Here is a 72,089-nt window from a genome sequence, read left to right as displayed (position 1 = left end):
AGCCTCTTTTCTCTCTCACCGGTTCTCATACTTACCGGTAGGCACCCTTGATTACACCATGTCATCAACCTTCAACTACTTCCTTCTAAGGCATCTACATACCAGTTGTATTCTCTATCTACAGTTGTTGTAGCCTTGGCTTCTTCATCATCAGCCCAAACCATATCTCAACCGGCTTGTCAAGGTGACAAACCCATCACACTTCAATAGTTCAAGTACCTCATTATGCCTTCTTTGTCGATCCAGTGCATATCTTTGATTTCATGCACTCGAGGAATCTTCATGATTCATCGGTAGATCCGGTGTGAGACTTCAAGCACATGTCTTTAACTCTTCTATCTTATCTCACAGAACTATGACACACACTTTTCATAATAGGAGATAAGTTCCACTTACCGGTGGGACTAGATCCTTATCATCTACATCTGACATTACATCAATATGGCTTCCTTGTTTGAGAAGCATATCTTCAAACATGCACATGTGATCTAGTTTGGGCACTCTTACTGTCAGTTTTCTCTTCATCCAATGGTAGTGATGTTATTCTTCATCCACACACCATACTAGTGGCCTGCACATACTTCTCTTCCAGTGTTGATGTGATTTAGATAACTTTCCCCCTCTCCAGCACAATCAACTGACCATCATCATTCTCTCTTGTAGATGTCATCATTTACCGGTTGTTATATCATATCAGTCTCCTTTCCATATCTCCAACACAAGTCAAACACTAACTTGTGTACCAGTGACTCCAATGGCCATTTTGTTGAATGACATTCTCTCCCTTACCGGTAACATGCAATACTAGGTGACATCAAAGACATCACATCCGGTATGGATCGATGATAGTGTTGCATATACATCTCTTATACTAATAGCCATCCTATACCAGTTGACATCAATGACAACTCAATGTCAACAATCTCCCCCTTTGGCATTGATGTCAACACATGTAGTATCGAACATACTATTTATTCTCTTTCCCCCTTTGTGTGATCCATGGATTCTCACACATGTAGTATCCAGTATACTATAGAATCTCTCTCCCCCTTTGACAACAATTGCAAAGGGCACTATTAGGGTTTCTCTCCTTTTTCTCTACCAGATGCATCTGCTCCTATAACCTTCATACTTTGCATCCTCTCAAATCACATCATTTGAGATGGAGGGCTCAAACATCAACTAACACCAATTTTTTAGCAACCAAGTGTATATGCAAACCGGAGCCATAATGCATATGCAAGACTGAAACCAATTGAAATCACATGTGTCAGTGAGTACATCATACATGTTGGTGAGACTACATCATCTCCCATCTGATACCAATTGATCTTGAGAATCAAATGTGATTGTACTATGAGTGCTACCAATTGGTCTGATACCAAGATACACTTAATCATGAAATTCTCTTGGGTATTCCTACAACAATTTCCATCATTTATAGTTTCAAGCAGCCAGTACCCCCATAAGTTCAAGAATGTAGGATATGTATCATGAGCACTTGAACTCCCCCTAATTCATACATCTTAAGTCCACATTTTAGGTCAGGTCTGAAACAAGAGCTCCAATCTTCACCTTATACCAGTTGAGTTGTGCATAAGTGATCATTTTGATGATCTATCAGCTCCATTATATCTACCACAACCTATGACATGATCCTGGATGTACACAATGCCATATAATATCATCACCATGCCATAAATCAAACAGGTTACGTAACACATGCAAGCATTCATGATCAATAATCAAGCCAACATATGTCATTTAGGTCTTCATCAGCACCACCTGAGATATAAACTCCTCATTTCATTCTATTGGGGCTAATGAAATGATCTCAAACCTTATTTTCTTACATTACCTACAAGTACCTATTAGAATTCATGTCAGTAACATCCTGCACATACTAGTTTCTTATACTGGTCCATCATCACTACCAGAGCACCTTCATGTAACTCCTCCTGACATTTTGTGTCACATTGCATTTGATACCAATTGTTAATTTTTCATCCATTGACACATGCAGTAGTGAGACATCTTTCATATGTAGGTGTGTAGCCAAGGTAGCCACTACACACACTTATCTTCTCATTTCCTTCTTTCATACTGGCAGTAGCTTGTTCTTCCAAGTATCCTTCTTCACTGAGGGGGTGAATGATAAGGTTAGTGTACTAGTCCCCCTAAGGTCCTGCATCTCCTTTAATACTTAGGAGATATCACCTATGCATTGAATGCACAGTGTCGGTCCATAGTTGCATCTTCTTGCTTCTCCCTCCATACCGTCACATTCTTCTTCTCATTTTTAGTCTTGGGAGCAGGTCTTACCTTCTTCTGCTGATGGGTCCTTGCATTTTCAGATTCTTCCACATAACTAGAAGTAGTGCTATAGTAGCACCCAACATCCATCCCAGCCTCATGATTGGGGAACCTTCTAACATACTAGTTAGACCATCTTATTTTGGTCATGTTGTTGTGACCGGCAATCGAAAATGGTGGACCTCTTAATCCTGCAGGGACATTTCTCCTTTGGTTCCATGCAGGTCTTTCCTACTCATATCTTCTATAACTGCCAATATACTAAGCATGATTGTTCCACTAGTTTCCATAGAGTTGTGAGTTATTCTTGCTTCTTTCATAACTTCTATGGCCAGATCTATTATAGTTATAAAAAACACTATTTGCATAACCGGGAGAGGGGATATGCATGCTTCTACTCCTTGATACATTTTTCTCATTTTCTATGAGATCCTAGACTGTTCCTTCTAGATCTCTTTTTACATTATTTTTCCCTATGGCCAAAAATATTACATGTAAAGCAGTAACTAGAGAAGGAAGGTATATAACTTACAAACATATTCTGCAGTGCATGGGGATATCTTACCGGTCTAGTATCTCCTTCTCTAGGGATGGATCCTAGATTGACCATGCTTTGCAACTCTTCCAACTGATCTCTTCTTTTCCCACACATGCTCTCTCCTATGGGCGATAGCATTTCCTTGTCCTCTACCGATAGAAGGTCTTCTTTGTTGTCTTCTCATGTTCTTGCTTCTAGTGAAGCTGTCTTCTCCCATCTTCCCTTTTCCTTTGGGGTCTGCATTATTCCTCCTTGCAGCATAGGTTTTCATCCTTGTCTTCAATTATTCACCAGTTGAGGTTAGATCAACCTTCTTCTGGGCAGCATCTCTAACTTTGAAGGGTTTTCCCTTGTTCCCTCCATTTGAGGAGACAAACAGAATGTCATTGTGAGGGACATTCCTACTGGTGGAGAATTCATCGACACCACTTCCTAATCCTTCAGTTTCCTTGGCGTGCTTTTTATTTTTCAATATTTTGTACAAGGCATCACTGTTGCCATCATACCGGATTCTCACCTTGAGCTCATCGTGACATTTCTCAAGGTCATTTAAGAGAATCTCCATTTCTTCAAGCAACTTTTGATGTTCTTTATCTTTTACTTCTAGCTTAGATGCTAGATCTTTACACCTGCACTCCTTTTTGTCTTCTTGTTGATTCTTCAACTCTGAGATGCATCTCTTAGATTCTTCAAGGCATTTGACCAACCGGTTCTACTCCACAACAACAACATTCTTTAATAAAAGTACAGAGCCAAAATGTCTCTTGCTTGTTATAAGCCTATGGTTGGACAGAAGCTATCATTTCATAAGCCTTCTTCCATTCACCATGATAAGCCTAGTCTTACCAAACTATACCCATCACACCGCAGAGTAGCCCGAATGCCAATCAATATGGCACTTACTACCACTGATGAACAAGGCATCACATAGCACATTGGAAATCATCACCCCAACTTGTGGGATCATGATTTTCTTCAATCCCTCTCTAAATCTTATGACGTAAATTACTTTACTGTGCTTAAGTTTCTTATAAGTTGTTGTCCTCATCTCTTTGGTCTTGATATGTTTTTAATGATCTGGTGCAGGCTCCCTATTATTGTGAACGTGCTGAGAAGGTGATTAAGGAGATCAAGGGCATTTTCAATGCCCTTCATCTAAACTCTTCATCTACAGATGATCTTTATAAACATCTTTCAATGGTGGAAAGAGTCTGGTCTAGGTAAAAAATTCATGTTATGAAAGATGTCCTTTTAGTTTGGTGCCTTAGTCATTTACAATATACATTATAGTTGAATGATTAGAAAATCATGTTGATTTAGTAGTGTGTGTGCATTCTAGATGGTGGAAAGAGTGTGGTCTAGATAAACTAGAGTTTGCTCATCATCGCCATGTGGAATTTTACTTTTCGGAGCTGGAGTGTGTATCGATCCAAAATATTCTACTTTTATAATTGGGTTTGCAAAGATGTGTACATTTCTCACTTGTTTAGATGATATTTATGACACTTACGGAACTTTGGATGAACTTAAACTCTTCACACAAGCCATTAAGAGGTATGTACAACTTATATTAGTAATTGGTGTGAGTTAAAGGAAGAAATCATTCATGTGCATGCTACAAATCTAGTTATTTATATAGGGACCATGTTGTCCATATAAACAACTAATAGATTAATGATAACATATATCATATTTTATAGTAAGAAGAAATGTAAATTGTTTTATCTTTCCATATTTCTTATGTACTTTTCAAAACATATTTCTCTAGACATTAGTAGACAATAAGCATTTTAATATATTAATATATTGATAGGTAGATATTGTGATAATAGATTGTCTTATGCTTTATGAAGGTGGGATTTAGCATTCATGGAAGCACTTCCGGAATTTATGAAAGTGGCATTCAAGGCCTTTGATGAGGGTGTGAGAAGCATGGCTCAAGTTGCTGAAAAAACACAAGAAAGAGACAAACTTAACTATGCGCGTAAAGCTGTATGTTTATATAAATACTTAATTTTTCATATGTGTAATTTTTATTATATTAGTATAGAGTGTAAAAACAAGAAATTTAATTCAACTAATATATTCATTTCACCAAAACATTTAATCTTAAATACATCTTCATTACTAACATCTCATTTATAATTCATTAAAAGTATGAACCATAATACAAAGGTGAAATAATTTAAAATGCACTTGTTTTATTTAAAAAGGAAATAAGTTACAACATAATTATATATAAAGCATATGTTTTGCAGTTTTCTTGATGTATTGATCTCTTATTTCCTTCTATGCAAAGAGTGGGTTTTTATTATCCTTTCTTATACTTGTTAACTATAATTGATAATAAAAATACATATTAATTGTTTAATTTTTATTTATTTATATCGAGTTATTAAAATATCATTATAGCTAACATCATATACTAAGTAGGAGGAATTTTTTCAAACTATTATTAATAATTACTCTTTTAGTATGTGTGTGTGTGTGTGGGTGTGTGCGTATGTATGTGTATGTGTATGTGTATGTGTATGTGTATGTGTATGTGTATGTGTATGTGTACATGTATGTGTATGCATATATATGTAGATATACATATATGTATATATACATATACATATATATACATATATGTTTGTGTATGTGTGTGTATATATAAACACATATATATACATACATACATACACACATACATATATACATATGTGTGTGTATACACACACACACACATATATATGTATATATATATACATATATAAATGTATACATCTATATGTATACATACATACATACACACACACACACACACATATGTATGTATATATGTATGTATGTATATATGTATGTATGCATGCATGTATGTATGTATGTATGTATATTACATACATATATATGTGTGTGTGTGTGTGTGTGTGGTCCTAATCTTACATTTTCATTTCACCAAAACATTTAATCTTAAATACATCTTCATTACTAACATCTCATTTATAATTCATTAAAAGTATGAACCATAATACAAAGGTGAAATAATTTAAAATGCACTTGTTTTATTTAAAAAGGAAATAAGTTACAACATAATTATATATAAAGCATATGTTTTGCAGTTTTCTTGATGTATTGATCTCTTATTTCCTTCTATGCAAAGAGTGGGTTTTTATTATCCTTTCTTATACTTGTTAACTATAATTGATAATAAAAATATATATTAATTGTTTAATTTTTATCTATTTATATCGAGTTATTAAAATATCATTATAGCTAACATCATATACTAAGTAGGAGGGATTTTTTCATACTATTATTAATACTTACTCTTTTAGTATGTGTGTGTGTGTGTGTGTGTGTGTGGGTGTGTGTGTATGTATGTGTATGTGTATGTGTATGTGTATGTGTATGTGTATGCATATGTGTATGTGTATGTGTATGTGTATGTGTATGTCTATGTGTATGTGTATGTGTATGTGTACGTGTCCCTATGTGTGTGTGTGTGTGTGCATGTGCATGTACATGTATGTGTATGTGTATGTGTATGTGTATGCGTATATATGTAGATATACATATATGTATATATACATATATATATATATATACATATATGTGTGTGTATGTGTGTGTATATATAAACACATATATACATATATACATACATACATACATACATACATACATACATACATACATATATACATATGTGTGTATACACACACACACACACATATATATATATATGTATATATCTACATATATAAATGTATACATGTATATGTATACATACATACATGCATACATACATACATACACACACACATTTATGTATGTATATATGTATGTATGTATGCATGTATGTATGTATGTATATTACATACATATATATGTGTGTTTGTGTGTGTGTGGTATATATAAACACATATATTACATACATACATATGTGTGTGTATATATTACATACATATATATGTGTATGTGTGTGTGTATATAAACACAAATACATACATACATACATACATACATACATACATACATACATATATACATATGTGTGTGTATACACACACACACATATATATATATGTATATATATACATATATAAATGTATACATGTATATGTATACATACATACATACATACATGCATGCATGCATACATACATACACACACACACACATATATGTATGTATATATGTATGTATGTATGCATGCATGTATGTATGTATGTATGTATATTACATACATATATATGTGTGTTTATGTGTGTGTGATCCTAATCTTACATTTTCATGTAAAAAGGTATGGTATTATATATGTATCATATATTAACTATAGAATTTTACCTGTATATAACATAATCTGGTTTACAATAAAAATAAATTAGTACATATGCATGGCCTATCAAAATATATTTTGGTTTTCCTTAACATTATGAAATGATCTGATTTTTACCTTTTTTAGAGTGGGAAATTAACAGTTTTAACAAATTAACTTGGAATATTGTTTGTGTATAGTGGGAAATTTGCATAGATTCTTTCATGGTGGAAGCAACTTGGATTGCTACGGGGTATATACCATCTTTGGAGGAATATTTAGAGAATGGAAAAGTAAGCTTTGGGTATCGTGTTGTGACCTTACAACCACTACTATCATTGGATGTGCCCATTGATGATGATATTATAAAAGAAATTGATTACCCTTCAAAGTTCAATGATCTTCTATGCTTAACCCTTAGATTAAGAGGTGACACAAAGACTTTCAAGGTATGTTATAAATTTAGTCAATTCAACTTTCAAGATATCATGTTTTTCCATGCAGATAATCAATTAAATTGGTTTAAAGGCATTTAATTTGAAATTTTATAAAAGTGTAATGGTATTTTTGAAGGCTGAGGCAGATCGTGGAGAACTAGCATCGGGCATAGCATGTTATTTGAAAGACAATCCTAGATCTACAGAGGAGGATGCATCAGAGTATCTCAATTCCTTAATTGATGAAAAACTCAAGGAACTAAATTGGGAATATTTGAAACCTAATAATGTTCCAATAATCAGAAAATATCATAAATATGCGTTATCAAAAGGTATCCAACTTCTCTACAAAGAAAGAGATGGAATTAGTGTCTCAGACATTGAGCCAAAAAAACTTATCACCAAAGCCATGATTGAACCGGTACCTATATAACTTTTTAATTAGATTAAATATATGGAGTATTAAGAAAAATGTCCTTTGATTGGGGGGACACATGTAATGCAAGGGTTAAAACACTTGCTTGGTAAAACTGCCACCAAGGTTCAAATCCTCATTGGGTAGCTATGCGTGTAGGCTTTGGTCTTTTGTTGTGTTGGTGGACTCACATATGTCCTTTGATATATTGGATCTATAATAACGAGTCTAGTTTACTAATTTTCTATGTACATAGTGGTTATACACACTTCATTATGTTACTAAAATCTACTAGTTTTCTTTCAAAGAATACATAATGATGTGATTTTTATAGACATTTTTAATATGTTATTTTTGTTTCATTCATATTTTTAATTAGATATCTGTTCCTTTGTATGATTAAGCATAATTTCTCATTATTTTTATTTTTATTTAGATAATTCAAATCATGTCCGGGTATAAATTATTATTGTGTGCAATTAAAAGTGCTTTTAAGGGGCCAAAAATTATAGAAAAAATCAACTCAAAAACACAAAACAATGCTGCAACAATCAAGTTTTTTACCAAAAGGAGGTAAAATGACCATGCAATAGTAGGAAAACGAAGTATATCAAACTCTTGTTGTGTATATTTTCTTGGGATGCTTTATTTTGTTATATTCTCATGTAATTTAGATAGAATAATGATTCTAGTTAAGTGCACAAAGACGGTGGTCAAAAAGAGGGGTATAAGTGGACACTTTTTTATTTCTGAAATCAGGTGAACCTGAACTTGGAGGCAAAATTTGATAGTCATCCACTCAAGATATGAAGATAATAAAAAAATAAATATTGTAGTACTCTCAATATAGTTTCCAAACTACTAAACTTTTTCAAAATTGGATAAGATTAAGGGGGTCAAATCCTTCGTGCACGAAAAATTGACCCTGATTTTTTCTGAAAAACATAACATAGTGTCTGACGTGCACATCAAAAAAGTCATAGTTAGATTTGGAAAATAGTGTCAACAAAGAAACATGATGAGTCAGAGTACCTGCAATATGTTTTTCAGAAGGAAACAACAGGTAGGAAGAGAAAGAGGGAGAGTAACACAGATGATGTCTTGTAGAATGATAGTGGTGGGTATGCGAGAGTTCCTATGTTGTTACACAATGCCTGTCACCTAAAGATATTAAAGTTTGTTGTATGCATGGAAGTGGTAGTATATGATGATCATCACTTGTCAAACAACTTGGAATAGTACATACCCTTGAAATAAATCAAGTGTGTAATTCCTATAGTCACAATTGAGATTAGTCTTATAACCTTGCAAATTTAATAACATCATATGTTTTAGAACTTAGGCAGTGGTCTTAGGGTTAGGTCAAGCTCTTACACTTGCTTTTTAGGGAAGCCTTGTTGTTTGTTCCCTTGGAGTCTCGTTGTATGATGTTCTATTCATAACTTTAAATTTGATATATCATTTTATTAGCCCACCATATGACCCCTTAGGTGTCATTAGAGGTCGTATTGTTTCGTAAGAGGTCATATGGTGTCCTGTGACCCCTTAAGACCCCTCGGGACACCAATGACCCATAACAACACCATATGGTGTTCTAAAGTGTCCTATGGTGTTCTATGACCCCTTAGGACACCATTTGGTGTCGTTATAGGTCCTATGGTGTGCTAAGGGATATTATAGTGTCATATGACCCCTTAGATGTTATAAGGGGTCATATTGTGTTCTAAGGGTCATATTGTGTCCTGGATTTGATATCTCTTCCTCTCCCTTCATCCCCCCTCCTTATTCTCTCCCCATCTCCCTCTCCCTCTCTCTCTCTCTCCCCTTCTCCCTTCCTCCATACCCCATCCCTCTCTCTCTCGCTCTCTCCCCTTCTCCCTTCATCCATACCCCATCCCTCTTTCTCTTGTTCTCTCCCTCCCTCTTTCTATTCTTTTGTAATTCCTATAGTCACAATCGAGATCAGTCATATAGTGTCATGTGTCCTTTCTCTCTCCCTCTCCCTCCTTCCCTCCCCCCTCTTCTCTTCCTCTCTCCCTCCCTCTACCTCTCTCCCTCTCTCTACCTTCCCTCCCCCCTCTGTCTCTCCCTCTCTCTCCCTCTCCTTCCCTCTCTCTCTCTCTCTCCCTCTCCCTCTCTCTCCCTCTCCCTCCCCCCTCTCTCTCCCTCTTCCCTCTCCTCTCCCTCCCTCCCCCTACTCTCCCTCTCCCTTCCTCCATACCACTTCTTCTCTCCCATCCTCCCCCCTCTTCTCTCCCTCTCTCCCTCCCTGTTACCCCTTCTTCTCTCCCATCCTCCACCCTCTTCTCTCCCTCTCTCCCTCCCTCCTTTCCTTCTGACCCACCTCCTCTCTCCCTCCCCCCTACTCTCTCTCTCTCTCTCTCTCTCTCTCTCTCTTCTTCTCTCCCACCCTCCCCCCTCTTCTCTCCCTCTCTCCCTCCTTCCCTCTCTCTCCCTCTCCCTCCTTCCCTCTCTCTCTCCCACTCCCTCTCTCTCCCTCTCCCTCCATACCTCCCCCCTCTTCTCTCCCTCTCTCCCTCCCTCTACCTCTCTCCCTCTCTCTACCTTCCCTCTCTCTCTCTCTCTCTCTCTCTCTCTCTCTCTCTCTCTCTCTCTCTCTCTCTCTCTCTCTCTCTCTCTCTCCCCCTCCTTCCCTCTCTCTCCCTCTCCCTCTCCCTCTCTCTCTCTCTCTCTCCCTCCCCCTTCTCTCTCTCCCTCTCCCCCCTCTCCCCTCTCCTCTCCCTCCCTCCCCCTACTCTCCCTCTCCCTTCCTCCATACCCCTTCTTCTCTCCCACCCCCCCTCTTCTCTCCCTCTCTCCCTCCCTCTACCTCTCTCTCTCTCTACCTTCCCTCCCCCCTCTCTCTCTCCCTCTCTCCCTCCCTCTACCTCTCCACCTCTCTCTCCCTCTCCCTTCTTCCCTCTCTCTCTCCCTCTCCCTCTCTCTCCCTCTCCCTCTCCCTCCCCCCTCTCCCTCTCCCTCTCCCCTCTCCTCTCCCTCCCTCCCCCCTAATCTCTCTCTCCCTTCCTCCATACCCCTCCTCTCCCACCCTCCCCACTCTTCTCTCCCTCTCTCCCTCCCTCCTTCCCTTTCACCCCCCCTCCTCTCTCCCTCCACCCTACTCTCTCTCTCTCTCTCTCTCTCTCTCTCTCTCTCTCTCTCTCTCTCTCTCTCTCTCTCTCTCTCTCTCTCTCTCTCCCTCCCTCCCTTTTCATTCACATCTTTTCTACTACCAATAGCATGTACGAGGTACTAAAACTATTAGTTCACTGCCCTGCCATAACTTTTTTAAGGCAAAGGAGTGCGTACGCGGTACTTATTACTTGTACTGAGCCCATTATTTGTTACCATGCGATAACATTTTTTAGGCTTAGAAGCTCGTACATGCTACTTATTAGTCCAAAATGGGAAAAAAGAATACCATTGGGCTTGTCAACATTTTATGGACTAACAACGTGTACATGGTTATTAATGTAGTGCGTACATGGTTTATAGACATAGTTTTAGTTGCCCAAGAGCCTCAACGGCCTCAAAAGAAGTTTTTGAGGTCATTGAAGGCCCCACTGGAACTGTGTCTGCACTTCTATCACTATTTTATACATAGAAGTAAGTGAATTTTTTGTTTTTGCATGATTTCAAATGATTGAATTGTTGTTCTTATTAGTTTTTGTCAACAGTATTGTGATTGTTTAATAGTTTGATTCCAAAAAATAGTGATAAGATGCATATTTATGGTTATTTGTTTGTTTATGAACTTTTGTTTACATATATATGTAATATGATTCTATTTAGGACAACCGATATCAACCATGGGAAAGAACAAGCGAGGAACGATGGAACAATGAGAGGCTCAAAAGGAAAGACAAAGGCAGCGTATGAAGAAATTGTGAGACATAAGAACAATGGGAGAAGAAGATATGTCATCCTCAACATCTCAATTTGATTTACCAAATGAATATAATGCACCTCAAGCAATTGAAGAAGAGACATTTGATTTACCATTTGAACCGAATGCAATTGAAGAAGATAACGCATTGAATAATCAATTAAATGATGAACATATTACACCTTCTCTACTTGATGAATTGAATGTACATAATGCACCGATGTTAACACCTCCTAGAATCATTCCTAGGAAACCAAAGTATCTAATTGACATTGATGAGAATATATTGAAGTCAATGTCCAATAAAATGAATGAATGAACTTGTAGGAGAATGGTTAAAAGAATATGGAAAATTTATTTTAATAACTTAAATCAAACCGCAAGATGTCAATTAATTGTTCAAATGATTAAAAATTTGAATTTTAGAGAGACAATGAAAATTTGAGGCCTAAGATTATCTGAAAGTAACAGTGAAAGAACTATTGTGAGAAATCTATTTGATGCATATCAAGCTATTGGTTCAAAATCACGTACTAAATATTCTAATGTTACTCGGCGTGTCATTACATCAACCATAATGAGCAAGAAAATAAAAAAAGATCCTTTGATAAGGAAAACAAGTAAGTCATTAAACGTTAGTAGAATAACATTAAGTAAAGCATTAAAGAGGTAGGAAAAAATAGAGGAACCTAACAATAATTCTCTTTGGGCATTCACAAGTAGACTACCACGCAAAGACAAGGTTGTTGTTGATGCACTAAAAACATTAATTGAAAATTTTTGGCATGACAACACAAGAGTTTTGCCCAACCAAAGAGATGTTGTTAGAAGGTGAATTGGGTCTACAAATCATGAGCCACATGTCAAACACTATTTGGATATGAAAAACTAAATTTTATGAAAGATTTCTTCAAAATTTTCCTCAAATAAGAATTTCTCAAAGATTTTTTGAAATGGCAAAAACTTTTTATATTAAGATTACTCATGTATGCACCACGTGTTGTTGTAAGATGCATATTGAATTTTCCATGCATTATGATATTTTTCATCATATTTGTTCTACTTTACACACTATGATGTTTTGCAGGAATGTAATATACAAGCACCTCCTAAGTCGGTAAGAGAATTTATTTCAAGTGTGCTATGTAATAGACATGATGGTTGCATTTATTATAAGATGCCTTGTTTGGAAGGTTCTTGTGCTATATGTGGTGGTTTGCAACGTTTACCAAGATGCGTACATTTGGAGAGAACACATGAAATTGGTATGAAACTAGTTTCTTTCAGAAAATAAAAGACAGTCACATATGGAGTTAAAGATGGAAAAGATTTGAAGAGATGTGAGCTAGTGAAAAATGATATATGTGTAGCTCAATTTATGAAAATTTTTCAAGAGAAACTAGTTTATGAGTACATAATGCATACACATAGAGCTTGATGGTTAGATGAGAAATTCAAGTTATGTAAGGACACATTTCCTCTTGGCACCATTGTCTCTATCGTTGATTTCGCTAAAAATTATACACTACAACCTCAAAATGAAGTGCAATCCATGTATTATCACTCTACACAACTTTCTATTTTTGTACACATAGCATTCATGCATACAGATGATAGCACAGAGGAGGATAGAAAGGTTGTAAGAGAGTATCACTTCTACATAAGTGATGATCATACTCATTCATTGGAGTTTGTACAAGGATGCTTTAAAGTTTTCTATGATAGTTTAAGGGAAAGGAACATACGATACAACCGATACTTAATATGGTCATATAATTGCACTGCACAATTCAAGAATGCAAGGATGCATATGAAAAGTGGTGTATAACACTTTTAGAACTTCACTGAGGCTGGACGTGGTAAGGGCGAGCACGATGGTGCAAGAGCATGTGTGAAAAGAGCCCTAGCTAGGGAAGAATTGAAGTACGAAGGTGGTGCTGAGTTGATAAATGCAGAAACAATTATGTGATGGTGTAAGTCTACGATGGGTCCAGGTAATCCAGGTACGTCAATGGTTTGTAGATATTTTTGGTTGATCATTGAATCTAAGATTGAAAACTATCTAGATTGTTGTACAGTTGCAGGATCGAGTGACATGCACTCATTTATGAGTTCAAATTCAAGTTCACTGGTAATTTATATGAGACGGATGGTATGTTTTTGCTCTTCATGCATGTATTGTTTGTGGGAAGAATGTGAATCACAAGAGTGGGTTGACAAATGGTCTTGTAGACCGTTGGTTCCCATTGATTCATATCAAATTCCCAAAGCACTACAATTGAGCCAGATGGAGACATCAGTGGATTTTGACCATGTATCCGACGTTCTGGATTCAGGTGATTCTTTGAGTTAAGTTTTTTGCAAGTATTCTTTTTGGTTCATTTTATTGTACATCATACTTTATTTTTGGTATTAATTAACACTTTATAAAATGCATATCATGTGTATGCAGTTGTTGCAGAAGAGAACAATGAAGAAGGAACATATTACTATTTGTATCATTGTGTTGAGCCTAAAAGAAAATTGACAACCACAATCATTGACGAAGAGAGTATTGAGTACCCAATACGGTCTATTGCCGAGACAGGAACATGGTTTCGGAGATACCCTATCAAGAATTCTGATGTTTGGTTGTTCGAGGACTTTGAAACATAGACATATTCTTCATTTCTCTAACCTTGTTGTTGCAACAAATATTCATTTGATGAAGTATCGTGGTAGACCTCATAACAAGATTTTATGCAAAGTTCATGAATCTGAACACGAGGCAATAATTGACATAATACGAGTTAGAGCTGATCCTGAAGGCTCACTTGATTGATTCTATGGTTCAGAGTAGAATGATTTTGAGATTTTTTTTTTAAATCATCGACGAATTGTTCTATATTCATTTTTTGTATATATAAATGCCCATGAGCTGATTTTTACATGTTTAGGGGCATAATTTTGTATATTTAAATGACAATGAGCTGATTTGTACATATGTACATGCCAAATTTTGTATATTAAAATGGCAATGAGCTGAATCGCACATATTGTAATGCCAAATTTTTTATAAAAGCCCATGAGATGATTTGTATATTAAAATGGTGATGAGTTGAATCGCACATATTGTAATGCCAAATTTTGTATAAAATCCCATGAGATGATTTGTAAGACATTTTTTTGTATAATCAAATAGCCAAGAGCTTATTTGACCATATTTAGAGGCAAATTTTTGAATAATATGTGACAATGTTTTGTGACTATTTTGTGTGTCAATGTTTTGTGACTATGTTTTGAGTATATGTGATGTGCCCATGGTCAATCATGAGCATTCTTGATTCTTGTATAATCATGGAGAATTATTTGAGTCATTATCAGGTCATAGGGGTCATAGATTGAGACTAGATACAAATAGATTGAGACTAGATGCAATTTGAGGAAAAATTGTCATTGTTGTCAAAAAAGTTGTCAAGCAAATTCTACATTGCGTCGGTATGGTATGACACTTGACATTCTGGTGCTTTGGGATGCATGACAAGGGCATGCCTATCATAAAACTGCCCACCTGGACATGATTGTGACGTCGGTTTGTGCACATGACCAACCGAATCAATTCTAGCCAATCTGGCAACTTTGCATTGCATGCAACTAACGATTTTTGCAGCAGGCAAAAAAATGCTACCAATCAAAAAATGGCTCCAAGTCATCAAAAACCTAGAGAGGACATTGTAGAGGAGCCTCACCTGACCCCATGGGTTCAAATGGATCAACCATATGTGTCCTAGATTGAAAGAAACAGTCCGTCAAATTTTGACAATGTTTTGGACTCATGACACTTGAGAGATCGCCCTGGTACGATATGACTCTCAACATTCTGGTGCTTTAGGATGCACGACAGGGCATGCCTAGCATAAACCTACCCACCTGGATGTGCTCGTGATGTCAATTTGTGCACATGATGAACCGAGTCAATTCTAGCCAATCTAGCAACTTTGCATTGCATGCAACTAACGATTTTTGGAGCAAGCGAAAAAATGCTACAAATTGAAAATGGCTCCGACTCATCAAAAACTGAGACAGTCCATTGTAGATGAGCCTCACATGACCCCATGGGTTCAAACGGATCGACCATATGTGTCCTGGATTTTAAGAAACAATCCGTCAAATTTTAACAATTTTTTGGACTCAAGGCACTTGAGAGATCGCACCGGTACGGTATGACTCTCGACGTTCCAATGCTTTGGGATGCACGATAGGGGAATGCCTAATGTAAACTTTCCCACCTAGACACACTTGCGATGCCGATTTGTGCACACGACGAACCGAATCAGTTCTAGCCAATCTGGCAACTTTGCATAGCATGCAACTGATGATTTTTGTAGCAAGCAAAAAAATGCTACCAATCAAAAATGGCTCCGACTCGTCAAAAACCAAGACAAGCCATTGTAGAGGAGCCTCATGTAACCCCATGGGTTCAAACAGATCAACCATATGTGTTCTATATTTGAAGAAATAGTCCGTCAAATTTTGACAATTTTTTGGACTCGGGGCACTTAAGAGATCACACCGGTACGGTATGACTCTTTACATTTTGACACTTTGGGATGCATGACAGGGGCATGCCTAGCGTAAACTTGCCCACCTAGACACGCTCGTGACATTTTTTTGTGCATACAATGAACCGAATCAATTCTAGCCAATCTAACAACTTTGCATTGCATGCAACTGATAGTTTTTGCAGCAAGCGAAAAAATGCTACCAATCGAAAATGGCTCTGACTCGTCAAAAACTGAGATAGGCCATTTTAGAGGATCCTCACATGACCCCATGGGTTCAAATAGATCGACCATATGTGTCCTGGATTTGAAGAAACAATCCGTCAAATTTTGACATTTTTTTGGACTCGGGGCGCTTGAGAGATTGCACCGGTATCATATGACTCTCGACATTTTGACGCTTTGGGATGCATGACAGGGGCATGCCTAGCATAAACCTCCCCACCTGGATGTGCTCATGATGTCAGTTTGTGCACACGACAAACCAAATCAATTCTAGCCAATCTAGCAACTTTGCATTGCATGCAACTGATGGTTTTTGCAGCAGGCGAAAAAATGCTACCAATTGAAAATAGCTCCGACTCATCAAAAACTGAGACAGGCCATTGTAGAGGAGTGTCACGTGACCCCATGAGTTCAAACAGATTGACCATATGTGTCTTGTATTTGAAGAAACAGTCTGTTAAATTTTGACAATGAACATGTGTCAGTTTGTGTACACGATGAACAAAATTTGATCATTTTGAGCGTGAGGGTGCTCTCGCACCAAACACATATTGTTGTTTATATTCATATTGTCGATTTTTGTTGTTTATATTCATATTGTTGATTACATATGCAAATATTCATTTAAATTTATAAAAGGGCAGACACCAAATACAATGAATACACAATAATGAACTAAATACAAGGAGTTTTGTATGGTTAATTCAACATTTTAGAAATTTTATCAAATCATATTCCATGATTGCAATGTTTTATATCATATATTTTTGTTGTTTATATTCATATTGTGGATTACATATGCAAATATTCATTTAAATTTATAAAAGGACAACCATAAAATACAACAAATACAAAATAATGAACTCAATACACATTTATTGGATCGAATATCGATATTTACATATATAAAAAAGGCATGTCTACCAAGTCAATACAAGTATTACAAAAATGTGGCATATACCATGTCCAAATCGATATATAATAAAAATGTAGAATATATCTACATGTATTGGTCATTCTATGACCAAAACTAAAACTATATGATCCTAAACTTGTGGTGGATCATCAAAATCAAGCCTCTTCGATGTAGTACGCGGCTCTATAGATGGCTGCAAAACCACAATTCAAAAGCCAAGTTAGAATTCTTTTGTAGAAAATAGTTCACAATTAACAACATAACTATGCATTTAACTTTAATTCCTTTGCAATTGAAATGTAGATTACCTCATCAGCTGATCTAGGAGCTAATGTCTTCACTCTCATCTCCTTGTCACTCTTAGGAGTTTTCTTGAAGACATACTTAAATGGATCCACGTTATCGTCGTACTACGAAGGGGTCAATTGTAGATTAAATGTACAATTAATACAATGTACTAACATAAATATATCAAAAACACTTAAAAGATATAATATAGAGAACAATGACGTACCTGTGCCTGAGATGCTTCTCCAATGGACTGAGGATGGCTCACCATCGATGTAGAAACTGTCGCTATTACCTATACAAAAAATGTTCAAAGATTAAATACAACTAATATAATGATAAGTATTGAAGGTTAAAAACAATTAATTTTACATATCAAACAAAGGTGTACCGGATCCTGAGATGCTTCTCCAGTGCAAGGAGGAGGGTTCACCATTGATGAAATAGGTATGGATTTTCCAGTATAAAAAAATTATAAGATTATAATATATCACAAGTTCACATGTACACGTGCATATAATCATGAAATCAAGAAAATAAAGTAGAGATACATACCTCCACCCTCTCTTGATCCACAGGCGAATCAGGTGCATTCAACAAATCCACATAGCTCAATGGTCATTGTACATGTAAAATAGACAAAAAACACTAATCAATCTACAAACCCCAACTAATACTTGATTTCAACATTTTCAAACAATTATACAACTAAAAATGTGTTCAATTACCTTCTACCTACGTTTTGGCGTCTTCAAGGAATCCTTTTTCTTAGGACGAGTCCTAGATGCTGAGGGGGTACCCTAAAAAAAAAAATTAACATGAGATATTAGTACAGATAATAAATTAAACATAATTTTAAAAATCTAAAATGAAATGACTTGCATATTCAATCAAAACAATACATAAGAAGGGTTGTACAAAATATGATACCATATAGCCTTATAGGCCAAAATCAATCGCTGAGAGCGTGATGTCATCAATATAGGACATTGCGTCCCCTGTCAACACCTACAAACTAGAAATTGGACCAATCATTAAAGAGAGTTAGTATATATTGTATTTTTTTTAATTCAAAGTGTACTATTCTATTTTAACATGTTACGAAATGAATACCTCAGGCATCGAAGTTGCAGCTACAGTAACTGGGGGAGGAGTATGGGATACCGTTGCTACATCTTGAAATGCATATTATTTATCTCAATTTAAATAGATGTATAAATGAAAATTCATTTATGTAATTACAAATTTAAAGTGACTGATAAATAAAATGCCATGAATTCAAATCAACACAACTATGTTTGTGGTTCATGGGCAAACACCATGTCCATCAACTCATCTGTTAGCACGAAATCCTCAACCAGGTGGGCCTGACATCTACTCCCGCAAATCGTGCACAAATGAGATGAGGATCCATCTGCACCGACTGCATCATCTACCCTCGAGTATATCCCCAAGCAACTGACACACATATGTTGGATGCAATCTCTGTTTCCACCTAATGGCTCATCATCCAATACAATAGGGTGTGCTAATGATGTCCCATGATGGATGATGGCACCAGTCAATGTTGTGGCTTCCTGAAGAGTCTTTAGCTCCATCGACTCTTTGAGCTCTACTGGGACAACCCGATGCACCTTGGGTTTGGGTGCTAGGGGGTGGCGACTCTCCATGGGTAATCACCTATGGGCTCCAGGTCTATCTTGTGTAGAGCCACCACCTCTACCATGGAACTCTCTCATGTCAAAATAGTTTGGGTGCACATTGAGCACAAACTCACAATATACTTTTCTCAAAAAATATAATGGCACCTCATAATTATTACAAGGTGGATCATCAAAGACCATCCACCACCTCTGCCAAAAAAGATTCTTCATCTGCACATTGGTACACAAATGTATGGGAAACCTCTTTGCATTAAGAGGTAATGACTGGCTAGTTTTGGGATCAACGAAAAGGGCACATATTTGTTGTTTAGTAATATTTTTGTTTTTTTACTCCATCGTATGATAACCCATCGGCATAGAACTGACGAAACTTATCCCTAAAGCTTCCCCATTTGGTAATTTGTGTGGAAACAGCTATGGCACCACTAACTAATGTTTCTAGGCTAGTGGCGAGGGATTGATGATGCTCAAGTTCAGAAGTTTTCAATTTAACAATCAATCTATTGATTTTAGACGTATTTTGTCCTAACTGATTAATTAATTGCTCCTGTGTTTCGAGTGTTCAGTCAAAAGGAGGAATTGGGGGTTGTTCTTATGTTTTTTCGGGAGGTGCATTTGGTTCTTCTTGTGGGTTTTCAGGAGGTACATTTGGTTGTTCTTGTTCTGGATTAGAAGAATCTGGTTTTTGAAACAAAAAATGAAAAAACCTTATTAAAATTAATGAAATTAAATTCAAAATGTAAAACAAATTGAACAAACAGGAAAAAAAGACAAAAATAAACAAAAACTAACCTTGATCCATAGCTTGGAGGACAAATCTAGTACCTCGTTCACGGTTTAGGAGAAGAAATGGGTAAAAAATGAAGTAAAAAATGCGCTATTCACAGGTAAATGAGACCTTGTTTTTTTTTAAAATTTTTTTAACTAGGCACCGGGATGCGATTATATTTGGATTATTAGCGCGTACATGCTCATTTTCCTATGAGTAGCGTATATGTACTCATTTTCCTAGGTGTAGCACGTACATGCTCATTTTCCTAAAAGTGGCGCGTACACGCTATCTTCTCTAGGCTTGGGAAGAACAAACCTAAGCGCGTACACAGGAATTTCAAATTTTAAAACCGCATATGCGCTGCTTGTTTTTCCATGTTTTTTTTGGGTGGTGTCCACTTTTCTGACCACCTTCTTTGTGCACATACCCTGCTAAATGGATTTGAATGTATGATATGTGAAAATGGATAAGTGTTTGGCATATGAGGAGAGGGGAGAAGGAATTAATGATGAGGATGAGAGGAGAGAAGATCAATGGCTAGGATGATTTCTCAAGCCAAAAGATGTCTCCAAGTGGCACCATGTGAGAGCTTGAGAGGAGGATTGTACTTTGGGATGACTGAAAACAGGGATGTAACAGTGTCCTAGTAAAACCTATTTTGTCAAATTCGCATCAATGATATGATTTCATGTAGGGTTTAAATATATAGTTACTGTCACAATATTTTGACCATTTTCGCCATTACAAAATATGCATTTTAATTTTTTTTAATGATTCCATTATACTATGACATAATTATGTATATAATTATCTTGTGAAATAATCATAGGTAATCTTAGTGCAAATGTCGGACCAACCCAGCATAAGTAAACATTGTTGGCATTTTTCATGCATTTTGTATGACTGGTAAACTGATGAATGATATGGTTGTCATTGTTGGTAACATTATCTTTCAAGTCTACATAGTCTATCGGTAGTAAGTAGACTAGTATACAGATGATAACCGGCTAAGAAGAGTGTAGACAGGGCAAACGGTGAGTAGACCAGTACACAGGGGACCAACTGGCGAGCAGTGAGTAGACCGACACAGAAGGTAGATTTTGATCGGTACACCGACAGACTTGGTAACGTTCAATTAACATCCAGTTAAACTAGCAGTCTTCTCCAGTTAACCGGCGGACTTATTGCCATGAACGACAGTTTTGACAGAGATTCTTGGAATGATTTCTGGAGAGTGATTTATGGCGCAGTAACAAAATTTTCAATTTGATGTTTTGAAGGGAAAGTTGGTGACAAATCCAAAGGGTAATAAATTTACATAACTCATTTTGATGAGGTTGTTGTTCATGTGTAAATTAATATCTGAAAGTGAACATAGGGAGAGTAGAACAGGGTGCAGAGCCAAGTGACAGATGACTGGCAGAGTGTAGAATCAAGGATTAGTTAATCAGTAGAGTGTAGAGCCGAAGGTATATTCAGGAAACCAGTGTTGTACATGGAAGACAAAACCAATGCAGATATAGTATGATTTTCAATATGATCTAATCAAGCTATCAATAGTCACTCCAACAGATCATCTTTTTGTTGCTTTCTAATCATTGCAAATAAAATCCCTTAATAGGGTCGACTTTAACAGGTCTTATTGTAAAAATCCCTTAACCGGATGTCATCTTAATTGATGATCCTAAGACCTTAAACAAGGCTACCTTTAACAAGGTAAAGGAACTGACAGGCCTCAATCAAAATCACTTAACCGGGTGGCACTTAATAGGGTCTTTGTAATCTCCTAATAGGATTGGCTCCTTACCGGGTGTACTCCAGAAGTATACAAATTTTGTGAGTTCCTATTCACACCATGGTTTTCTCCCATTTGGGTTTCCACGAGATAAATCTTGGTGTCACTATGTATCTTTTCATGCATGCATATTCTTCTACAATAATTATTTATATTGATGAATGTTAAGTTAGTGCAAACTTAAGTTAGAAGTTTTGATTGAGTAAAACAGGTAAAGTGTTGATTCACCCCTCCCCTCTTAGCACCAGTTAGGACTAACAATTGGTATCAAAGCTCTGATACTCTGAAGTGAAGCTTGACAACTTGAGGATAAAGATCATGGAAGAATAACGGTATGGGAAGAAGATTGATGAAGCAAATGAAATTATTGCTTAGTTGAAAGAGAGATTGAGAAAATCTCTTGCAAAAAGAAAAGAACTAGCTCAATAGCTAATTGAGAGTCACGATATTACAGATCAACTCTTTGAACAAAGTGGATCTAAAGAAGCAGAAAAAGTAGTCTCAGAACTCATGGAAAAGAATAAGAAGCTGACTGAAGAAATCACACATCTCAAAAGAGAACATGAAAGCTGGGCCTTGAGGATGGCTGAGTTACTAGAAGCCAGCATAAGTGATGATGAAGGAAATAGAGAGGCAGAAGAAGCTCTGTCAAAAGATGCCCTGAGAGAAAATGATGCAATCATGATTGAGAAAGATGAGGAAATTTTAACTCTCACTGAGGAGAATGAATACATAAATAAGCATTTGCATGACAACACAGAGCAAAAGGAGAAGATGATGAAAGAGATTGAACAACTCAAGAGTGAGTTGAAAGATGAAAATGAGAGAAATGAGAAGCTAAGGAAATTCAATGAAATCTCTAAGAAGATAGATAATCATTTGAAGGCTTAGAGAAAAACAAAGGAAACAACTGATCTTGGTTACTTCGGTATAGATCCTATGGAAACTGGAGAATCATCTAAATCCAAAAAGATGAAGGATGATAAAAGGAACCATTTAGAAGTGAAAGGTATGAAGTTTTCTAAATCCTCTTGTAATCATTGTGGTAAACCAGGTCATAAGACTAATGACTGTAGAAATAAACCGATTAGTCGAAAGAAGATTTTCACCTTTGATGGTTACTGCCATAATTGTCATAAGTATGGCCACAATGCTTATGAGTGTAGATCTCAATCTAGTAGAATTTCAAATAGAAAAAAGATTTAATGGACATTTCTTTAGATGCAATAAGTTTGGACACAAATCTGAAGAATGTATCAAGTTCACCATTCAAACCGGTTAGTCCTAATAAAAGGAATAATCAGTTCAATGTCACCTGTTCCACTTGTGGTATTTTTGGTCATGTTGGAGAAAATTGCAGAGTGAGATAGGTGCAAAGAAATAATGCAATACCATGGAGGGAAACTGGTATGGCATATTTCAATTGCCATAAGATCGGTCACTTAGCCAGAGAGTGTAGGAACCGATCCTATAACCGGTCTGATGACAAGAATCAGTTTACCAAGAAGAAAGGGAAAAATGAATTGAAAGGAAAGAAGACAATTGAAGAGATGAAGAATGAAATGAAAAAGACATGGATTAAGAGAGAAGAAAGAAAATAAGGAGAAATTTCTCCATAAATTAAGTCATCATCCATCGGTGATGACAGTTCCTCTTCAAAGTAGGAATATCGATACTCAGGGGGGGCACATATGGTAAGATTATTTTTGTATCCCCTTTACAAATATAAGGTTATGTCTATCTGCATAGTTGAGATGCATAAAATCTAGTCTAAAATTTCTTGGTTGAAGAATATCTTTTGATTTAGTTGTTTGTGTATCAGTATCGGTAACAAACAACAGGTAAAAAGCAAATCAGTGTACTTTAAGTTGTAAGTTTTTAAAACTAACCGTTGTATCATTATGCTGATAAATCTCAATGGATAAAAAAAAGGACATATCAACACATTTTCATTTACACTAATTTCTTGTGAAATTTCTCGAGCTCTTGTGCAATCAAAGGTGATTGAAATCTTGCTAGTAATATTTGTGCAAAAAATTTAAGCAGAGTGATAGAGGTGGTTGGTATTTCTGATAAAAAGGTATTCAAACCCTGTTTGAGAAAAGTTTGTTTGAAGGTCATCATGGTAGCGTCGATATCGACTCATGTGTTGGTTGAAGCTATCAAAGAACCCCAACCCGACTGGTGCCTTATAATCTATTTCCTCTGGTATATTATTGGTTGAAGACATTCGCTCCTACATTCGCTGCAAACTCGAAGAACTTGGAGATAAATTTATTTAGAATGAATTTAAAGGGTTTTGTGTTAGTGATCAGTTGAAGGAAGAATATATACCTCTGACAACCAAGGGTTTGTCTAATGTTGTCAATTTTTATGATCATTTTCATGCCGAATGGGTTAGGTATGTACTAAGCAGAGTTCATGATCATTTTTTGTGGCTAGAAACTCAAGCATCGATTAAGATCACAAAAGATGTGATTAGAAGAGTTACAAGGTTTATTGTAGTTAGTGAAGCATTGACCCTAGGAACAATTTCGTCATCTGAAGTCATCTGGTTAACCAAATCTCGATGTGACAGTAGAGAAATGACAATCACCCATATTGAGGATGTTGAAGTAAGATTGGCTCTGCAGTGCTGGGTTATAGGGTATATCAATCAAGTCAGATCAATGGTGTGCCAAGCAGAGATATACATGTTGCCTATCGAATTATCAAGGAGGATGCAACCTATGACATTTGTGAGATCATCAGAAGCCAATTTATGGTGAACATGGAGAGAATCAAGAAGGACAAGAAGAAATCTTTCAAATATGACTCACTACTGGTATGTATATTTTTCTATGTGCAAAATGTTTTCCTCGGTAACTTGGATAATGTAGTATGGTCTAAAGAAAAACATATCATGGTTCAGATAGGTGAAATGATTCAGGATCTGAGAGATAGGTTTAGTGAAACAATGTGGGGATACTTTAAGAAATTTCAAATTAGGATACACAAGAGGGAAAGAATCCCAACCGGTATAGTGCAGAAATACAAAGACAACATTTGCTTTCTTGTAGACACAGGTTGTTGTATTTTACAAGCCGTTCAACCTAGAACCTTTTGGGTTCCACCTATTGCCTATGAGGTTGCAACAGACATTGTTAAAATACATGTCAACATGTTGTTGTCCAAATCGATGGACCCAAAGGCAAAGAGATTTGGAACCTGTGAGGAGGCAAGCTCCAGAATAAAATAGGACTTTAGGTCCAATCATGAAAACAAAAGTAAGAAGAATGATTGACACTCTTGACAAAAAGTATGGAGGTGAAGCATCGGGTGCCACTACCTCCACCAGTGCTAGTGAACAATCAGGGGTCAACCCTAATAAAGATGAAGAATTAATAGGTGAAAAGAAGAAAGTGCCAAAGACAAAACCAAAGGGGACTGCAGCAACTAAGCCTATAACATATACAAAAGTAAAAGATTTAGGTACTCTTGTATCTTCCCCAAGTAAAGATAGACCGGTAGGAGTGACTTATACCAGAAAGAAGAAGAGTGAAGGAAGAGTTGATACAAAGTTTTAAAAGGATGAAAAAGAGGGTGATATCTCTGAAACCCAATCAGATGTGGAAATTAAGGAGGTTAGAAGAAGTGGAAGGAACAAAGCCCCAATAGTTGATGAATTGGTTCATGGGATCAAAGAATTTGGAGGTTTGTCTGGTGTTGGGAAAACATATTCCCTGGATAACGAAGAAGACAAAAGGAAAATTGAAGAAGCCCTGATGTGGAACTTGCACAAGTTTTGTAGGAGTCCCAGTGAACTATATGGAATAATCCCATCAGATTTCCAAGATCAAATTGAAGGGAGACGGAAAATAGCTCTGGCTATTGAAAAAGAACACAGGATAAAAGCACTCATGAATGTGCAACATGACTTAGACCTTGATCAAGCTTCACTAGTGGCTGAAGCATGCATTCAACACTTCAAAATAAGAAATAGAACTGGCTGAGTGGCAGTAGGTGAAGTTGAAGCAGTGCATGAAGAAGGTGTTGCCCTATGGAAGAAAATCATGAATCAACAAAAGGAATCTGAAGAAGAAATAGCTAAGGAAACAAAACAGGATCAAGGTGCAACTGTCCTTGACAAAAGAAAAGGTAAATAAAAAGACTCCACTAAAGATTTTCATGTTTTCTTAGTTGAGGATATCATAGGAAATGTTGTGTTAGACATTCCCAATCTGACAAAGAATGTCGAGCAACCGATTCACACTACATTGGTGAAGGAAGCTTATCAAACTAAGCTTCTTGGTCAAGATGAAGTAACAATTGAAGACATTCCTTATGAGGATACACCTCACAGAACTTCATTGATACCAAATCCTATTCTGTCAAAAGATGACAAAGAGGAAGAGAAGAAAGTAGAAAATAAGAGTGTAGTGATGGATACTCCTCCGCCAAAGAGGAAGTTAAACTTAGAAAGAGAAAGTGACAAGAAGAAGGTAAAAATCATCACCGCGGCTAGTTCAAAAGTTGAGACTGCAAAAAAGGAAGATGAAATAGAGGAGGAAGAAGAGGGAGAATCGGTCATTGATATAAGAAAATGACTCCCAAACAATTCATGAAAGTCTCAGAAAAACTGAGAATTCAAGTTGAAAATGTTAAATTAAGAGAAAAGAAAAAGAAGGGAAGAATTCTAAATTTTGCCATAACAATTCTTTCTAACCTAATTCCTGACATTGTTGTTGATGATACTGTACCTAGCATTGATCAGTTGAGTACTCTTGTAACAACAATCGGTTCAGAGGCAACCGATTTGGAGAAGGTTGCAGGAAGACAATATTAATCAAAGAGGAGAAAATTTAATGGAGCAAATATCAGTTGGAAAAGTTGCCCTCTCCTCTCGAATAGAAGAATTCAAAAATATAATGTAGGAAGTTGGTCAATTACTAGTCAAATATTCAAGTTTTACCGATCTAATTAGAGATCTAAAAGACAAAAGAAATCAGATTCAAAAAGAAATTCAAGATATGATAAGTTATTTTGATCCTCTTACCAGTTCAGCATCAATTTTTAGTGGCAAGATCAAACAACTTAATCACAAAATCAAAAAGTTGAAAGAAGAAGAAGACAAATGAGGTCTTATTTTGTTAGAGCTATAGTGCTAACTTACACCAATTATTGATTTAAAGCTAATGAATATTAAAGAAGAATAACGCCTCATAAGTGAACTTGAGCACAAGATAGTCAATGATATGGAGCCTTTTATTGTAGTTTTGCATGGCCACTTCACCACCATGAAGCAGGAAAAATGATCATGGGAATCCTCTTTGAAAGTAGCTCAAGAAAACTTCAAAGAGATGTTTACTCTACTTTGACAAATTATTTTGTATAGTCTTTGTCATTGATGGCAAAAGGGGGAGTTTTGGAGATTTGTACATTGTGAACATTCTTGTAGTGTTTGCCACTAGCACATTTTTGTAATGTCATTTTTTTGTAATGTTTGCCACCAATACCAAAGGGGGAGTTTGTTGGCATTTTGGTGCATTTTGGTGCATTTTGTATGATCAGTAAACCGGTGAATGATATGGTTGTCATTATTGGCAACATCATGTTTCAAGTCTACATAGTCTATCAGTAGTAAGTAGATTGGTATACAGATGATAACCAACTAGGCAGAGTGTAGACAGGGCAAACAGTGAGTAGACCGGCACACAGGAGGCCAACTGACAAGCAGTGAGTAGACCAACATGGAAGAGGTCAACTAGCTAAACAGTGATAGTGAACAGATCGGTATACAGAAGGTAATCAACTAGGTATTATTATATTACATTATATACTATATAATTTATTTTTTTAATTTAAAATTACCTATAAAAATCGGATATCCGATTTGCTTAGGTGTTTACCATGCCAAGGTGTACTGACACCCAGGCAAAGAAAAAAGTCAACACAGATTTTCACGTTTTTAGGTGAGTGGAGAAGGCTATTTTTTTCACATCGCCACTTTTTGGTCCCCCATGATCCTGCACGAACCCAACAGGTGTATCTATCTATATATTAAATTGACTTTTTTTTTAGAATTTATTTTACAAAATAATATGTTATAAAAAAATTTAAGGGTTGCATTTCATAAGTCATTTAGGTAACATCAAACATTTTGTTAATTTTATTTAGATATCAAAGTGGTCACGAACATTTTATCTTATCTATCAAATTCACATGTAGTGACATTCTACCAACTTATAATAAGAGAAAAACTTTAAAATAACCTATTTACATCTTTCAAAACATGATAAAAAGTATGAAACAATTATCTAATGTGATTATCAGTTTTCTAAAAAATTGGCTACAATCATTTTGTCAATCATTATGTGGAGATAAAACCAATTTAGTGATTATCAATTTCTTTTTAAAAAAATGAAACAATTATCTAATGTGATTATCATTTCCTAAAAAATTGACTACAATCATTTTGTGGAGATAAAACCAATTTAGTGATTATCAATTTCTTTAAACAAAAAATGAAACAATTATTAGTTTCCTAAAAAAAATTGGGTACAATCATTGTGGAGCTTTACTTTGACAGATAGTTGTGAAAGGTGACAAACAAACACTCATTGGGTACGGACCCACAAACATGTAGTTTCGTATTTTCTGTCTTCAAGTTGGATATTTCAACGAGTCATTTTCTTCCTGTTCAATCATCTGAATTTTCAGTAATTATTGGAGTGCTACAAATAGAATTATAGTAATGGTAAGATTACACAAGTTCATCTCAGCCGTTCAAAATCAGGGGTTGGCAAGCTTCACCATAACAAGGAGAAACATCCTCCTTGCTGTGAAGAATAATATTAGAGTCCCAAAATGTCTCTGCCTTGCTTTAAGCCTTTGGCTTCCATTCACCATGATGCTAAGCCTAGTCTTACCAAACTATACCCATCACGCTGCAGAGTAGCTTGAATGCCAATCAATATGGCACTTACTACCATTGATGAACAAGGCATCACACGGAGCATTGGAAATCATCACCCCAACTTGTGGGATCATGATTTTCTTCAATCCCTCCCTAAATCTTATGACGTAAATTACTTTACTGTGCCTAAGTTTCTTATAAGTTGTTGTCCTCATCTCTTTGGTCTTGATATGTTTTTATCTTATCAAACATTAAAAACAATATATACAATACATATACATCATGATAAGTTACAGATAAGTGATACAAAATCATGACGACATATCATGCTCACAATGAGTGATATGACATTTTCTCTACTCATGAAGATAGTCACACACAATAACATCAAACATCGCATAGAAATAATCATACAATAGGGCTAGTACACCATAAGATACCATCAAATCACCATAAATATAATCCATGCATATGAAATGAGCACATAAAGATCATCAAATAAGAGTCTGTCATCATAACAGTCTATGAATATCATAATCATCCTCATGAAATTATAATATCAAGTGCAAATATAACATGTATGTCATCAACAATGAAGCATCATACACATAAATAAATCCATAACATCTATCAAAATCATCTCAATGTAGTCTATGCTATAGCAATATAATCTATTGAAGCACAAAAATAAAAGATGGATCAAGGAGGGGCACTACAATATTCGTGTGCTAAGTAAAAACCTACAAGGACTAGGAGGCCTCTTAATTGAGCAAAATTCCACACATATGGCCACCTGAATGAATGCCCTTACTAGGAGCCAAATTGTTTTAGTTGCCAAAATCCCTCTATTTGTTTGTGCAAGAGGTTGGACCTTAGAAGCCATCCCACAATTTTGAAATTCAGAATTGAGATAGAAAATTCCCCTAGATCTTCGAATCTTTGGGAATTCGAACATTGGTGTACCCAAGAAGTGAGTGTCATGGAAAGGGAGCCAGCATCACCAAACTTCTAGGCTATCCATTTGCAATAAGTGCAGCTCGAATTTATCTGCTGTGGAAATCCAAATACTATTGTCCCTGTCAAACCTTAGGATTGTAATTGGATGTGCATTCATTTCATGCAACAAGTCAAATAGCCATTATGTCTTTTGAGTTTTTTAACAAAATTAAAAACATCATTTCAAGGAAAATATCACATTAAAGAAAGACATAACAACCTTGGTCACAAAATTGCAAACAAAAAACTTCAAGGGTCAAAATTTGTCTCAAAATTAATCAGAGTTATCATCCAAAGTTGAAGATATTTCAATAGAATGGCTTATCAAACAATTGGAATCCTTGGTTTCAAAATCCATGTCATTATAGGATAGGTTTTTGCATGGTCCAAACTTAGGTCTTGAAACCTATCCATTGCCTTCATAATATTTCATTTGCATTATCATTATTCCCTTTGGCATCTAGGTTAAGTCGTTTTACTAGGTTTTAATCATTCATTTTCTTTGTATTGATAGGTCATTTTCTCAAACTTAGGTCTTGGATTAGGGTGCATTTTCATATTCCAAATCATTAGTCTTCTCATAACCTTATTGCATTAGCTTTGTCCTGAACCTTAGTTTTGTCCTGGGTTGAGTTATCCTTTCATATCCATATCATATCCTACGTTCTTGTCGTTATCATTGCCAATTTGCATTTTAATCTCAAATTAGCTTTGCCAAACTTAAAAAATCTAAATCTTTAGATCATATCCAAATTTATTGTTAAGGGGATCTTAACCTTAGTCCAACCCTTGTCCTTTTGTCAACAACATTTTTTTGTCAAACCAAGCTTAGCATCCAAGCCATAGGTGAGACTTTATCAATTTGTCCTTTATTGTTTGTCTTTTTAAGGTCTTCATTCCATTTCAATTTCCTAGGGTATCTCTTTAGACTTGGATTTCAAGAATTTTCCAAATCTTCAAAAATAACAAAAATATAGATTGCATTTTCACTCCCTAAGTTTGAACTTAAGTTTCATTTCATAATCATTCTAAAAAGTTCAAATACAAGAAAAAAACATAAGTTGCATTATTATTCTTTTAAGTTGCATTTTCAATCCTCTTAGTTGCATTTCATTGCATTCTTGAATCCAAAAATCCCAAAAAACATTGCATAGTGACATATTTGTTGAAACAAGGTCCAAGTCCAAAAAATCACAAGAGCCTACATATCAAGCTATGTCTTTTCCAATGGGTGATATACAAAACACAAAAATTCAACAATATCATATCCAACCACCTGATTTTAATGTGGGTCCTCCAAGAAACACAATACCACAATATGAGATGGTACAACTATGATCGCCACCATACTATAAACCCATATTTGTGCCAATGAAACCAGGGTGTGGAAGTGTACCACCAACACCGTCAAGGATTGCACCATTTCACAATAATCAATTGAACCAATGACCACCAACATCATGTGGAGGACAAAATATTTTACAAGGCTTTGGATCAATTGAGGACCTTCAACAAGAAATTGACCCAAATGATCAACTAGATTCATCTTTTGATCCAAACACACACAGATTTTGATATGGTTATCAACAATCCCAAAATAACCAAAAAAATGGATAAATTCATGAGCAAGATGTTTCAAATGTTTCCCATTAAATATTTAAGTATGATTCAATGGAATTTTGCGACATCAAATGCTCAAAGTAATGTTCAAGTTCAACATGAGACAAACAATCTCATTAATATTGAGCCTCATCAAAATGAAGTTAGTTAGCAACAAGAGGCTCCAACTACACTACTTGAGACACATGCATCTAAGAATTTAAGTGTGAAAATTCCTCCAAAGGCATTGTTTGAAGAGGTCAATGTAGACACCTAAAATTGTCCAGTCTAATTAAATAAATATTTTATTTATTTAATTATCTAAGCCTAATTCTTCTATTAATTAAATAAATCTTTATTTATTTAATTAATTCATTTATCCTCTTCTAGCCTTATTTCTCATTTAAATAAATACATTTATTTATTTAAATTATCCTTTTCCTAAATTAAATAAATATTTTATTTATTTAATTGTCCTATTTCTTCTATTAATTAAATAAATCTTTATTTCTTTAATTAATTCATTAGCTTTTTCTACCCATGACACATGTCATTCATCTCTTAATTCCTACACTACCTACCCCTTTCATTTTATTATTTCCTTTAGCTACCCTCTAATCTTAGCCGACCTCTCTTTTCACACCTCTCGATCTTAACCCTCCATTTCATATTGTGTCTTCTATTTAAGGAGATTCCTTACTTCATTGTCAAACCCTAATAACCTAATCACTCAGCCTAATCGACAATTTGGAGGACTCGACTACACTACGATCCTACTTGCAACCACATTCCGTTCTTTGTTGAGCTCTTGTGCATATAAAAATCTAAGAGCAAATATATATCAAGCAAGATCAATGGAGATAGGAAGAATGGAGATCAAAACCCTATTAGGCATGTGATGGTATAATCTTTGTGATTTCATGTGATTTGCATTGTCTTAGGTAATCTTCATATGTTATGGTGGATCTTTGTTCATTGTTAGGCTAGGGTTTTGTGGTTGAATTCATTTAGCCTTTCAATATTGTTATTATTGTATCCATTTTCACCATACACAGTCAATAATCCATTGTTCAATACAATGCTATTTGCATAAGACCAAATGGTGATACCAAAAACATTGACAAATGTAGCACACCAAAAGACATCTAAGGTTCCTTAAGTTGATTCACAATCAGAGATGCGAGAACATTTCACTATGGTGATACCACATATTCCCTATATTCAGAGATCCAATGACACGGTAGTATACTTATGTATAATCAAGTTTGGCATACATGACAGATTATGCACAAACAACCCAAAATTTGTCAATAGGACCATTTATCATGGCTACACAATGAAAAAACAACAATGTGTAATTGTAACATCAAGTATTTCAATAGGCACCTTCAAATGTGCAAATGATTTGAGCACAACAAAGACATCATGCTAAACAATGTGTGGCAATACCTTCTTCGGTGCCACAAGTGAATGTGAACTTGGAAAAATAGTCATTTGGGCATTCTTGGTGCAAGGCACCAAGGTGTTCATGGGTAAAGTTGCTAAATGTTCATATTTTGGTCTAGTTGATTCATTTTGTGTGTAATAATCTTTAATACCATTTTTCATGTTTGTAAGTGGTTAGAAGTCATTTTGGAGTCATTTTCCATGTGGAGCCAAGGAAAACTTCACAAGGAAGTACAAGCATTTCATTTTCATGAAATTCAACATCCCCTCAAAGAGGAGGATTTTTACTTCCAGTCATTTCAATTACATTATTTTAATCACTTGGTTAATTCCAAAACTGGGGTTTGACTTCAAGGCAAACCCCTATCCCTAACACATTTCCCTTTCCTTTTGTGTGCAGAAAGCAGGTGCACAACTGTACTTTTGTTATTGAGCTTTATTTGCATAGACAAAAACCCTTTTCGACACATGGAAAGTTCATTGGACCGAATGGAGGGTGACCTAGTCCAAACCCACGGTCCTTGCAACTTTTGGTAGATTTCACAGAGAAGCTCCAAAACATTTAAAACTTCTCAAATCTAGGTGCAGGACTGAATCTCGAATCTATAGCTCGTTGTTTTCTCATACTTTGTCTTCATTTCCAGCACTTAGTCTTAATTCAATTAATCAACTTACAAAAGAGGGCCAATTACATTCCAATCTACTTAGTATTCAGTCCTCATATCATTTAGCATTGGATCTAGTAGATTCACCCCCCTCTTTTGAATGTAAAGTCTCCCTTAAGTGAAAATTGAGCTTAGTAAATCCTCCCTTCCATGTGGTGGGTTTGCTAAGCCCCCAATTCTCCAATTTACAATTGCAATGATCTTAGACTATTTTGAAACTTTATACTACTGCTCAGAATGACATTAATGCCCAAAAATTATACATACTAGTAAAAGTACCAAGTAAGTATATAGAGAAAGATTCTTTAGACCTACTATATACAGAGAAGTAATTTGTTGATGGTTTGCATAGGGAAAAACATAGACCTATGAGATTGAATGTTTAGAGAAAATAAATATATACTTAAAAGCCTTGTCATTCATCAAGAGAGTTCAATAATATGGCAAATGGAGGAGTGAAATTATTATGTTTGTTTTAATATTTCATATTTTATTCTTTTGAAGGAATATTATTATGTATGTCTTAATTATAGAGGGGTAAAATTATTATGTTTATTTTTACTATTTAATATCTAATTTATTTTTTCTAAACCAAAATTTGATTAGGAATATTATAATATTTTTAAATTAAATTTTTAATTGTAGAGTTGAAAATCCAAAATAATCCAAACTGCATAAATCATGTGTACAGTTGTGTTTCTCTAACAATTGGGAATACAAATAATGTCGAAGAGTTGGTGGTGGCAATTAATAATGTTGAAGCCATTGAAAGCATGGTGAGTAAACTTATTGCAACTAAAAATAAGGTTAAGGAGATGGAAGAAAATAAGGAGGTGAAAGGGATGGAAATTGCTATGAACAATCTGGGCAACAGAATTGACAGGATGGAACTCACTGTAAAGAAGATAGCTGAACAGAACTTCCAGGTTCTCAAAGCCTCGGTGGACAACATGAACATTTTGATTAACAAATTTGATAACATCAATGAGAAAGAAGGCGACAAGGATCAGCTGGACAAAAAAGGTCACGAGAAGAGGACTAGAGCCAATTACAAGAATAAGGGCGACATCAAAGGTCGTAAGATGGATGATTTAAAGACCTCTGTGGATAACATGAAGTAGATGGTGGTCCATGCTAAAGATATCATGAAAAATATCTAGCTGTCTCGGTCTCAGTCTTGGTCTCAGTCTTTGTGTTATCTTTTTGCTTTCCTTTCGCTGTCTTTTTCTGGTTCTTCATCTTATGTGTGTTGAGATCCCTTTTTGTTCGGATGGGATCAATTTTTGTTTTTGTTTTTGAAGTGATCAGGCACAATTCTTTCTAGTTCTTTTGCTCTCCTGATATGTAAAAGGTACGGGTTCCTTTCAAAAACCTGTTTTTACTTAATCAAAACAATTGGGAATACAAATAGAAATACGATTATAAATTGCTCTAAGACTCAAAAATAAATTGGTATGGTGATGTAAACATTATCAACATATCTTCTTTATTTAGTTATTTAATAGATGTCACGACTAACCTCATGGAGTGCCTAAAAAGTATGTCTATGGAAACACCTCATTCCTTTCTGTATAAGTTTTTCTTAAAGTTATGGTTGCTATGGTGTTATTGATCATAATATGTATCATTATTCTCTTCCCTCCCTTTATAAGGATTCTTACATATAGGAAAAGGCATATAATAATTTGACCTACTATGTGGCCTATATTTAAGGTGAAGTTATGTTTATTAATAGTTTTTGTTTTAGGTTTTATTGATTAAACTTGTAAAATGAATGAATTAGAATGAAATTTCCTATTAGTATAAATTGACAAATAAGTTAACTCAACTAGGGAATAAGTAGAGGAAAAATACTATTCCAATGTACACAATGGAAGCTAGAAAGAAATTTGGGTGAGGAGGGAAAATGAAATGCAAGGGTGATAAATCCCCTACATAGCCCAAATATTGACCAATTCTCTCCCTCTAATGAGAACCCATCACAAAACCAACAAATAAAAGCAATATCTTCATCCTTGTCGTCTGTGTCATCATTCCTTCTTCAACACAATCACCAGAGAAAGCCAAAACCTTAGCACTACCACTCGAGTCATTTCCATTACTTGTTTATTGTCCTCTTTATAATAAGTTACATATAGAAAGATGTATCTAATAATTGAACCTTTTATGTGGTCTATATTTAAGGTGTGGAGAGTTCTATTCGTAGCTATGTTTTTTGATTTTATAGATTAGACTTTTAAAATGAATGAATAATCTATAAATTAATCATAGATGTATATTACCATCACACAATGTTAATCTCACACTATCTCTAATATATTCATTTATTTAGAGGTCCAAAGTAATACATTTACATCTAAGATATCTCTTGTCACAATAGTGATAGAATCTTGCACACCAAGATAAATGTTCTTATCAAGTCAAACAAGCATCATTGTTGTCTATCATCTTATCTTTTATTTCTCTTATCTTCTTTTATTTCCTTTGAGCAATTCACCTACCTTGATTGTCCAACTACTAGCTATTAGACACAATGTGCCACTGAGAGGGGGGTGAATTAGTGGTTTCCAAAAAAATTCCCTTTAACTATCCTATGTGTGTATACTGGCTATCAAATCTAAGAGAAAGATAACTTACCGATTAGAGGGATACTAACGCAAAAGAAATCATACATGAAAGGGACATCACATAACACTAACATATATGAGGAAAACACAAGATGGGAAAAACCTCGGTCAGAAATGTTGTTGGAGTCTACTACTCCAATCCAGTCTCACAATGAAACTCTTATTACAATGTTTAGGGAACCAACCCAAGGAGCACCCACCCTTGAATTAGAGCACCAACCCAAGGAGCTACAACCCCTGCATCGAGCTCCAACTCAGTGCTCTTCAATGAACATATTCAATTACAAAAGTAATAGTCTTATTACTAATGAATTTTGTAACTCTTCTACAAATCTCTCTACTGGTTCTCCTCTCTCCAATAATATGTCAGTTCTCTGCTCACCCTAACATGGCTGCAATCTTATCACCTGATGCAACCTTACTCTCTATTGCACCTTCACTAGTTCAGTCTCTTCTTCTTCTTTGTCGATTCTCTATTTGTCGGTTCACTCTCTTTCAATTCTTCTCTTTGTCGGTTTTCACTGCTACACTACTCCTCTCTACCAGTACTACCCTCTGTCGGTTCTTTGTTTTCCTTCTTTGTAGTCTTATGTTATTCTTCTTTGCCGGATCTATCACTCTAAGTTTTCTCCTTTGTCAGACTCAACGGCTGACTGTCGGTTCTCTCTTTGTTGTCGGTTGAACACTTCAACCCTATTCTTCCTCACAATTAGTCTTTTCTTCTTCTTCTTGTGAGCACTTGATTGATTTCACTTCTTTAGCAGTAATACCCTCTCATCTAGCAACAAGACTCATCGATTTTGGCATGCATATTTATAAACTGGTTTTCCTATCAAAAGCCAATTCAACATTTGGGCGGTTAGGGTTTCTTCTTCGAGCTCGAGCCAAGTAAAATCCAATCAGATCTCTTGAGATCTGATCCCCTTTGTTGATGAACTATAATTCGTCAATCAATCCCATCATTGGCATGCCTTCCAAAACACGTCTTCCTCACTTAGCAACCTGCATATAACCTATCGATGGATCTCTTGGTTGATCACCAAGAATAGTCTCACAATTTTCTTTAACTACCTTAATCTGGTCAAACAGTTTGACCAGGATCTTTGCTATCCATCTAACCTCAAGTCGCAAACCTCTGCTTCACGTCCTGTGAATCATGCAGTCGACATAAATGTCAACGTGTCACCATCTGCCTCACCGCCTGATACTTTATTGACTCAACATGTCTACTAGTGCATGAATGCCACTTCACGTCCATGTGGCCCCTTTGTCAGAATCCATCTTTGCTAGGTCTTCTATGTCGGTCTGGATAGGATCACCGATCAACTACATTATCATGTTCATCTACCGCCTCGCTAACCCTACAGGTTATACCCTAACCGATCAGCCATCACATTACACTTGGCATCTCTTTTGGTGGAGCACCTTTGCCGGTTACCAAACATATCAATCCACCACATGGTCATCTTCATCAGAAAGGAGCACATCACTTAGCCTCTTTTCTCTCTCATTGGTTCTCATACTTACCAGTAGGCACCCTTGATTAGACCAGTCATCAACCTTCAACTATTTCCTTCTAAGGCATCTACATACCAGTTGTATTCTCTATCTGCAGTTGTTGTAGCCTTGTCTTCTTCATCATCAGCCCAGACCATATCTCAACCGGTTTGTCAAGGTGACAAACCAATCACACTTCATTAGTTCAGGTACCTCATTATGCCTTCTTTGTCGATCCAGTGCATATCTTTGATTTCATGCACTCAAGGAATCTTCATGATTCATCGGTAGATCCAGTGTGAGACTTCAAGCACATGTCTTTAACTCTTTTGTCTTATCTCACAGAACTATGACGCACACTTTTCATAATAGGAGATAAGTTCCACTTACCGGTGGGACTAGATCATTATCATCTGCATCTGACATTACATCAATATGGCTTCCCTGTTTGAGAAGCATATCTTCAAACATGCACATGTGATCTGGTTTGGGAACTCTTACTATCAGTTTTCTCTTCATCTGGTGGTAGTCATGTTATTCTTCATCCACACACCATACCGGTGGCCTGCACATACTTCTCTTCCAGTGTTGATGTGATTTAGATAACATTCCCCCTCTCCAGCACACTCAACTGACCATCATCGTGCTCTCTTTTAGATGTCATCATTTACCAATTGTTATATCATATCAATCTCCTTTCCATATCTCCAACACAAGTCAAACACTAACTTGTGTACCAGTGACTCCAATGGCCATTTTGTTGAATGACATTTTCTCCCTTACCGGTGACCTGCAATACTAGGTGACATCAAAGACATCACATCCGGTATGGATCGATGATAGTGTTGCATATACATCTCTTATACTAATAGCCATCCTATACCAGTTGACATCAATGACAACTCAATGTCAACAATCTCCCCCTTTGGCATTGATGTCAACACATGTAGTATCCAACACACTATTTATTCTCTTTCCCCCTTTGTGTGATCCATGGATTCTCAAACATGTAGTATCCAGTATACTATAGAATCTCTCTCCCCCTTTGACAACAATTGCAAAGGGCACTATTAGGTTTTCTCTCTTTTTTCTCTACCAGATGCATCTGCTCCTATAACCTTCATACTTTGCATCCTCTCAAATCACATCATTTGAGATGGAGGGCTCAACCATCAACTAACACCAATTTTTCAGCAACCAAGTGTATATGCAAACCAGAGGAATAATGCATATGCAAGACTGAAACAAATTGAAATCACATGTGTCAGTGAGTACATCATACATGTTGATGAGACTACATCATCTCCCATCTGATACCAATTGATCTTGAGAATCAAATGTGATTGTACTATGAGTGCTACCAATTGGTCTGATACCAAGATACCCTTAATCAAGAAATTCTCTTGGGTATTCCTACAACAATTTCTATCATTTATAGTTTCAAGTAGCCAGTACCCCCATAAGTTAAATAATGTAGGATCTGCATCATGAGCACTTGAACTCCCCCTAATTCATACATCTCAAGTCCACATTTTTGGTCAGGTCTGAAATAAGATCTCCAATCTTCACCTTATACCAGTTGAGTTGTGCATAAGTGATCATTTTGATGATCTATCAGCTCCATTATATATACCACAACCTATGACATGATCCTGGATGTACACAATGCCATATAATATCATCACCATGCCATAAATCAAAACGGTTACCCAACACATGCAAGCCTTCATGATCAACAATCAGGCCAACATATGTCATTTAGGTCTTCATCAGCACCACCTGAGACATAAACTCCTCATTTCATGCTATCGGGGCTAATGAAATGATCTCAAACCTCATTCTCTTACGTAACCTGCAAGTACCTATTAGCATTCATGTCAGTAACATCCTGCACATACTAGTTTCTTATATCGGTCCATCATCACTACTAGACCACCTTCCTGTAACTCCTAACATTTTGTGTCACATTGCATTTGATACCAATTGTTAATTTGTCATCCATTGACACATGTAGTAGTGAGCCATCCTTCATCTGCAGGTGCGTAGCAAAGGTAGCCACTACACACACTTATCTTCTCATTTCCTTCTTTCATGCCAGCAACAACTTGTTCTTCCAATTATCCTTCTTCACTAAGGGGGTGAATGATAAGGCTAGTGTACTAGTCCCCCTAAGGTCCTGCATCTCCTTTAATCCCTAGGACATATCACCTATGCATTGAATGCATAGTGTCGGTCCATAGTTGCATCTTCTTACTTCTCCCTCCATACCTATTTGGTTGCATTCTTCTTCTCATTTTTTGTCTTGGGAGAAGGTCTTACCTTCTTCTGCTGATGGGTCCTTGCATTTTTAGATTCTTCCACATAACCAGAAGTAGTGCTATACTAGCACCCAGCATCCATCCCAGCCTCATGATTAGGGAACCTTCTAACATACCGGTTAGACCATCTTATTTTGGTCATGTTGTTGTGACCAGCAACCGAAACCGGTGGACCTCTTAATCCTGCAGGGATATTTCTCCTTTGGTTCCATGCAGGTCTTTGCTACTCATATCTTCTATAACTGCCACTATACTGAGCATGATTGTTCCACTGGTTTCTATAGAGTTGTGAGTTATTCTCCCTGCTTTCATAACTTCTATGGCCAGATCTATTATAGTTATAAGAAACACTATTTGTATAACCGAGAGAGGGGATATGCATGCTTCTACTCCTTGATACATTTTGCTCATATGTATGATTTCTATGAGATCCTAGACTGTTCCTTCTAGATCTCTTTTTACATTATTTTTCCCTATGGCCAAAAATATTACATGCAAAGCAGTAACTGGAGAAGGAAGGTATATAACTTACAAACATATTCTGTAGTGCATGGGGATATCTTACTGGTCTAGTATCTCCTTCTCCGAGGATGGATCCTAGATTGACCATCCTTTGCAACTATTCCATCTGATCTCTTCTTTTCCCACACATGCTCTATCATATGGGCGATAGTATTTCCTTGTCCTCTACCAATAGAAGGTCTTCTTTGTTGTCTTCTCATGTTCTTGCTTCTGGTGAAGTTGTCTTCTCCCATCTTCCCTTTTCCTTTAGGGTCTGCATTATTCCTCCTTGAAACATAGGTATTCATCCTTGTCTTCAATTATTCACCAGTTGAGGTTAGATCAACCTTCTTCTGGGGAGAATCTCTAAATTTGAAGGGTTTTCCCTTGTTCCCTCCATTTGAGGAGACAAACAGAATGTCATTGTGGGGGACATTCCTGCTAGTGGAGAATTCATCAACACCACTTCCTAATCCTTTAGTTTCCTTGGCGTGCTATTTATTTTTCAATATTTGTACAAGGCATCACTGTTGTCATCATATCATATTCTCACCTTGAGCTCATCGTGATATTTCTCAAGGTCATTTCTGATGTTCTTTATCTTTTACTTCTAGCTCAGATGCTAGATCTTTACACCTGCACTCCTTTTTGTCTTCTTGTTGATTCTTCAACTCTAAGATGCATCTCTTAGATTCTTCAAGGCATTTGACCAGTCGGTTCTACTCCACAACAACAACATTCTTGTATAACTTGTAATCATTTCTTACTCTATTGAGTTCTTCAAGTGCATTTACAAATTATCCTTCAAGATCAACTTTTTCTTCCTCTTCTTCTTCACCTTCACTATCACTGCCAAACACATCTTGCTGATAGGAGTCATCTGCATGATCATTCTCATATGTGTGCCTCTCATCTTCTAATTCTTGATCCATGAAGAGATGGGTTCTCTATTCATTATTGTTCCAGTTGCTAACAGATCTGCCTTCATCATCTACATATACATGAGTTGTATTTCTCATCTTGTCTTCACAAACTGGTTTTATAGTAGTAGGCTCATTTCCATAGAGCTTCTTTAATCTATCCCATAAGCTCTTTGCTAATCTACACCTTTCCACCTAGGAAGAAACATCACTAGAGAGACCACTAAATATAGACTTCATAGCTTCTTCATTGCACTAGTTTCTTCTTTCTACATCAGAATCGGTGGGAGAACTAACTTTAATAGGGCAGCCATTTACAACAGACATCCACACATCAAACCCCAAGTAGGATAGGTAGACTTCCATTCTACAACTCCAAATAGAATAGTTTGAACCATCAAATACTAGAGTTGGGATTGACACTAAACAAACCATTGTATCCTTAAGCCAGAATCTACCCAAGATGGAGAAAGCTTGTCTAACCGAGAACCTAGGCTCTGATACCAATTATTAGACATAATGTGCCACTGAGAGGGGGGTGAATCAGTGGTTTCCAAACTTTTCCCTTTGACTATCCTATGTGTGTATGTCGGTTATCAAATATAATAGAAATATAACTTACTGGTTAGAGGGGAGACTAACACAAATGCAATCACACATGAAAGGGACATCACATAACACCAACATATATGAGGAAAACCCAGGATGGGAAAAACCTCAGTGAAAAACATTGATAGAGTCAATTGCTCCAATCCAGCCTCACAATGAAACTTTGATTATAATTTTTAGGAAACCAACCCCTGATTTAGGGAACCAAACAAGGAGCTACAACCCCTGCACCGAGCTCCAACTCGGTGATCTTCAATGAACATATTCAATTACAAAAGTAATAGTCTTGTTGCAAATGAATTTTGTAACTCTTCTGCAAATCTCTCTACGGGTTCTCCTCTCTCTAATACTTTTTCAATTCTTTGCTCACCCTCTCATGGCTACAATCTTATCTCCTATTGCAATCTTACTGTTTGTTGCGCCTTCACCGGTTCACTCCCTTACTCTTCTTTGTCGATTCTCTCTTTGTTGGTTCACTCTCTGTTAGTTCTTCTCTCTATCAGTTCTCACTGCTACACTACTCCTCTGTCGGTTCTTTATTTTCCTTCTTTTTAGTCTTCTACTATTCTTCTTTGCCAATTCTATCACTATCGGTTTTCTCCTCTGTCAGACTCAATGGCTGACTGTCAGTTCTCTCTTTGTTGTCGATTGAACACTTCAACCCTATTCTTCCTCACACTCTGTCTCTTCTTCTTCTTCTTTGTGATCACTTGACTAATTTCACTTCTTCAGCAACAATGCCCTCTCATCCAGTGACAAGCTTCATTGATTTTGGCTTGCATATTTATAAACTAGTTTTCCTGCCAAAAGCCAATTCAAATTTTGGGCGGTTAGGGTGTCTTCTTTGACCTCAATCTGAGAAAAATTCAATCATATCTCTTGTGATTTGGTGCTCTTGGTTGATGAACTGCAACTCATGAATCAATCCCGCCATTGATATGCCTTCTAGAACGTGTTCCTCATTTACTAGCCTACAAATAACTTGTTGGCGGATCTCTTGGTCGATCACCAAGAATGGTCTCACAGTTTCCTTTACCTACCGCAATCTGATCAAATAGTCACACTAGGATCTCTGTTGTCTATCTGACCTCAAGCTACAAACCTCTGTTGCACGTCCTGTGAATCACACAGTTGACATAAATATCGACCTGACACCATCTACCTTGTCGTCTGATACTTTACCGACTCAACATGTCTACATGTGCATGCATGCCACTTCACCTCCACATGTCTCCTTTTTTGGCATCCATCTTTACTAGGTCATTTGTATCAGTTTGGGTAGGATCACCAACCAACTCCATTACCGGGTTCATCTACCAGCTCGCTAACCCTATCGGTTATACCCTAACTGGTTTGCCATCACCTTGCACTTGGCATCTCTTCTGGTGGAGCACCTTTATCGGTTGCCAGACATATCAATCCACCACATTCTCATCTTCATCCAAAAAGAGCACATCACTTAGCCTCTTTTCTCTCTCACCTATTCTCATACTTAGCGATAGGCACCCTTGATGACACCATGTCATCAACCTTCAACTGTTTCCTTCTAAGGCATCTATATATTGGTTGCATTCTCTATCTACAGTTGATGTAGCCTTGTCTTCTTCATCATCAGCCCGGACCATATCTCAACCAATTTGTCAAGGTGACAAACCCATCACACTTCAATTGTTTTGGTACCTCATTTTGTCTTCTTTGTCCGTCTAGTGCATATCTTTGATTTCATGCACTTGAGGCATCTTTGTGATTCATCGGTAGATCCGGTGTGAGCCTTCAAGAACCTGCTTTTAACTCTTCTGTCTTATCTCACAAAACTATGATGCACACTTTGCATAATAGTAGATAAGTTCCACTTACTGGTGGGAGTGGATCCTTGTCATCTGCATCCGACATTGTATCAATGTGGCTTCCCTATTTGAGAAGCATATCTTCAAATAGGGACATGCAATCAGGTTTGGGCACTCTTACTGTCACTATTCTCTTCATACAATGGGAGTCATGTTGTTCTTCATCCACACAACATACTGGTGGCTTGCACATAATTCTCTCTTGGTGTTGATGTGATTTAGATAACATTCCCCCTCTTCATCATAATCAAATGACCAACATCATGCTCTCTTGCAGATGTCATCATTTACCAGTTGTTATATCATACCAGTGTCCTTTCCATATCTCCAACACAAGTCAAACACTAACTTGTGTACTGGTGACTCCAATGGCCATTGTGTTGAATGACATTCTCTCCCTTACCGGTGACCTGCAATACTAGGTGACATCAAAGACATCACATCCGATATGCATCAATGATAGTGTTGCACATACATCTCTTATACTAGTAGCCATCCTATACCGGTTGTCATCAATGACAATTCAATGCCAACACTAGCTACATGGCCCGAATGTCTACAAACTAGTAAGTTGTGTCAACTACTTTTTCTTTTATTTTTCTTTCCTTCTTTATGAGAGTTTTAGTTCAATTCATCATGTAAGTGCCCAAATACTTTTTTTTTGATGATACTGTCAATATCATATTTTCTTAACTTTAATTCTTATAATTATATTAATAACTAATAATTGTTTGAGGTTCAAACTATGTTATTATATAATTTGGAGATAAACTCTAAAATATACCTTGTTTTGGCTGACCTAATTGATTTTTTATGGTGAAAAGGATGATATATGTATAAGATCAAATTACTCTAAATGAGTGGCATGAGTGTGTGGATCAGCATATGTGTATGCACTTACATGATCATATTAATTGCAATGTATGTGATGCAAAATTTAGCCAATGTGTAGTGATTGTTTTGAAGTTGGTCACTTGAGACAAAGATTCAAGGACAACTGCATACTTAGACATTATTGGGGACATTGTTTGTAAAAGCTTATTTCATCTTGATTCATATATTCATGTACCTTGCTTAGAGATAGTGAGTCTTCCCAACAATTTCTTTGTATCTTGTCATGAGGCATTGAGTCTCATCCTACAAGTGCACCTCAACCTTCAAGTCCTTCCGAAAGTAGTGAGCTTCCTTGGACAATTTTTATACTCAAATACTCTATCAAATGAGGAATTAAGAAGCATTCTAAATTTCTATCAAGCTTCACTTATCGTGTTTCCTAAGGAGCAAGATTTGGATGATGCCAAAGCATTTTCTACTAAATATTTAAAACAAGTTCTACCAAATATTAATAATACTAATATTTCAAAAGAGGTATCTGAGACCCTCCTAAATGGCACAAGGTTAGTAAATGATCAACAACACAAAAAGACACAAAACCGTTAGATTGTTAGCGTTAGTCAATCAAAAACTAATCTAAAAAGGCATATCAAGAGAGATGCTAAAAACATGCTAATATATCTAACTAAAGAAGCACAGATAATGAGGCATCTCCAAATGCCTCTTAGCATGGTTTTGGTTCCTTTCTCCCTTGTTCCTCTCCTCTCCAAGTTCCAAAATAGTGTAGCTCTCAGCAGCTTTTTGCACTATGGATGCTTATGGAGGATTGAGATTGTAGTATTGAGCTTTGAATGTGAAATAAAAAGCTAATGCTATGCTATTGATGCTAAACTGATGTATTTTAACCAAAATAACAAGATATTAGATGATAATGCTAAAAATGCTCTCTAAACTGTCTATAACTTAGATGCATACAAGTTTTCAGGATTTGGATTATGAAGAAATGGGCTCTATTTATAGGAAAAATGGAGCAATGGATGGTTGAGATTGAGCAATCTCAACAAGGGTCAGGATTGAATGATTTCAAATCCATGTGAGGGCTTTCAACCCAATCCCAGGATGACAAGTGTCAATGTGAGATAGGTTGAGAGGAGAGGGAATAAGCATTAAATGCCTGATATGACCTTGGGATTTTAGAGTCAAGGTTGGTTGAATGAATAAAATCTTTATTCAAAGAATAAAGCTTTTATCCAATGGATAAACTCTTGTGCAAATGTGAAATGGATGAATATGGTCAAAACAATAAATATTTGGGGGTCATGTAAGAGCCATAAATGGTCATGTAAGAGCCTTTAGTGGTCTTTGAAGACTTTGAGGGTTAATTTGTTGAACACACAAAGCATTAAATGCTTTTGAAAGACTTTGGAGTCTTTGAGAAGTGACTCCATTTTGCTTAGGAATGTGACAATAATTAGGGGATGGATTAGGCTAGATGGAAGGGGGTTAGAAGAATCTAGAAGGGGATTAGGTTTTGCAAGTGGATTTGGTGGGTGAGGGAAAATAGGATTTTATTAAAATAAAAATTCATTTATTTCAATAAATGTGTGCAAGTTGCATTTGTAGGAAAATGCAAGTGGGGGGGGGGATAATGATTTAAATAAATTCTTTATTTAATTTATTTAAAAGAGGAAAAGGGGATTTAATTAAATAAATAGATTTTATTTATTTAATTGATTGTGAATTTGATTTAATGAATTAATTAAAATAAATTGAATAATTTATTTAATAAATAGAAGAATGTTTGGGGATGAATTAATTAAATATTAATTTAATTAATTGATGGCTAGTGGATTTTTAATCAAATAAATAGCGAATATTTATTTAATTAAGCTGGACAGATTTGTGTGACTACAGTATCCCTCTTTGAGACGGTGCGCTATTGAGGGCTTAATTGAGCGCTATTGTTTTTAAGAGTGCTATTGTGCAGTTGTTTTAGCGTGTTTGTAGTTGTAGCGCTTTTGTATAGCGTATTGAGCGCTTTTGTTAGGGTTGTAGCACTATTGTTGAAAAACTAGCGCTTTTGTTTTTATACTAGCACTTTTGTCTTAGGATAAAAAGATGCCCCAGTTTGAATGAAGAAAAATCTCCTGATGCCAATGATTGATGGATGGCGAAGTGAAGTGGGAGCTATTTTGAACCATAGCAGCATGATGAGACTTAGGTCATTTGTTAGGATAAATGCCTGTTAAAGTCTAGGTGGCCATGATTGCTTACCTGTTGAGACCCGAAGATACTTGATCAAAGTATCTGATGATAGTCTAGGTTTAAACTTAAGAAAGTTTGAAAACAAAACAACTGATGGTGATTGATGAATGTTCATGTGTAGGAGGATCTGCGCATGTTGCAGCTACGCGAGCGCCATCCTGGGACACAAGGGTTACGAGACCGATTGACCCAAGCAGAGATTGATTGTATTGCAGCGACGGGTCTTTATGAGGTGATGCACATGCCTGTGATTCGTATGAATCACGGATTGATCACAACACTGGCGGAGCGGTGGCACAGCGAGACGTGCACCTTTCATTTGGCACAGGGGGAGATGACTATGACGTTGGAGGATGTGTGGCGCATCCTACGGATTCTGATTCGAGGAGAGCTGGTCACGTATGATAGATCCTGGGGGACTGTGGCAGTGCAGAGGATATTTGATGAGGATGTATTTATTGATGATGGCTCCATTGCTTGGGAGGATATAGCGGCACTATATGAGCCTCTTCCAACAATTTTGTCAGGGATTGTGGGAGGACTGCTGTGTCCAAACAGGCGGTCACATGGGTTGGCGATGGGATGGGGACAGGTTATCGAGATGATGATGACCGAGGGGACCCGATTTGCATGGGGGTCATGCGTGCTAGCGCACATGTATCAGGAGCTCCATGAGGTAGTGTACCGAGGGAGAGGTTCCTTAGTAGTGGGCATGATGCTGCTACACATTTGGGCTTGGGAGCACCTACCAGTGACTCGACCGGTGAGTCTGAGATTCCGTGCGGTGGATCAGTCGTACATGTTTATGTACAGTGGTATGATGAGTCAGCCCCACTTGGGGAAATTAGAGTGGTGGCAGCGGGCGCTGGATGATCTTGATGCAGTGATATGGCGGCCATACTTAGAGTGTGAGCCATGGGAGGATGATGTAGAGGCACTACCTTATGTTTTCATGACTCGATTCCTCATTGGGAGGACTGCATATCATGTGGAGAGACAGGTGCCTGGGAGAGTGATGAGGCAGTTTGGACGGCAGCAGGGACTGCCTAGTGGATCTGGAGAGTATGCATGGGTGATTCAGGAGAGGTATGCATGGGGTCCAGTGCTACCTTATGATCAGGCACTGGAAGAGTTTTGGACACTACAGGTGAGGCCATGGGACCTACGACTGAGGGTCGTTGATGCAGGGGTTACAAATGATTACACGCAGTACCGAGCAGCGCACCCGATCCTACGGATATCGGATCCTACAGAGCCGATCCCAGCGTTTGAGGATGAGAGGGGACAGAGACGGAGGAGGGCAAGAGGTCGAGGAGATGGAGGAGGTGGTGGAGGAGGAGATGGAGGAGGTGGTGAAGGAGGAGGTGGAGGAGGTGGAGGAGGATTGGGGATGCGGAGTCAGCGGAGAGGGAGAGGTGGACTGCCTCTACAGATCTCATAGGGACCATTGATTCTAAGAGGAGTGCAGCTGAGTGGGAGGGGGATGGAGAGGGAGATCCCCATGGACAGAGGGGAGGGGACTTCTGGAGAGGGAGGTGTAGGGGAGGCAGCTATGGACACAGGGGAGGGAGCCACTGGAGATTTGCGGGACCACATTATAGTATGCTTGCAGACGTGGATAGAGGATTTGGAGGCAGAGGTGGCAGCTAGGGATGTGCAGCTATTTGCACGGGAGTCAGAGCTGATGGTGGTGCTGCGGGAGAGAGATACTACAGTGGAGAGATTGGCGGAGCTGTAGGAGAGAGTGCGGATTGGAGCACAGGGGCCTTCAGGGGAGGTGATGAGGGAGATGCGGTGAGCTCAGGCTGAGATAGAGTACTGGCAGGGGTTATATGAGTAGGTGGTGCCAGTGAGTCAGCGAGCTCTCAGCTATTCACAGATGCGGCAGGTGAGATCAGAGTGATCGCAGAGGGTGCAGAGCAGTGGGGGAGTGATGGGTTCGCTGCGGAGGGAGAGATCGGGGGATGGAGGAGGGAGTGGTGGTTCGATGAGGCCTCCATGGAGAGATGGATCAGGTGGTGTAGGCACCAGTGGTGGAGCAGGGGGAGGTGTTAGGACAGCATCAAGCCAGAGCGGCATTTGAGAGAGCATTCATGCATATATGTATTTATTTTGTGGACTGTATCTTGGATGGCTCTTGGTAGCCAATTTTTGTAGACTTCATTGTACTCTGATATATGAGATGATATATATGAGGAGAGCCCATATGTTGATGATATGCATCTGATTATGTATGGATGTTTATGCAGGATGATGAGTTTATTGCTTAGATGGATATGTGTATATGTATGCATGTGATGAGATGTTCCTTATATGCAGGTTTTGATGATGATACTAACATATGAATGCAGGTTTATATATGTATGATTTGTTTGATTTTTAATGTAATGCTTTTATGTATGTAATGTCATGATGATGATGTATGCTTATGATGATTTATGAACAAGATTTCTTTTTGGTGTCTCCTATTGCAATATAATGATGAGATGATTTATGTGATGGTGTTAATGCAATGGTCGAATGAATGATGTTATGTATGAATATGCATCTAGATGTCTTTAGATGAATGTAATATGGATAAACAAAATGCAAAGTACAAATGTTTATATGATAATGTGTTAAATGAATGCGTTTGGAAAATGGATATATAAAATGGTATGGTACTAATGTTTATAGGAATGCAAATATGGATAAACAAAATGTAAAGTACAAATGTTTATATGATAATGTGTTAAATGAATGCATTTGGAAAGTGAATATATATATAAAAAAAATGGTATGAACCAATGTTTAATAAACAAATGGATTTATGATTCTAAATGCTTAAATATGATTTAAGTACAAATGATAATGTGATGATACTATAACTAATGTGTTTAATAATTGCACCTTAATGCAATTAAAAAGAGGATAAATGAATGCAATGTGAAGGAATCCTAAAAATGAGCATAAGAGGATACTTAGTTAATGGAGGAATGAAGGCACTTTTTCACTAAATGGATAAATGAATGTATGCAATAATAAATGATAAAAGATGATAAGATGATAATGGATAATTGACACTAAATGAATGCCTAATAAATGATTTAAAACAATTAAAGACAATTTAATCTCATGAATAAATCTACGTATTTATGATTGATGCAATGATGCAAATGATTAATGAAAACTAATGTCAAAAATGAACTATATGCAATGTTAAGTTAAACAATGACATGAATGTTTTTAATGCGAGATGCAACTAAATGCGATGATGATATGACCATGAGGAATGCAAGATTTTTTTAAGACTTTGCATGATGCATTGATGATGTATCAGAGTACTCAGTTGTGATTGTATCCAAGACCAGCTTTAATGGTCATTTTTGCATAAAAAGTCCTATATATGAAGGAGTAAATGGATGGGTGATATGCAACGGTAATGCAATATATAAACAGATGAGATGAAATGATGATCCATAGTGCTCTATTTTCATCATTGAGCTTTAAAATGTTGGAAGAGAATACAAGCATTTTGACATAATGATTCAAGATGACCTGAGTATTCCTTTCATGGATTTTATATAGCAAGTTAATACAAATGACTTGATATAAGGGTCAAGTCGACCAGAGTATTGCTTGTGGAACAAACAAGGATTATCTCCGTTCATGCATGACTTGGATCGTCCTCCTTGATCTTAGGTTGATCATATCCTGAGACAAGTGCATACCGTACTAAGAGATAAAAACCTTTATCCAATTTGGATGAGGAGGAACCAAAGAATGAGCAGTGTACCTGCAAACAAATAGTATATACATAAAGAATAAAGAATATGGATCCTTGGTAATGGTTCATGCCCATATGGTCGAGGTATACGTTGTAGTCAGCAAGCCGTAATGATCTATGACTGTATTTGGCATAAGATCACGTAGCTTAGTGAACTTCCCACGTAGACACCATTAGTACATGCCCCAGAACTTCATCGGAAATAATGTGTAAATGATACAAAATAATGCTGAAAGATCCCAATACGGATAAACAAATGATTGTACTCACAAATCAACCAAGTATTTGATAGCTTAACATAATTTTCTTGTCAAAGAAAATGTCATCTTGTCTTTGTTTTGGTAAGGAAGGATGCATCCTTGTTGAAGACAATTTTGAGTGTTGATGTTGATTGTGTGGTCGATTGATAAATGGTCATTTGTGTGAGTATTTTGTCAATGTTTGTCTTGGTATCTGCACAGAGGAGTATGTACAAGGTGTTGCCATGTTTTTGTGTGTTTTTCGATGTTTTCTGATGTTTTTGGATTTTGAATTGTTTTGAATGTTTTTGGTATTTTTGCGAGATATTTTTGAATGTTTTTGGTATTTTGATGATTGCTTGAATGAAGAACTTAATGAATCATAATACAATGTAGAATCCACTTCCATCAATAGGTTAAGGGCATTGCCCCCAGTTTTAGACATGACTATAAACAAGCGGGATGCAAGATGCATGCAGTATTTATCATATTTGCAGAGAAATAACAAGCCATGGTTTTGGACGGATGGATGTATGTATGAAGTAGATGTAATCGCAACAAGTTTGAAAGACAATGGAGTTAGAGCCTTTATGAGTGGCGCCTGTTTGCTAGGTTTTCACCATCATACTTACCCAAGGTGCCACCGGGGTGGTTGTTCACCGTTTGGATGCATGATTTTTCTTTACTTTTTTGAATGTTTTTGTATTTCTTCAGGACATTTCTCTGAATGTTTTTGGTATTTTCTAGTATGCAGGGGAGCCTAATGCTCTGTACACCTTAGGTATAAAACCATTTGAGGTGCATGCTATTGATTGGATCTGCAAGTGGTTCTCCTTCTGATGTAGCCAACAGATATGCCCCAGACCCAAATACAGTAGTGACAACATATGGACCCAACCAGTTTGATTCAAACTTGCCCTGATGTTCTCTGTTTGGTTGATTGCGAGGATTCTCTCATAGAACAAGATCACCTACTTCAAATGTACGAGGTCTAACTCGGTGATTGTAGCTTCTGCTCATGCGCTACTGATAGGCTTTGAGATGGTTTTATGCAGCTTGTCTCTTTTCATCAAGTAACTCTAAGTCCTGAAGACGGGACACTCTATATGCTTCGTCATCTATCAGATTATGCAAGGAAACCCGTAATGATTGTATCTCGACCTCAATAGGCAAGATAGCTTCTGCACCATAGACCAATGAATAAGGAGTTGCACCTGTAGGGGTTCGAATGCTAGTTCGATATGCCCATAGTGCTGGATTTAGTTGAACATGCCAATCACGGTTGGCATCATTGACTGTCTTCTTAAGGATTCTTAATATGTTCTTATTTGATGCTTCGGCCTGACCATTGCCTTGTGGGTAATAGGGGGTGGAAAAGCGGTGTTGGATATGAAACTTCTCACAAAGTTCACGGACATCCTGATTTTTGAAAGGAAGACCGTTATTTGTGACGATGGACATGGGTACACCATACCAGCAGATGATGTAGTTGAGGATGAATGAGGCGATCTGCTTGCCGGTGACTTGGGTAAGTGGAATAGCTTCGATCCACTTTGTGAAATATTCGGTGGCGGTAATAATGAATTTATGGCCATTGGATGAAGATGGATGGATTTTACCCACAAGGTCAAGGCCCCATTGACAGAAAGGCCATGGTGTCATGATTGGTTGTAGTTCCTGGGTGGGTGCATGTATTAGGTCGCCATGAACTTGGCATTTCTTGCACTTCCTAACAAAGTAGTAGGAATCCTTTTCCATAGATGGCCAATAGTATCCATTGCACAGGAGTTTCTTGGCTAGTGATGGACCACTTGCATGGGTTCCACAAATTCCTTCATGTACCTCTTCCAAAGCCTTTGTTATCTCATCTTGTTCCAGACATCGAAGGAGAGTACCATCAAGACCGTGTCGGTATAGGGTTTCGGCAATAATGGTATATCGAGCAGTTTGACGAATGAAGGTTTTACGTTGGTTATTCGATTGGTTGGGAGGAAGGGTGTGATCGCGAAGATAGGTGTAGAACTCACCGTACCATGGGGATTCAGAACCGACAAGACGACATATCATCTCGGACTCAAGGATATCATAAGCGGGAATCCAAAGCTATTCGACCAAGAACTCATAGCGTGTTGAATTTTGTGGAAGATCTAGGAGAGATGTGATGGTAGCCATAGCGTCAGTAGCTAGATTCTGATCTCTTGGTATATGCTCAAAAGTGATAGTAGCAAATGATGTCTTTAGACTGTCCACCATTTGCTTATATGGCATGAGTTTATCATCTTTAGTCTGATATTCATCGGTTGCTTGTCGAATGACCAGTTCTGAGTTGCCATATACTTGCAGTTCTTGTAATTTCCATTGTACAGCTAGCCTGAGTCCTATGATCAAGGCCTCATATTCTGCTATGTTGTTTGTGCATGGGAATGTGAGCTTGTAAGACTTCGGGATGCTATCACCTTGGGGTGTGATAAATAGAATGCCTACCCCCGAGCCATGCCTAGTGTATGACCCATCAAAATATAGTTTCCATGGATGTGCTATTGTGATCATGAATATCTCTTCATCTAGAAAATTGGAAATAAGAGGATGATCGCCTGTGAGGGGTGCATCGGCCAATTGATCTGCAATAACTTGACCTTTGATAGCCTTTCGGTCCACATACTCAATGTCAAATTCACTTAGAATCATCACCCATTTGGCCAAGTGACCTGTCAATGTTGCTTTGCTGAGTAAATACTTGAGTGGATCAATTTTTGCAATGAGTTGTACCTTATGTGTTAACAGATAGTGCCTCAATTTAGTAGCTGCCAGGATTACTGCTAGGAAAGCTCACTCAATAGGTGTGTAATTGAGTTCATAGCCCACCAGTGTGCGAGAGATGTAGTATACAACACACTCTTTGCCTTCTGCATTATGTTGTGCCAATAGTACACCCAATGTTGTACTTGTTGCTGAGATATAAAGTAACAACGGTCTACTTGGATCGGGTGGCATTAGCAATGGTGGATTCATTAGATAGTCTTTAAGCGTCTGAAATGCTTGTTGGCATCGGGCATCCCACTGAAAGCGGATGTTCTTGTGTAGTAGATGTGTGAATGGGTGACACTTATCAGCCAATTGTACAATGAATCTTCGGATGGATTGAAGTCGCCCTTGTAATGTCTTTAGCTGACTGATATTCTTTGGTGGTGGCATATCCATGATTGCTTTTACCTTTGCTGGGTCGACCTCAATACCTTTGCTTGAGACAATGTATCCTAGAAGTTTCCCGGAGGTTACTCCAAAGACACATTTCTTTGGGTTGAGTCGAACATGGTATTGTTCCAGTCTATCAAAGATTTTATCTAAGATGTGGAGATGTCCTTCTCTGGTGAGTGATTTTGCTAGTAAGTCATCCACATAATCTTCCATCATGGTATGCATCATGTCATGGAAGATGGTGGTCATTTCTCTCTGATAGGTTGCTCCTGCATTCTTGAGACTGAAAGGCATTACATTCCAGCAATATGTGCCCCATGGATAGGTGAAGGTTGTCTTATGCTGATCTTCTGGTGCGATCTTTATTTGATTGTATCCTGAAAAGCCATCCATGAGTGAAAGCATGGCATGTCCTCCTATTAGATCCACTATGATGTCAATATTTGGAAGGGGGAAGTCATCCTTAGGACATGCCTTATTCAGATCTCTGAAGTCAGTACAAATGCGGATGCCCCCTTTTGGTTTTCCGATAGGCACAATATTGGAGATCCACTCTGTGTAATCAATTGGTCTAATGAAACCAACGTCTAGGAGTTTCTTGAGTTCTGTTTTGACTAGCACTGCAATCTGAGGATGCATTTTACGAAGCTTCTGCTTGACAGGTTTGGCTCCTTCTGCTACGGTGAGGTGATGCATGACTAAATTAGGATCAAGCCCAGGCATGTCTACATATGACCATGCAAAGTTGATCTGACACTTCTGGAAGAACTCTATAAATTTAGGCTGTTCCTCTGGGGTGAGAAGAGATGCCAGATGTATGATATGAGGATTTTTCAGGAGTCCCCACATTGTACTCTTTGGTTTCCTCAATGAGAATTGTTGATCGTTCCTGTTGTGTACTATTGGGGAGAATGTCAAACCCTTCATCCTCAGGCGCCTTAGAGAGGTTTTCACCGTTGGATACGCTCTTTCTTTTTACTTTTGTCAGATCAAACAGTGCCACAGTGTGGTTTTCACTGGAAGATCCATGTTTTATTGTTATATTTTTGCAGCTGAAAGGTTTGGCATCCGCCCCGAAGTATGCTGCGCTATTAAGTTCAATGGTGAATCCAGCTTTGTGATCCCCGCTTGGTAGGTTATCCCTTAATTCCAAAAAGTCAATGATAGCCTCATCGTTTTGGAAGAAGTCAAGACATGGGGGATTTGGTTGGTTCCATTCAATGAGTTCAGGGTGGACAATGGGCATTACTTCATCGACTAGGTTAAGTTTGTTAGAGGTATCAGTGAGGGTTAAGACGTTATGGTGAAGGTCATTGATGGTACTCTCCCTATCAGAATCAGGCATAGGATGAGACGTAGGGTCTGTGGAAGATGTTTCCAGTTCAGGAACCCAAGTGGTCTTTATCTATGCTTCTCCGTAAATAGGGATGTCTTTGCATGGTGGAGGTGGTGATGTGTCTTCCTCATCTAAAGTATTAAGCTATACCAAATCAAATTCCCATTCATGTGAGTCGGTCTCTGAATCACTTTCCAGCATCCGATTGCTATACCATACTGGGATGTCCTTTGAGTTAAATACTGCAGGTGTGATTGGTTGATGTACCTTTGTAATGATCGGTGCTGCAGGGCGGTTGATGGAGATTAAAGAAGCTGATACGGGAAGTATTGGTAGTATTGACTCAGTGGTTTCTGCTGGAACTGCTGGTGCCATAGATGTTGTTGCGGGTTCTGATACAGTTGTTGCTACTAATGGTGCAGCTAATGGGATGACGAGTTCGTTTGATGGGATGAGTGGTATTGGAGATAGTTGTGTTGGGGTTGTGAGCCTCAGTGGGGCAGTTGGGATAGTGCTTGATGCCGCTTTGATAATGAAAGGTGGCCTTTTGGCAGTAGGCTGACAAAAGGGTTTGCTGGGTTTTCCTTTGAACTTGAGTTTAGGAAAGATCTCTTTTGCAAAGCCTAGGCCTGTATTTCCTTTGGGCTTGAATTCTGGTAGTAGAGGTTCATGTCGTCCTTGTTTGCAATATCCCAAAGCACTCTGACCATCATACCCCATTCTTTGCATAATGAGGAGGCCTTTGCCATACTGATCCATAGGAAGTATAACTCGCGGTATGTTAGTGGTGATGGGATCCTTATAGATCCATTCCGCTAGGTCCTCATCTTGTGTTTCTTCCTCTTGACTCTTTCCAAGAACGAAAGGCATCAAAGCACATGCTAGTATGTTTAGTGGTTGCTGGAGTATCTGCTATAGTTTACAATGCGTTCTAGGAGAAGTGGGCATTTGTCCCACACAAAAGAGTTGACTCAAGTTGTATTCCCCAGGACCTTCCTCTGTGATCTTCATCTTAAGCTTTTCTTGCTTGGGTATAGTGGTGTTTGAACGGGCAAGAGAGGCAAGACTTATATATGATGTGGAAGAAATGGCTTCTCTATTATTAGGAATGGTAATCTCTGGTTGATGGTTGATATTATGGCAATATGCAAAGGGATTTGCATCACCCAGAATTGTGATCTCTACACCATTATGTGGGAATTTGATACATTGATGGTAGGTAGATGGAACGGCTTGCATGGCATGTATCCAAGGTCTTCCTAACAATAGATTGTATGGCAGAGGATGGTCTAGAACCTGACAAATGATATGCTTTACCACGGGGCCCACTCGGATTGGTAGTACCACGGCTCCTTTGGATGAACGCTCCGCATCGTCATAGGATTTGATTGTGATCTTCTGACGAGGATCCACTGATTCTACCGCATATCCCAATGTTGTGACCAACTGCAGTGTACAAATATTTAGGCCTGCTCCATTATCGATCAAGACTCGCTTGATCCTATGCTGGTTAATAAATCCTTCAATGTGGAGTGAGGCGTTATGCAGTTGTTGGAAGGAAGAGTTGTCACTTTCAGAAAAAGTGAGACAAGGTGATGACTTTAGACTTCCAACCATGGCTTGAAATTGGTTCGTATTCAGATTTGCAGGGACTGACGCCTCTTGGAGTGCTTGATCCAAGATAGTTTTATGAGAGGGTGATAGACGCAAAAGCTCTCAAATGGATATAAGCGCAGGGGTTTTGTCTAATTGTTCCACAAGATTGTACTGCTTTGGGATGGAGGTGGTGCCTTGTGGAGCTGCCTTGATGGTAACTTTGCCGCAACGCGTAACAACATTGCAATTTGAGTTGGGATTTTTGAAGGTTATGGTTGCAACTTGTTCATTGGCATCATACAGATGATTTACAGTATAATTATACGTAGCCTGCGTATAATCAGTGGTATCATTGCCTCGCCTGGAAGTGGAAGGATCCCTTTGATCTTGTGATGGAAGTGGATTTTTGAACATCAGATGATCATTATTGGTTGTTTTTGGGTTATGTCATTCAATTTCAATTTCTCCTCGATCAATAAGATCCTGAATGAGATCTTTCAATCGGTGACAATTACTTGTCTTGTGCCCTCTTCCTTGATGGAATTCACAGTGTTCAGTATCTCTCCACCATGCTGGTTTGACCTGAGGCTCATAGTTTGATAGCTTAGGTAGAGTGACCAAATTTTGAGAGAGGAGTTGTCGCAACATTGTTTCAATGGGTTCCCCTAAGGGAGTGTATGTGCATTTCTATTTTTGCTGACAAGGTCTTGGTTCATTGTGAGATGTGATATGACCTTGATTGGAAGGAACATTTGTGTTATTCTAAGGTGGAGGATTTTGTCCTGCAAACCGAACCACAGGTTGTGCATTTTGGATAGTCCGGGAATCCACCACCCCATCGTTGATGATATTCTTATTTTTATTCCAGAAGCTTGGTTTATCGCTATTGAAGTGTGGGTGAGGACCATCTTTTGGTTCATTAAAGATTTTGATGAGTCCTTTCTTGATGAGTGCCCGTTCACATTTTAAACCCTTGGTGATCAAATCATTAAAAGAGTCTGTGTCTTTGACATCCAGGTGAAATTCCATTTCTTTGTTTAAGTTGGAAATGAATATTTCCACTAGTTTTCATTCAGGTAACTAAAGAGAACGCCTGCTAGACATTTGACGCCATCGTTGCAGGAATACTGAGAATTGTTCACCTGGTTTTTGTTTGGTGTTGCACAGATCAGCCATGGTGATGTCGCATTCAATGTTATGAGAGTAATGAGCTAGGAACTTCTAGATGAGTTCCTCAAATGTTCTAATGCCTCCTAGTAGTCGGGAAAACCATGATGTGGTTGTTCCTCCCAAGCTTTGGGGAAAAAAGCGCATTAGGTAGGTGTCTTCATATGCCACTTCAAGACAAGCGGAATGAAATTCTCAGACATGATCGCGGGGATCCCCCTTTCCTCTATATTTTTCAAATTTGGGTGTTTCGAATCCTCTTGGAAAGGGTGGCATGTAAAGATTCCTATCAAAAGGATAGGGACAGATGTCATTGAGTGAGAATTGGTTAATCTTGACACCACTATGAAGCTGTTGGGCGAGAGTCTCGACTTGTTGCCGCAACATCTCCATTTCATTTGGAGGAGGAGGAGGTGGTGGGTTACCTCGAGGAATGTTATATCTGATGGGATCTCTACCTCTTTCCTCTTCATGGCGACTTTGTCTTTCTGATGCTTGTCTTAATTGGGCAAGATCAAAGTCAGAGGGGAGTTTGGCTCCTTCTTGAGCAAGTCTTAAAAAGTGAGCATCCGCATTGCTCCTGAGTATTTCGTCAAACAATCTGTTAAAGAGAGGGTTATGCTGAGCCCTTTCTATTGTTGTAGGAGTGGGAGTACTTGGGTTTTCATCATCTGCATTTCCTCCAAGTGCTTCTTGAAATTCATTGAGATTTTCCTCTTCTTCTTCTTCCCTTTCTATTTCTCGTTGCCTCTACTGTGATCGGGTTTGAGCCATTTTTGCTTTATGAGTCTTTGTTGAAGTTGTGTGAAAATGATGATGAGTTTTTGTTGAAATGAGAGATTGATGGTTGGTGAATTGTGTTGCACGTGGATCTCTAGCACTTTTAAGGTAGATGTTACCGAAATTCCTTTTTTTTTAATTGCTTGTTTGTTTGAGAAGATTTGATGTGATAAGGTGTAGAGAAATCTGAGATGTGTTACAGATTTAACTACCTAGTAATGAGAGGATTCACTCATGAACTAGTTTTAACCTGCATAGATGTGTCTCTTAGGATGAGCTTATCCTAGATGTAGAAACAATCTAAAAAGTGATGTGAAGTGTTTGATTTCAAGCAATATCTAAAAGAGAACTTGGAACAATAACCTCTTAATGTTCTGAGAGTTGGGACGGATTGATGATGAAATGATGTATGAGTGAGATGATGGATGAAAATATTTTCAACTTCAATAAAAACTCTGTGTCTCAAATGGGACAAACTCTACATCTTCCCTTTCAGGTGTTGGAGGTATTTCTTGAGCTGTGTTGTAGGTGATGCAGATGTTTGGGAAGAAATTGGGATTAATATTTCCTCCTTGATTTTTGTGATAACTCAGAGCTCTATATTGCATAAAAGCTCTATGGTTCAATGATTCGGAATCAAATTCATTTTCTTTGCTTTGAAGGTATAGACGCATGCGATGTAGAAAGACTCTATGAGAGACAAAGATTTGTCGATTGATATAGAAGAATTTCCTCTTTTTGATCAAAGCCTTTGAGCTTAATGGTCTTCTTTTCAAGTTGATATTCTGATGACACTTCTTCTTTCACAAGATGTGAAGAATGGTCATAAAATTTGACTCTTTGTTGTTTGTACCTCATTTTTGATGTTTTTGGTTGTTTTGACAGATGTTTGGTTGGATGAATAATTTGTTTTTGGGAAGTGATTTTTTGATTTTTCTTTGACAAGAAAACAAAGCAAGCACACAAACACAAGAATGTTACCTAAAAGGCACAAATGAGTATGGGTCTAGATCAACCCAATCCTTGGACTTTTATATGACCCTTCCTTTAGATGTATTTTAAGGTGTATTTCCAAAGCCTGAAGTCAGCTCAATTTGCACTTGGTCTTTAAAATGAACACCCTTCAAACACTTTTTATCCCTAAGGTCAAATGGCCAGTTGTGATAAATTTAGCCCACATCTTGATATTTCTTCGACTTTGGTACTACATACCTTATGAATCCCGCCGTGGCAGGTAAGGATGTGATATACTAAGTCTTGCACGAGCATAAAAAATAGATGATCCCTATGATGGGGGAGTCACCACTTTTATCAAGCCACAAGTGACTTTTCAAAAAGCTATGTTTCTACTAAGGAAATATGTATGGTGAGTATCTTGGGAGCAAAACCATCTATGCTCTTGCACTAAATTATATCGCAAATATTCTCAATCAATAGACCGGGTGGGCTACTACTTAAAGGTGTTTAGTCATGTTCGATGTTTTTGGACATAAGTTCATTCTGCAGTGACTCACTTAAGAGCCTTGTAACTGGTGGTGGGGCCCTTTTGTCCTTTCGACCAGTTACACTGTAGGAACAGCTATACCCAAGGCTATAGCTTTCGCTCTCACCTGATTTCTATAGTGGCTCGAAGGATTTACCGCTCGAGGTCGTTCCCAAGAGTATCGATCCCTTGGCAGGCCTCTCTTAAAAAGATAAAAATTTTGAGCGTTACTAACACTTTTCTCTTGCACCTAGGACCACGAGAGCCAAGGGAGAGGATAGTGTGTGTTAGAGGTAGGACCACTCGACTGACTATTTGCACAAGCATGCCAAACACGTAAAACACTTGTTCTTTTTAATCTAGTATTTGCAAATGTGATCTAACTATTTGGAGATGTTGCTCCAACAGCCATGGTGTTCGTTTTAACTTCAAAGGCAATGTGTTTTGTAATCTAGATTTCGAAAATCCTGGTCAATTTAATGAAATACACGTTTGCTTGAAGTAAAATTTGTTTTGCAAAATTGAGACAAGTTGATTGTTCTTTTTATTTGCTCAAAAATTGAAGTGTGGCTTGTGATTTTTAAGTTTGATGCAATAAAAGCAAATTTGTGTGTTGATTTTAAGCACCAAAATGAAGATGAATCCTAACTTGCTATGGAAGTAAATGTTTGTTTTAAAGTGTTTTAAGAGCACCAAAGGAAAATTTGTGATTTTAGTGATGAGTTTTTTTAAACCTGCAAAAACAATAAATAGCTAGTAAAATCTATGTCCAAGGGGGGGCTTCCACAAGCCTAAGATTTTCAATTTTTCGGTTACAAGATGAGTTTTACAACATTTTGTTGCAATAGCGCTAGTCTGCGTTTAAACAGAAGCGCTATTTCACACAGAAGCATTGGAAGAAGGATAAAGCCCGAGAGGCAAAAGCGCTTAAAGAGTTTTAATAGCGCCAAAAAAATAGCAAAAGTGCCAAAACAAATACAACAGCATGGAAAGTTTAACAATAGCGCTATTGTAGTGACAATAGCACTAAAATGGAAACTGTCGGTAGCGCTCGAGTGTGTTCAATAGCGCCGAAGCGCAACCTGTGTGGCAATTTCAACAATCAAACATGTTAGTTTGCAAAAAAAATGGTATTTTTGGGTGTTCGATTCACGTCGGGTTCACCAAATGACGCCCTCCTAAATGGCACAAGGTTAGTAAATGATCAACAACACAAAAAGACACAAAACCGTTAGATAGTTAGTGTTAGTCAATCAAAAACTAATCTAAAAAGGCATATCAAGAGAGATACTAAAAACATGCTAATATATCTAACTAAAGAAGCACAGATAATGAGGCATCTCCAAATGCCTCTTAGCATGGTTTTGGTTCCTTTCTCCCTTGTTCCTCTCCTCTCCAAGTTCCAAAATAGTGTAGCTCTCAGCAGCTTTTTGCACTATGGATGCTTATGGAGGATTGAGATTGTAGTATTGAGCTTTGAATGTGAAATAAAAAGCTAATGCTATGCTATTGATGCTAAACTGATGTATTTTAACCAAAATAACAAGATATTAGATGATTATGCTAAAAATGCTCTCTAAAAATGTCTATAACTTAGATGCATACAAGTTTTCAGGATCTGGATTATGAAGAAATGGGCTCTATTTATAGGAAAAATGGAGCAATGGATGGTTGAGATTGAGCAATCTCAACAAGGGTCAGGATTGAATGATTTCAAATCCATGTGAGGGCTTTCAACCCAATCCCAGGATGACAAGTGTCAATGTGAGATAGGTTGAGAGGAGAGGGAATAAGCATTAAATGCCTGATATGACCTTGGGATTTTAGAGTCAAGGTTGGTTGAATGAATAAAATCTTTATTCAAAGAATAAAGCTTTTATCCAATGGATAAACTCTTGTGCAAATGTGAAATGGATGAATATGGTCAAAACAATAAATGTTTGGGGGGACAAGTTTGAAATAACCATAAATGGTTATGTAAGAGCCATAAATGGTCATGTAAGAGCCTTTAGTGGTCTTTGAAGACTTTGAGGGTTAATTTGTTGAACACACAAAGCATTAAATGCTTTTGAAAGACTTTGGAGTCTTTGAGAAGTGACTCCATTTTGCTTAGGAATGTGACAATAATTAGGGGATGGATTAGGCTAATTAGGAAGGGGGTTAGAAGAATCTAGAAGGGGATTAGGTTTTGCAAGTGGATTTGGTGGGTGAGGGAAAATAGGATTTTATTAAAATAAAAATTCATTTATTTCAATAAATGTGTGCAAGTTGCATTTGTAGGAAAATGCAAGTGGGGGGGGGATAATGATTTAAATAAATGTTTTATTTAATTTATTTAAAAGAGAAAAAGGGGATTTAATTAAATAAATAGATTTTATTTATTTAATTGATTGTGAATTTGATTTAATGAATTAATTAAAATAAATTGAATAATTTATTTAATAAATAGAAGAATGTTTGGGGATGAATTAATTAAATATTAATTTAATTAATTGATGGCTAGTGGATTTTTAATCAAATAAATAGCGAATATTTATTTAATTAAGCTGGACAGATTTGTGTGACTACAGTATCCATGTAATCATTAATATTTTTTCATATTAATCTTATCAATCCATTTATCAACTAAGATTCTAATTTATGTGATGCAACAGATAAAATACAATCTAGAGTATGGTTGGCACACCAATGTGCCTAGGTTGGAAGCAAGGACTTATATTGACATATATGGAGATGCCAAGACCACAAACAAGTAATTCCATTTCCTTATAACATACTCATGATCTACTAATTTAAAACCTCTGGAAATTTTAATTTACACAGTTGATTTTTTATTTTAATACAACGTAAACTTGGATGTATTAATTTTTCTTAAACATATCTAAAATATTCTAACATCGTAAATTTGGAATTGTTGTAGTATTTATAACTCAAAACTTCTAGAACTAGTAAAGTTGGACTTCAATATGATCCAATCAATTCAACAATGAGAGCTCCAAATTGTCTCAAGATAAAAAATTCATGTTATGAAAGATGTCCTTTTAGTTTGGTGCCTTAGTCATTTACAATATACATTATAGTTGAATGATTAGAAAATCATGTTGATTTAGTAGTGTGTGTGCATTCTAGATGGTGGAAAGAGTGTGGTCTAGATAAACTAGAGTTTGCTCATCATCGCCATGTGGAATTTTACTTTTCGGCAGCTGGAGTGTGTATCGATCCAAAATATTCTACTTTTAGAATTGGGTTTGCAAAGATGTGTACATTTCTCACTTGTTTAGATGATATTTATGACACTTACGGAACTTTGGATGAACTTAAACTCTTCACACAAGCCATTAAGAGGTATGTACAACTTATATTGGTAATTGGTGTGAGTTAAAGGAAGAAATCACTCATGTGCATGCTACAAATCTAGTTATTTATATAGGGACCATGTTGTCCATATAAACAACTAATAGATTAATGATAACATATATCATATTTTATAGTAAGAAGAAATGTAAATTGTTTTATCTTTCCATATTTCTTATGTACTTTTCAAAACATATTTCTCTAGACATTAGTAGACAATAAGCATTTTAATATATTAATATATTGATAGGTAGATATTGTGATAATAGATTGTCTTATGCTTTATGAAGGTGGGATTTAGCATTCATGGAAGCACTTCCGGAATTTATGAAAGTGGCATTCAAGGCCTTTGATGAGGGTGTGAGAAGCATGGCTCAAGAGGCTGAAAAAACACAAGAAAGAGACAAACTTAACTATGCGCGTAAAGTTGTATGTTTATATAAATACTTAATTTTTCATATGTGCAATTTTTATTATATTAGTATAGAGTGTAAAAACAAGAAATTTAATTCAACTAATATATTCATTTCACCAAAACATTTAATCTTAAATACATCTTCATTACTAACATCTCATTTATAATTCATTAAAAGTATGAACCATAATACAAAGGTGAAATAATTTAAAATGCACTTGTTTTATTTAAAAAGGAAATAAGTTACAACATAATTATATATAAAGCATATGTTTTGCAGTTTTCTTGATGTATTGATCTCTTATTTCCTTCTATGCAAAGAGTGGGTTTTTATTATCCTTTCTTATACTTGTTAACTATAATTGATAATAAAAATATATATTAATTGTTTAATTTTTATTTATTTATATCGAGTTATTAAAATATCATTATAGCTAACATCATATACTAAGTAGGAGGGATTTTTTCATACTATTATTAATACTTACTCTTTTAGTATGTGTGTGTGTGTGTGTGTGTGGGTGTGTGCGTATGTATGTGTATGTGTATGTGTATGTGTATGTGTATGTGTATGTGTATGTGTATGTGTATGTGTATGTGTATGTGTATGTGTACGTGTGTGTGTGTGTGTGTGTGTGTGCGTGTGCATGTACATGTACGTGTACGTGTACGTGTACGTGTATGTGTACGTGTACATGTATGTGTATGTGTATGTGTATGTGTATGTGTATGTGTATATATGTAGATATACATATACATATATATACATATATGTGTGTGTATGTGTGTATATATATAAACACATATATATACATACATACATACATACATACATACATACCTACATATATACATATGTGTGTGTATACACACACACACATATATGTATATATATACATATATAAATGTATACATGTATATGTATACATACATACATACATACATGCATGCATACATACATACATACATACACACACACACACATATATGTATGTATGTATGCATGTATGTATGTATGTATATTACATACATATATATGTGTGTTTGTGTGTGTTTGGTATATATAAACACATATATTACATACATACATATGTGTGTGTATGTGTGTGCATATATTACATACATGTATATGTGTGTGTATGTGTGTGTATATATAAACACACATATATATACATACATACATACATACATACATACATACATACATACATACATACATACATACATACATACATACATATGTGTGTGTATACACACACACACATATATATATGTATATATATACATATATAAATGTATACATGCATACATACATACATACATGCATGCATACATACATACATACACACACACACACATATATGTATGTATATAAGTATGTATATATGCATGTATGTATGTATGTATGTATATTACATACATATATATGTGTGTTTGTGTGTGTGTGGTCCTAATCTTACATTTTCATGTAAAAAAGTATGGTATTATATATGTATCATATATTAACTATAGAATTTTACCTGTATATAACATAATCTGGTTTACAATAAAAATAAATTAGTACATATGCATGGCCTATCAAAATATATTTTGGTTTTCCTTAACATTATGAAATGATTTGATTTTTACATTTTTTAGAGTTATATAAATATTTGATTTAATTTCGTTCAGAGACTTATTTTATGTAGAATTTTCATAGTAATTTATTTATAAATTCAAGTATTAACAAATTAACTTGGAATATTGTTTGTGTATAGTGGGAAATTTGCATAGATTCTTTCATGGTGGAAGCAACTTGGATTGCTACGGGGTATATACCATCTTTGGAGGAATATTTAGAGAATGGAAAAGTAAGCTTTGGGTATCGTGTTGTGACCTTACAACCACTACTATCATTGGATGTGCCCATTGATGATGATATTATAAAAGAAATTGATTACCCTTCAAAGTTCAATGATCTTCTATGCTTAACCCTTAGATTAAGAGGTGACACAAAGACTTTCAAGGTATGTTATAAATTTAGTCAATTCAACTTTCAAGATATCATGTTTTTCCATGCATATAATCAATTAAATTGGTTTAAAGGCATTTAATTTGAAATTTTATAAAAGTGTAATGGTATTTTTGAAGGCTGAGGTAGATCATGGAGAACTAGCATCGAGCATAGCGTGTTATTTGAAAGACAATCCTAGATCTATAGAGGAGGATGCATTGGAGTATCTCAATTTCTTAATTGATGAAAAAATCAAGGAACTAAATTGGGAATATTTGAAACCTGATAATGTTCCAATAATCAGAAAATATCATAAATATGCATTATCAAAAGGTATCCAACTTCTCTACAAAGAAAGAGATGGAATTAGTGTCTCAGACATTGAGACAAAAAAACTTATCACCAAAGCCATGACTGAACCGGTACCTATATAACTTTTTAATTAGATTAAATATATGGAGTATTAAGAAAAATGTCCTTTGATTAGGGGGACACATGTAATGCAAGGGTTAAAACACTTGCTTGGTAAAACTGCCACCAAGGTTCAAATCCTCATTGGGCAGCTATGCGTGTAGGCTTTGTTCTTTTGTTGTGTTGGTGGACTCACATATGTCCTTTGATATATTGGATCTATAATAACGAGTCTAGTTTACTAAATTTCTATGTACATAGTGGTTATACACACTTCATTATGTTGCTAAAATCAACTAGTTTTCTTTCAAAGAATACATAATGATGTGATTTTTATAGACATTTTTTATATGTTATTTTTGTCTCATTCATATTTTTAATTAGATATTTGTTCCTTTGTATGATTAAGCATAATTTCTCATAATTTTTATTTTTATTTAGATAGTTCAAATCATGTCCGGGTATAAATTATTATTGTGTGCAATTAAAAGTGCTTTTAAGGGGCCCAAAATTATAGAAAAAATCAACTCAAAAACACAAAACAATGCTACAACAATCAAGTTTTTTACCAAAAGGAGGTAAAATGACCATGCAATAGTAGGAAAACGAAGCATATCAAACTCTTGTTGTGTATATTTTCTTGGGATGATTTATTTTGTTATATTCTCATATAATTTAGATAGAATAATGATTCTGGTTAAGTGCACAAAGATGGTGGTCAAAAAGGGGGGTATAAGTGGACACTTTTTTATTTATGAAATCAGGTGAACCTGAACTTGGAGGCAAAATTTGAAAGTCATCCACTCAAGATATGAAGATAATAAAAAAATAAATATTGTATTACTCTCAATCTAGTTTCCAAACTACTAAACTTTTTCAAAATTGGATAAGATTAAGGGGGTCAAATCCTTCGTGCACGAAAAACTGACCCTGATTTTTTCTGAAAAACATAACATAGTGTTTGACGTGTGCATCAAAAAAGTCATAGTTAGATTTAGTATTTTGACAAATCCTTTGGCAAAAAGATAGTTAAGAGTGAGCACTAGAATATGTGTATTTGTTTGTAATTTTTTGTTGAGTATGTTTTTTTTTTATGATTTTTCCAATCGAGCACATCCTGAAAATTAGGTACATGTTTGTGCGCAAAGCATAAGTTGCACTAAACAAATAAAAAATACAATTTTTTAAAAAAAAATTGTAAGTAATCAAGTGCACTACAATAATATATAAATTTTTTAAATTTGGATAAGTATATCAAAAGTTTTTCAAAAAATGGTGCACCTATGTCTGTGAGAACTATGGAGACACTGGTAAAAGAAATTCAATAATAATATGTTATTGTTGTTCAAATTGAAAAAAAATTATATGGTTAGAAAGCTCAGAAGATGGGTGAAAATATGGTGGCAATTTTAGAAATACTCACTTGATGAAGTGTAAACTTGATGATGACAAAGTCGATAAACCAAGTTGATAAAATAAAACACGTGAAAAATGAGAGAAATGGAGGGAAATCAAACTTTCAAACCGTAGCTTTGTCATCCAGGCCTATTTCCAAGCCTAAATAGTCAAAAGCACGTACGGGGTACTTATGGTGTAAGCAGCGCGTACGCGCTTGTTTTCCTATAAACAACACGTATGCGCTATTGTATAATATGATATTCTATATATAATATGTGTATATACATATAATATATGTAATATATAATATGTATATAATATGATCTATTGTATATATAATATGTGTATATACATATAATATATAATATATTAAACATATATATACACATGTGAGTGTATTGTCTCCCCCTCTCAAACGCATACAAGGTGTCTCTCTCTCTCTCTCTCTCTCTCTCTCTCTCCATGCCCCATCCCTCTCTCTCTCCCTTGCTCTCTCCCCTTCTCCCTTCCTCCATACCCGATCCCTCCCTCTCTCTCTTGCTCTCTCCCCTTCTCCCTTCCTCCATACCACATCCCTCTTTCTCTTCTTCTCTCCCATAACCCATAACAACACCATATGGTGTTCTAAAGTGTCCTATGGTGTTCTATGACCCCTTAGGACACCATTTGGTGTCGTTATAGGTTCTATGGTGTGCTAAGGGATATTATAGTGTCATATGACCACTTAGGACACCCTATGACCCCTTAGATGTTGTTAGGGGTCATATTGTGTTCTAAGGGTCATTTTGTGTCCTAGATTCGATATCTCTTCCTCTGCCTCCGTCCCCCCTCCTTATTCTCTCCCTATCTCCCTCTCCCTCTCTCTCTCTCTCCCCTTCTCCCTTCCTCCATACCCCATCCCTCTCTCTCTCACTCTCTCCCCTTCTCCCTTTATCCATACCCCATCCCTCTTTCTCTTCTTCTCTCCCTCCCTCTTTCTATTCTTTTTTAATTCCTATAGTCACAATCGAGATCAGTCATATAGTGCCCTGTGTCCTTTCTCTCTCCCTCTCCCTCCTTCCCTCCCCCCTCTTCTCTTCCTCTCTCCCTCCCTCTACCTCTCTCCCTCTCTCTACCTTCCCTCCCCCCTCTCTCTCCCTCTCTCTCCCTCTCCTTTCCTCTCTCTCTCTCTCTCCCTCTCCCTCTCTCTCCCTCTCCCTCCCCCCTCTCCTCTCCCTCCCTCCCCCTACTCTCCCTCTCCCTTCCTCCATACCACTTCTTCTCTCCCATCCTAGCCTCCTCTTCTCTCCCTCTCTCTCTCCCTCTTACCCCTTCTTCTCTCCCATCCTCCCCCCTCTTCTCTCCCTCTCTCCCTCCCTCCTTCCCTTCTAACCCACCTCCTCTCTCCCTCCCCCGTACTCTCTCTCTCTCTCTCTCTCTCTCTCTCTCTCTCTCTCTCTCTCTCTCTCTCTCTCTCTCTCCCACCCTCCCCCCTCTTCTTTCCCTCTCTCCCTCCATCTCTCTCTCCCTCTCCCTCCTTCCCTCCCCCCTCTCTCTCTCCCTCTCTCCCTCCCTCTACCTCTCCACCTCTCTCTCCCTCTCCCTTCTTCCCTCTCTCTCTCCCTCTCCCTCTCTCTCCCTCTCCCTCTCCCTCACCCCTCCCCCCTCTCCCTCTCCCTCTCCCCTCTCCTCTCCCTCCCTCCCCCCTACTCTCTCTCTCCCTTCCTCCATACCCCTTCTTCTCTCCCACCCTCCCCACTCTTCTCTCCCTCTCTCCCTCCCTCCTTCCCTTTCGCCCCCCTCCTCTCTCCCTCCACCCTACTCTCCCCCCCCTCTCTCTCTCTCTCTTTCTCTCTCTCTCTCTCTCTTCCTCCCTCCCTTTTCATTCACATCTTTTCTACTACCAATAGTGCGTATGGGGTACTGAAACTATTAGTTCACTACCCTACCATAACTTTTTTAAGGCAAAGGAGCGCATACATGGTACTTATTACTTGTACTGAGCCCATTATTTGTTACCATGCGATAACATTTTTTAGGCTTAGGAGCGCGTACATGCTACTTATTAGTCCAAAATGGGAAAAAAGAATACCGTTGGGCTTGTCAACATTTTATGGACTAACAACGCGTACGCAGTTATTAATGTAGTGCATACATGGTTTATAGACATAGTTTTAGTTTCCCAAGAGCCTCAACGACCTCAAAAGAAGTTTTTGAGGTCGTTGAAGGCCCCACTGGAACTGTGTCTGCACTTCTATCACTGTTTTATACATAGAAGTAAGTGAATTTTTTGTTTTTGCATGATTTCAAATGATTGAATTGTTGTTCTTATTAGTTTTTGTCAACAGTATTGTGATTGTTTAATAGTTTGATTCCAAAAAATAGTGATAAGATGCATATTTATGGTTATTTGTTTGTTTATGAACTTTTGTTTACATATATATGTAATATGATCCTATTTAGGACAACTGATATCAACCATGGGAAAGAACAAGCAAGGAACGATGGAACAACGAGAGGCTCAAAAGGAAAGACAAAGGCAATGTATGAAGAAATTGTGAGACATAAGAACAATGGGAGAAGAAGGTATGTCATCCTCAACATCTCAATTCAATTTACCAAATGAATATAATGCACCTGAAGCAATGAAGAGAGACATTTGATTTACCGTTTGAACCTAATGTAATTGAAGAAGATAACACATTGAATAATCAATTAAATGATGAACATATTACACCTTCTCTACTTGATGAATTGAATGTACATAATGCACCGATGTTAACACCTCCTAGAATCATTCCTAGGAAACCACAGTATCTAATTGACATTGATGAGAATATATTGAAGTCAATGCCCAATAAAATGAATGAACGAACGTGTAGGAGAATGGTTAAAATAATATGGCAAATTTATTTTAATAACTTAAATCAAACCGCAAGATGTCAATTAATTGTTCAAATGATTAAAAATTTGAATTTTAGAGAGACAATGAAAATTCTAGGCCTAAGATCATCTGAAAGTAACAGTGAAAGAACTATTGTGAGAAATCTATATGATGCATATCAAGCTATTGGTTCAAAATCATGTACTAAATATTCTAATGCTACTCGACGTGTCATTACATCAACCATAATGAGCAAGAAAATAAAAAAAGATCGTTTGATAAGGAAAACAAGTAAGACATTAAACGTTAGTAGAATAACCTTAAGTAAAGCATTAAAGAGGAAGGAAAAAATAGAGGAAACTAACAATAATTCTCTTTGGGCATTCTCAAGTAGACTACCATGCAAAGACAAGGTTGTTGTTGATGCACTAAAAACATTAACTGAAAAATTTTGGCATGACAACACAAGAGTTTCGCCCAACCAAAGAGATGTTGTTAGAAGGCGAATTGGGTCTACAAATCGTGAGCCACATGTCAAACACTATTTGGATATGACAAACTAAATTTTATGAAATATTTCTTGAAAAGTTTCCTCAAATAAGAATTTCTCAAAGATTTTTTGAAATGGCAAAAACGTTTTATATTAAGATTAATCATGTACGCACCACGTGTTGTTGTAAAATGCATATTGAATTTTCCATGCATTATGATATTTTTCATCATATTTGTTCTACTTTGCACACTAACGATGTTTTGCAAGAATGTAATATACAAGCACCTCCTAAGTTGGTAAGAGAATTTATTTCAAGTGTGCTATGTAATAGACATGATGGTTACATTTATTATAAGATGCCTTGTTTGGAAGGTTCTTGTGCTATATGTGGTGGTTCGCAACATTTACCAAGATGTGTACATTTGGAGAGAACACATGAAATTGGTACGAAACTAGTTTCTTTTGGAAAATACAAGACAGTCACA

General features: G+C 36.9%; 1 protein-coding gene and 1 pseudogene across 1 annotated transcript in view; both read left to right on the top strand.

Moving 5' to 3' along the window:
• LOC131859505 (alpha pinene synthase, chloroplastic-like) overlaps window positions 1-4,075 on the top strand; it is a 44,690-nt gene extending 40,615 nt beyond the window's left edge. Inside the window, exon 4 of the mRNA XM_059213330.1 lies at window positions 3,938-4,075. Within this exon, the coding sequence (XP_059069313.1) occupies window positions 3,938-4,075 (138 nt within the window). The remainder of the gene's footprint in view (window positions 1-3,937) is intronic.
• Window positions 4,076-34,536: 30,461 nt separating this feature from the next.
• Window positions 34,537-66,873, top strand: LOC131053989 (alpha pinene synthase, chloroplastic-like; annotated as a pseudogene).
• The last annotated feature ends 5,216 nt before the right edge of the window (window positions 66,874-72,089 follow it).

Source organism: Cryptomeria japonica, chromosome 2 (assembly GCF_030272615.1).
Source record: "Cryptomeria japonica chromosome 2, Sugi_1.0, whole genome shotgun sequence".
In the NCBI taxonomy this organism is placed as follows: Eukaryota; Viridiplantae; Streptophyta; class Pinopsida; order Cupressales; family Cupressaceae; genus Cryptomeria; species Cryptomeria japonica.
The sequence above is the reverse complement of the archived record's forward strand: the minus strand, read 5'-3'. Positions and strand labels throughout refer to the sequence as shown.